This window comes from Balaenoptera ricei, chromosome 1, assembly GCF_028023285.1.
Source record: "Balaenoptera ricei isolate mBalRic1 chromosome 1, mBalRic1.hap2, whole genome shotgun sequence".
Taxonomy (NCBI): Eukaryota; Metazoa; Chordata; class Mammalia; order Artiodactyla; family Balaenopteridae; genus Balaenoptera; species Balaenoptera ricei.
The window spans coordinates 458,214-519,368 of NC_082639.1; the positions used below are offsets into that span (position 1 = coordinate 458,214).

General features: G+C 65.8%; 7 protein-coding genes across 18 annotated transcripts; 4 read left to right on the forward strand and 3 right to left on the reverse strand.

Annotated features, from left to right (window-relative positions):
• Positions 1 to 614: 614 nt before the first annotated feature.
• On the forward strand, positions 615 to 5,864 carry SCNN1D (sodium channel epithelial 1 subunit delta). Its single transcript, XM_059893909.1, is given in 14 exon segments — positions 615 to 2,186; positions 2,188 to 2,243; positions 2,347 to 2,378; positions 2,626 to 2,690; positions 2,800 to 3,000; positions 3,076 to 3,266; positions 3,341 to 3,552; positions 3,587 to 3,859; positions 3,862 to 3,896; positions 4,098 to 4,215; positions 4,343 to 4,440; positions 4,532 to 4,571; positions 4,696 to 4,970; positions 5,033 to 5,864. Coding segments are annotated over 14 exon segments (2,535 nt in total). The 5' UTR covers positions 615 to 1,574; the 3' UTR covers positions 5,360 to 5,864.
• A 422-nt stretch (positions 5,865 to 6,286) lies between these two features.
• ACAP3 (ArfGAP with coiled-coil, ankyrin repeat and PH domains 3) lies at positions 6,287 to 20,785 on the reverse strand. Its single transcript, XM_059893734.1, has 24 exons — positions 20,665 to 20,785; positions 16,796 to 16,853; positions 15,963 to 16,082; positions 15,701 to 15,754; positions 14,477 to 14,535; positions 13,859 to 14,042; positions 13,379 to 13,423; positions 13,141 to 13,236; positions 12,982 to 13,056; positions 12,536 to 12,547; positions 11,821 to 11,933; positions 11,685 to 11,736; positions 11,346 to 11,446; positions 11,161 to 11,272; positions 10,718 to 10,926; positions 10,569 to 10,638; positions 10,349 to 10,443; positions 10,065 to 10,270; positions 9,792 to 9,896; positions 8,685 to 8,783; positions 8,381 to 8,601; positions 8,068 to 8,177; positions 7,810 to 7,920; positions 6,287 to 7,719 (listed from the first exon to the last, which is right to left on the reverse strand). The coding sequence occupies exons 1-24, from the start codon at positions 20,709 to 20,711 to the stop codon at positions 7,572 to 7,574; spliced, it is 2,502 nt and encodes an 833-aa protein (XP_059749717.1). The 5' UTR covers positions 20,712 to 20,785; the 3' UTR covers positions 6,287 to 7,571.
• A 585-nt stretch (positions 20,786 to 21,370) lies between these two features.
• Positions 21,371 to 24,541, forward strand: PUSL1 (pseudouridine synthase like 1). Of its 7 annotated transcripts, none has more exons than XM_059893351.1 (8): positions 21,371 to 21,567; positions 21,850 to 21,907; positions 22,018 to 22,205; positions 22,365 to 22,514; positions 22,603 to 22,776; positions 23,555 to 23,609; positions 23,689 to 23,851; positions 24,203 to 24,541. In XM_059893351.1, the coding sequence occupies exons 1-8, from the start codon at positions 21,503 to 21,505 to the stop codon at positions 24,526 to 24,528; spliced, it is 1,179 nt and encodes a 392-aa protein (XP_059749334.1). In that variant the 5' UTR covers positions 21,371 to 21,502; the 3' UTR covers positions 24,529 to 24,541. The 7 variants fall into 7 exon arrangements, with proteins under 7 accessions (XP_059749334.1, XP_059749602.1, XP_059799512.1 ...); XM_059893619.1 differs by having other exon boundaries at positions 24,180 to 24,317; XM_059943529.1 differs by having other exon boundaries at positions 23,689 to 24,541.
• INTS11 (integrator complex subunit 11) lies at positions 24,298 to 37,614 on the reverse strand. 2 transcript variants are annotated; one of them, XM_059943375.1, is made up of 17 exons: positions 37,473 to 37,614; positions 34,483 to 34,580; positions 34,061 to 34,134; positions 33,517 to 33,745; positions 28,072 to 28,170; positions 27,950 to 27,984; positions 27,537 to 27,675; positions 27,016 to 27,080; positions 26,659 to 26,848; positions 26,412 to 26,495; positions 25,902 to 25,991; positions 25,628 to 25,790; positions 25,409 to 25,516; positions 25,262 to 25,323; positions 25,049 to 25,191; positions 24,843 to 24,972; positions 24,303 to 24,759 (listed from the first exon to the last, which is right to left on the reverse strand). In XM_059943375.1, the coding sequence occupies exons 1-17, from the start codon at positions 37,498 to 37,500 to the stop codon at positions 24,697 to 24,699; spliced, it is 1,800 nt and encodes a 599-aa protein (XP_059799358.1). In that variant the 5' UTR covers positions 37,501 to 37,614; the 3' UTR covers positions 24,303 to 24,696. The 2 variants fall into 2 exon arrangements, with proteins under 2 accessions (XP_059799439.1, XP_059799358.1); XM_059943456.1 differs by lacking the exon at positions 25,409 to 25,516 and having other exon boundaries at positions 24,298 to 24,759.
• Positions 37,615 to 37,718: 104 nt separating this feature from the next.
• On the forward strand, positions 37,719 to 41,694 carry CPTP (ceramide-1-phosphate transfer protein). 2 transcript variants are annotated; one of them, XM_059895135.1, is made up of 3 exons: positions 37,719 to 37,803; positions 39,847 to 39,979; positions 40,143 to 41,694. In XM_059895135.1, the coding sequence occupies exons 2-3, from the start codon at positions 39,858 to 39,860 to the stop codon at positions 40,663 to 40,665; spliced, it is 645 nt and encodes a 214-aa protein (XP_059751118.1). In that variant the 5' UTR covers positions 37,719 to 37,803; positions 39,847 to 39,857; the 3' UTR covers positions 40,666 to 41,694. The 2 variants fall into 2 exon arrangements, with proteins under 2 accessions (XP_059751118.1, XP_059751040.1); XM_059895057.1 differs by having other exon boundaries at positions 37,746 to 37,823.
• A 95-nt stretch (positions 41,695 to 41,789) lies between these two features.
• On the forward strand, positions 41,790 to 46,958 carry TAS1R3 (taste 1 receptor member 3). Its single transcript, XM_059895234.1, is given in 13 exon segments — positions 41,790 to 43,482; positions 43,484 to 43,772; positions 43,849 to 44,164; positions 44,167 to 44,575; positions 44,577 to 44,610; positions 44,713 to 44,883; positions 44,886 to 44,955; positions 44,958 to 45,032; positions 45,194 to 45,281; positions 45,283 to 45,389; positions 45,392 to 45,602; positions 45,604 to 46,019; positions 46,022 to 46,958. Coding segments are annotated over 13 exon segments (2,559 nt in total). The 5' UTR covers positions 41,790 to 43,180; the 3' UTR covers positions 46,093 to 46,958.
• Positions 46,948 to 58,821, reverse strand: DVL1 (dishevelled segment polarity protein 1). 4 transcript variants are annotated; one of them, XM_059894064.1, is made up of 15 exons: positions 58,577 to 58,821; positions 53,177 to 53,246; positions 52,928 to 53,049; positions 52,542 to 52,645; positions 52,161 to 52,299; positions 51,838 to 51,931; positions 51,690 to 51,759; positions 51,468 to 51,607; positions 51,316 to 51,392; positions 51,165 to 51,232; positions 50,953 to 51,030; positions 50,126 to 50,257; positions 49,874 to 50,041; positions 49,580 to 49,786; positions 46,948 to 48,305 (listed from the first exon to the last, which is right to left on the reverse strand). In XM_059894064.1, the coding sequence occupies exons 1-15, from the start codon at positions 58,744 to 58,746 to the stop codon at positions 47,917 to 47,919; spliced, it is 2,028 nt and encodes a 675-aa protein (XP_059750047.1). In that variant the 5' UTR covers positions 58,747 to 58,821; the 3' UTR covers positions 46,948 to 47,916. The 4 variants fall into 4 exon arrangements, with proteins under 4 accessions (XP_059750047.1, XP_059749962.1, XP_059749881.1 ...); XM_059893979.1 differs by having other exon boundaries at positions 50,878 to 51,030; XM_059893898.1 differs by having other exon boundaries at positions 51,690 to 51,931.
• Between the last annotated feature and the right edge of the window lie 2,334 nt (positions 58,822 to 61,155).

The following is a 61,155-nucleotide window of genomic DNA, read 5'->3' on the forward strand; positions in this document are numbered from 1 at the left end:
CCCCCAGCCGGGCCCCTCCCCACCGCCACGCCCCACGCCCAGCCTGTTATAAATAGGAGGCTGCCTGGCCAGCGCCGGCCGCGGTCCGCTTTGTCACCTGCTAGAACCACCACCAGCACCGCCACTGTTGCAGCCACCCAGCACGGGAGGTTGGAGGCACCCACACAGGGAGCGCCTGAGGTGGCCCGTGGCCGGGGCAGTTGGGGCAGGCCATCTCTCGGGGTCTCCCCTGCCTGAAGTGGAGGGGCCACATCCCACGTGAGAGGGCAGGGGCTCCCGTACACACCTTCATCACGCCACCCCCACTGACAGAGGGCTGGCTTGCTGTGTGTGAGAGGTGTGTGTCCGTGCACGTGTGTGTGCGTGCGTGTGCCGCGTGAAGGGGCCATGCACCCTTGCTCCTGGCGCGGCTGAAGCGTTGGGGACCCGCGGTGCCCACACTCGCCCCAGCACATCCGCCCTAGTGTCGGGACCCCGCCCCCCGTCTCAGGAAGCCCTGGACGTGCCTGAGTCTCCAGAGCCGCCCTCCTCCTGCCCCGCCAGCTCCAGCGGGGGTGGGAGGCGGCCGGTACAGAGTCCGAAAGAAACTTCTGGAGCCCCTTTTGCCTCGCGAGTATCACAGGGCTGAGGGTCCTGCCTTCCCTGTGAGGGCTCAGTGTGATCACGGGCCACACGTGTGGGCAGCGCTCTGACCCGTGTGGGACCCACCATCAGCACCCCGTGCTGGCACGTGCCCCTGGCCAGGCCACCTCCACAAACCCGAGGCCTGGACCCCACGCAGCTGGCTGGCGCTCGGGTGTCCAGCCCAGCAAGTGCCAGCTGAACGCACCAGGCCCTTCCTCTGGCTCAGCCCCCTCCCCAAGCGCCAGCCCAGGCCCCATTGGCTGGAGGGGCCAGAACCCAGGGGGCTACACCCCAAGTGTGAGAGGCCTAATGATTCAGACCAAGATGGGGACACTGTGGGAAGTCCGCAGGAGGCCCGGGCAGTGACTCAGTGCGTGTCCCGGACCGGCAGGCCTGACCTGGTCAGGGCTCCTGCGCACTGGGGGACCTGGGTCCTGGGACGCTGGAGCCTCCGGGTGGGAATGGGGGCCAGGCAGACCTCGGGTCCCCCTCCTTGCGGCCCTCAGATCCCCACCACGTCTGGCCCATCAGCCTGTTGCCTACTTTTCCGGAAGCCCGAGGCCCACGAATGGAGCATCCCTGGGGACTCAGCTCGGTGGACGACACCCCACCCCAGGCCAGCAGCGCCCAACGGTCTACGGGCCTGACCCTTGGCCCAGATGTGGCCAGACCTGCCTGGCTCCACCGGCCCCAGTCAAAGTGGCCATTGCTGGCCGCTGAGGGTGGGTGGAGGCCGCTGAGGCCCAGAGTCCCGTCAATCCCCAGCGCTGGGCTCTAGGCCCACCCTGAGCAGGTCACCTGGCTGCCCCTCCCCAGAGGTCCCTGCCCCACTTGGCAGAGAGCAGCAGAGACCCACCCAGCCTCGAGTCTGCCTGCAAACAAGGCCAGGCGTGGCCTGAACACCATGTCCCCTGCTGTCCCTGCCCCACCGCCCAGGCTCGGCTCTGGCCATGACAAGACACACCCGCGGAGGCCGCCTGGTGCCCCGCCGGTCATCACAGGGGAGGGCCGCAGCGTCGGTCCCAAGTATGGACCAGCTTCTGATGGGGCCTCTCGAGCCTCAGCAGGCCAGGCTGGGCCACTGGCGGCTGAGGGACGCGACGGTCCCGGGAGTTCCCAGGGACAGAGAATGGAAGTCGATGGCATGGCCCCGGGTGGGGACACCTGGGTGGGGTCAGACCGGACGGTGGGCTGGGACCCCACTGAGGCTCGCTTCTGGGATTCAGGCTGGAGCCGTGGCCCAAGCAGCTGGTGGGGGGCCGGGGACCCGGACATGCCCCCAGCTGCCGCCATCGCCACCACCGCCACTGCCCAAGGAGGAGCGTGGGGAGAGGCTGGTGGAGCTGCACGCCTCGTTCAGGGAGCTGGTCACCTTCTTCTGCACCAACGCCGCCATCCACGGCACCATCCGCCTTGTCTGCTCCAGCCAGAACCGCCTCAAGACCGCGTCCTGGGCGCTGCTGCTCGCGGGGGCCCTGGGCCTGCTCTGCTGGCAGTTTGGACCCCTCTTCGAGCAGTACTGGCGCTACCCGGCCGTCATGACAGTGTCCACGCACTCGGAGCGGAGCACAGCGCAAGCTCTTCCCGTCGGTCACCCTGTGCGACATGAACCCACACCGGTGAGGGCTGCGGCCAGCTTGGGGGCCCCTCCCCAGGTGCAGTCACAGCGGGAGCCCCCATCGTGGACGACTTGCCTTCCCCAGACCTGTGCCCCGGGAGCAGGCTAAAGGGCAAGAAGAGCCAGCGGAATCTTGGTGTGACCACTGCCACCCTGGAGGGACACTGAGGCGCTGGGCAGCCCGGGGAGGGGGAGGGGGGCGGGGGCTTTCCAGAAGAGCAGGCCCCCCGAGAAGGGAGCAGGGCAACGCTCCAGGTGGAGAGGCAGCCGGAGCAAAGACAGGGAGGGGCCGTGAACGAGCCAGAGGGTGGTGGGGTCCACGGTGGGTGGGGCAGGCAGGCTGGGGGTCTGAGTTCCCTCTGCAGCCACGGCTCCCGATTCAGAACCCCCTCCTAGGCTTCTGAGGACGGCGAGGGATGGGGGTCGCTCTGCTCTCCGCGACACCCGGGTCAGTGCCGTGGGGACCAGCGTGGCTCTCCCCGCAGTGCACGTGGCTGTCGTGGGGACTCGGGGCCTGGCTCTGACTCTGCTGCCCCCCACCCTGGCCCTGCCCCCAGGCCACACCCAGCCCGCCGCCCCCTGCGGGCGCTGGACAACTTTGCCCGGGAGAACATCTACTCCTTGTATGGGTTCAACTTCAGCGACAGCGTGGACGTCCCGGGGGCCGAGGCCCCGAGCCCACCCTCCAGCTGGACCACAGGATCCGCCTCCAGAGGCTGAGCCCCCTGTGGGGCCAGAACAGAGTGGGCTGCAAACTGGTGAGTGTCCCAGCCCTGGGAGGTCTGCATGGGACGCGGCAGGTTGGAGCCCCATGCTGACCCCGTGCCGCCCAGCGTAACAGCACCGGTGGCGACTGCATCCAGCAGGCCTACTCCTCCGGCGTGGCGGCCGCCCGGGAGTGGTACCGCTTCCACTGCGCGAACGCTCTGGCCCTGCCGCCTGCTGCCCACGAGGACAGCCACCACAGACGCGGCAGATGCTTCGTCTTCTCCTGCCGCTACGACGACCAGGACCGCCAGGCCCGGTGAGTGCAGGCGGGTGGCTGATCGCCCCGCCACGTCCCATGCAGTGGTCTGCCGGCCCCACGGCTCCCTCCAGAGATAAGGCAGCTGTGGTCCCCTCCCTGCAGCCCCGGGGCTGCACGCAGCAGGGTGACGGGTCGGGAGCATGTGCGGGTCTGAGCGTGGCCCCTGGTTCCAGACGCTTCCAGACCCCTCACCACTCCAGTTACGGCAGCTGCTACACCTTCAACGGTGTCTGGGCCGCGCAGCACCCCGGCCTCACCCATGCTGAGTGCCAGCCCGGGCCGGGTGTGGGCGGGGTGTCCAGGCCGGCCTCCCCCAGGGATCAGCCTGGTCCTCGGGCCAGAGCAGCACGATCATCTCCCTCTGCTGTCCATGGAGGCCGGCATCGAAGTCACGAGCCACACGTGTGACCACACGCCCCTCCTGGAGCACCGGGGCTTCAGCATCCGGCCAGGGACGGAGACCACCGTCGGCATCCGAGAGGGGCTCCAGGGCAGGGCGGCAGAGCTGAGGCGCACCCCCTCCCCCCAGGACGAGGTGCACCGGCTCTGGAGCCCCTGTGGGCACCGCACAGACAGCACGGGGGGCGTGACGGGCAACTACTGTACAACACCTCCTGCACCAGGTGGGTGAGGCTGGGCGTGGGGGGCATGAAGGCAGGGGGAGGGGCCCAGGGAAGGGGTCGGGGAGTGGGGGGTGCTAAGTCAAGGAGCGGGAGCTGAGGGGGCGGACAGGCCAGTGGGAGGGAGGTGGGCAGGCGGCAGGCAGGCAGGCCCGGGAGAGGGGCGGCTGTCCTGGACCCACAGCTCCAGTCCCCGCTGTTCCCCCAGGCCTGCCTGGTCTCCTGCTTCCAGCCACTGGTGGTGGAGACCCGCTCCTGCGGCTGCTGCTTCTACCCCCTGCCTGCGGGGGCCCAGTACTGCAGCTCTGTGCGGCGCCCGGCCTGGGGTAGCCCCCCACCCCGCCGGCCTGCGTGGGCTGCAGGGGGCAGAGTCCCAGGCTGCCCCGTCAAGGGCAAACCTCCCCACTGCCCCTGGGTCATTCCTAGCAGGTTCACCCATGACCCCCTCCCCAGGTCACTGCTTCCACCGCCTCTGCAAGGACCTAGAGACCCACCGGCTTCCCTGCGCCTCCCGCTGCCCCCGGCCTTGCAGGGGAGTGGGGAGTGCCGGGGTGGGGTCCACCCGGAGGCACCTCGCAGGGATGTGACGGGGTCTGTCTCTCCCAGGGAGTCTTCGTGTAACCTCTCCGCTGGGACCTCCAGCTGGCCTTCCTCCAAGTCAGCCGTGAGTCCCGGAAGCGGGGTGAGGGGTGGGCTCGCAGTGGGGCCTCATGGGCAGAGAGCCCTTCCCGGACTGACCTGTGTCCCCGAGGCCCTGCCCTCACACTGCCCCGCAGCGCCTGGGGAGGGGCTGCGGCCACAGTGAGCCTTGTGTGTGCAGGGCAGGCCAGGCCCCCGGAGCCCGAGCCCCAGGTGGGTGCAGCCCCCTCCTGCTGAGGTCACATCCTGGCCGCTCCCCCTGCCATCCTTGCCCTCCAGCACCCCCAGGGAGGGCCCCACCAGCAGGTCCAAGGCCCTGCCCCTCTCGCCTGCGCCCCGCCGCAGGAGCAACCTGGCCAAGGTGAACATCTTCTACCAGGAGCTCAGCTACCGCACGGTGGACGAGGACACCCGTCTACTCCATGAGCCACCGTGCCTAGCAGCGGGGGTGGGGCAGGGCCGGCGCCCCGGGACGCGCTGCTCACCGCCCGCCGACACCCACAGGTGCCGCAGCTGCTTTCAGCCACGGGCAGCCTCTGGAGCCTGTGGTTTGGCTCTTGCATCCTCTCAGTCGTGGAGGTGCTGGAGCTGCTGCTGGACGCCGCGGCCCTCGCCCTGCTGCTGTGTTGCCACCAGCTCCGCGGGGCTCGGGGCCAGCCCAGGGCAGCCACAGGGGTGCCCGCTCCAAGTCAGAGGCTGGCTGGTGGCCGGGTAGCTGCAGGCATGACTTTGAACGCCCGGGGGCCCAGCTCCACCCCTCACGATGTTGCAGGGGCTCTGGCAGGGGTCTTGGCTGGAGGTCAGCCCGGTGTGGGCCCCGGAAACTCCTGACACCTGAACCAGCCTGCGACTGGCCTGACCCTGGGAGCCGTGGCAGCAGTGGGCTCTCCCGGCTGCCCAGGGCCGGCCAGTCCCGCCCCACAGGGCCCCCCCACCGGCCAGCCGAGCCAAACCCGGGGCCCAAGAAGCAGCGGCACCGGAGCCCGAGGGCGGGCAGGCGCCAGGCGCCAGCACACGGGGCCTTCCTTAGCGCAGCTGCCTGCCCGGCGGTGACCTCACAGGTCTCAGGGAGGCCCGGGGCAGGGAGCAGGGGGTGTCCCCACCGCTCGGGATCCTCGCGTTCAGGGCGTGGCGGAGCATCTGCCCGTGTGCAGGAGCGTGCGCGCACGCGTGAGGTGGGGGGCGCCCCAAGGGAGTGTGTCTGTCTACACCTCTGTGTAGGCGTGTGCAGGCATCGGGCAGAGCCTCCCTCGCTCAGGGCCAGTGGGAGGAAGGGCAGGGCCAGGCCCGGGCACTCAGTGACCTGGGCCTGTTTGCAGTAAAATGGATGATTCTACCCGGTGGCTGGAGTGTGTCCTGCCGTGCCCACCGCCGCACCCCGCCCCGAGCGAGCTGAAACCCTCAGGCCACACCTCCACCTCCTCAGTCACGGGCGTGGTGGGAGCTGGGGAGTGGGAGGACGTGGGGCCAGAGCTTGCCCAGGGGACCAGGCCAGGTCCAGAGCGTCCTCGCCGGGTGGTGTCCACCCCAGAGCAGGGCAGAGGGGCCAGGGAACGGGGTATCAGGAGTTGGTTTTAATCAAAGCAGCCCTGGCTTCCATCAGGCCGCCGGTGGGGGCACCGGGCTCTGGCTTACATCCTTTGGGGGCACGACTGGTGCTGTCCCACACAGGGCCTCCCCTTGGGGAAAGCAGGGGACACAGAGACCGCCCCCCTCCCCAGCCGAGACAGAGCGGAGTGAGGTGGGTGAGGCGAGGCGGCAGGTGCAAGCGGCCGGTTTATTAATCGTGATCTGGAACGGAGGCGGGTCCCGCCAGCCGAGGCCGCAGCAGAGGCCCTGATGCAGGCAGTGGGGCGGGAGGTGGGGGCAGAGCTCAAGCAGGGAGAGAGGAAGGCGTTAATGCTGCTCTCTAGGGGTCACAGCCAGCAGGCGAGGGAGCTGGGGGCCCAGTCCGCACCCACCTTACTGCCCATGGGGCCTCCCTGGGCACTCCTTGCATAGTGAGCAACCGACTGGCCTTGGCCTGGCCGAGGGCCCGAGCTGGGGAGAGGCCCAGCCAGTGCCCCAGGGCTCTGGGAAGGGGAATGCAGAAGGCATCAGAAGGCCCTGGGGAGTGAGCCGAGGCCCCATGGGCCAAGCCGGCGGTGGGGGGGAAAGGCTGGTGAGGGGGCAGGGCTGAGCTGCAGGCAGAGCTGGGGGTCAAAGTGGTCCTTGAGTCCAGAGAAAAGACGCGAGACAAAGTGAGAACGAGGTCATTGTAGAAAACCCCTCAGTCCGTGACAAAGGAGACAAAGGACATCGGATGCAGGGGTGGGAAGAGCCACACCCCTGCCACCCGCTGTGGGAAAAGGCGGGCGGGGCGGGGGGGGGGATGGGCGGGGCTGCGGGGCACGAGGGCCTGCATGGCCAGCCACACGGCCTCGGGACATCCGCACCCAGCCAGGGCTGAGGCCCCAGGCCAGAGCCCCCCAAGCACCCAAGAAGCCCAGCCTGGATGCTGGGGTCACTAAGTGAGGTACGCGGGTTGATTCCCTGGATGGGTGGCCCCTTCTGCCCTCGCCACATGCTGGCGGCCAGCCGCCAGCCCCAGGGCCTAGTGGAGGGGTTCCGGGGGTGTGGGAGGGCCCCTACTATCAGGTCAGTGTTCTTGGGCAGTAAAGTGGGGGCACAAGGTGACACAGGCCCTGAGGGCAGAGTGGGGCACCAAGCGGCATGGGCCCCAGGGATAGAGGGTCATGAGGTGACACGGGCCTGGGGGAGCAGAGAGGGGCACGAGGTGACGTGGGGCCTTGAGAGTGGTTTGTGACACGAGCAACCCAGGCCCCCTAGGGAGGGGTCACCCGAAGACACAGGGTCCCTGGGTGGGGTGATGCAGCACCTCCCGGGGGAGACATGGAGCTTCAGAAGACTCAGTGCTGGGGTCCTGCTCCGGGCCGTAGGGGTCAGGGCAACTCCAAGCGGGGCGGAGCAGGCAGCAGGGCTCCAGGAGCTCCGGGGCTCTCGGGAAATGGGCCGGTGGGGGTCCCGCCAAGGCCCGGCCGCCCTAGCTCTCATCCAGGTGGAGGCTGATGAACTCCTGGATGCACCTGCGGAACTGGAGCTCGGTGGGGCTGCTGCCAGCCAGGGGGCCCGGCTGGCCGGGGGGCGCCTCAGCCTCACGCATCTCCTCGGCCATGCGCGCCAGACGGAGACTGGAGGAGGGAGAGCCACGTGAGGCGCTTCCACCCGCCGCCCACTTCCCGCCGCCCACCACCCCCCGCCACCCCCCGTGCTGTGCTCACAGCGTGACGATGTCTGCGTTCGCCTCCTGCACCGCGATGCTCAGTGGGTCCTGCTGCGTGTGGTCCAAGGCGTGCTGGTCCGCCCCCCGCTTCAAGAACAGGCAGACCTGGCTGAGGGCGGAGGGGCAAGTCGGGGCGGGCCCTGGGCAGGTACCGGCAGGCGACCCGGGCCCACGGGGGCGAGGGGGGGTGGGGGGGAGGGGTGGGAGGGGAGGGGAGGGGGAGGGGAAGGGGTGGGACGGCCCACCCACGACTTACCCAGTGCGGCCCAGGAGCGTGGCATGGTGCAGGGGCGCCCGGCCCCGGCTGTCTCTTTGGTTCACGTCTGCTCCGTTTTGCAGGAGGAATTCACAGATGATCAAGGAACCCTGGGGGGTGGAGGGGGGTGGGTTCAGACCAAGCGGAGCCACAGAAATGGTCCCTTGCAGGGCCCCTGTCCCCCCACCCCCCTACCCCCCACCCCCACCCCGACGCCACCCTGGGCGCCCCAGCAGGACCAAGACCGGTCCTCAGCGGAGGGCAAGGGCCCCGCGTGCGCGCCGTGGAAGGGTGCAACCCTGCGCCCACTTACCCCCAGCACAGCCTGCACCAGCGGCGTCTTGCCCTCGTCCTCCGCGTCGGCCCAGTTGACCTCGGCCCCTTGCGCCAGAGCCGCGGCCAGTGCGGGGAGGTCTCGAGTGCGCGCCGCACGGTGCGCCAGCAGCCCGGGGTGCAGCTCGCGCACGTCCGCCAAGCCCCAGGCCTCCGCCTCTCCGTCCGCCTCGCCGCTGGACTCCTCTGACGCGGCACCCTCTGCGAGGAGCGGGCGGTCAGGGCCGGCGACCCGGCCCGCGGTGGGGGACAGGCGGGCCCAGACTGGGGAGCTGCGCACCCACCCTCCTCAGCGACGCGGTCCACCACGGAGCCCACGCCGAAGGCCAGGACATCCGAGCTGCCGTCGGAGCTGCCCCCTAAGCCGCTGTCGCTGCTCAGACCTGCAGGGTCCGCAAGCAGAGGAGGTCCTGAGCGCTTCTAACTGCTCCCACGGCCCTGCGGGAAGGCTGGCACCCCACCCGCCCTCCAGGGGATGCTGGGGGGTGAGGCAGACGGGAGCCCTGCCCAGGATGGGAGGAAAGGGGAGAGAATCAAGTAACAGCCTGAAAGAGCCAGGATCGCCGGCCCCCCAGGAGGAGCACAGCCACAGGTGGAAGCCCACCCTCTCAGGTCAGCCCTAGCTGTGGCCAGTGCAGGCGGGGCGGTCACCGCCCAGAGGTGGGGTCTTTGCCAAACCCCAGACACAGCCCCAGGCAGCAGTGAGCGAACTTGGCCCTGCTCACCCGAGGGCAGCCCTCACAGATGAGCCCAGGCTGAGGGATGGTGAGACAGCGCCCTCTGCTGCCCGAGGGGACCCCCGTCACCCCAGCAGCCCAGCCAGTTCTTGGCCCCAACCTACGTCTTCTGCCCACACGCCCCAGGCCAGTGGGTGCTGACAGACGGTTAACAGGGGGAGAGCCCTGACTTGTAGCATTTGCACCCCAAACTCCAGGAGGGGTTGGGGAAGATGCACACAACTGTCTCTCGGGATCCGGTCCGGCCCCCAGCAGGCACGTGCACATGTGCATGGGCACACGCCCACGCATATACACACGTATGCACATGCACTCACACACGTTCACCTGTGAGCACAGTCATGCCCTTACACACACATTCCTGTGTGCACACAGCACACACGCCCACATCACTCCTGAGGGTCATGGCCCCAGCCTCCAAGCCAGTGGCCAAATTACCCCTGGCCCCTCGAGATACTGTCCCAGCCTCAGCCCTGCTTGACCTCCAAACTCTCCCCATCCCCCGACCAGTCCCTCCTGCGAGGAAAGCCCGTCCCTCCGGTCCCTGAGCGAGTGGCCGCGGCTGTCCCGCACTCATCCACCCTCCAGGCGAGCGTGCCTGGCCCCTGCCACGCTGCCCCGGCTGAGCGGGGAGGTGGGCAGCAGGGGACTTACTGCGTGGACCGGCTGCAGCAGCCCCCGCGTCGAAGTAGGAGAAGAGGGAGTCCAGCTCATCCGGGCAGAAGAGGGAGTCCCTGCGGAACCTGGGCTCTGTGGAGCCTGCAGGGCGGGAACCAGGCCGCGGTGGGAGGTGGGCAGAGCTTGGGGTGCCCGTGAGCCCTGCCCCCCTCCTACCCCCCTCACCCCGGCCTCCCTGGGATCCAGGGTCTGGAGGCTCACGCCCTGCCCAGGCCTGTGAGCTGGGGCGCACCTGCCAGCCCCTCCCACCTGAGCACAGAGCAGCCACAGAGGGCGGGACGGGCTCCATCCGGATTTTGCCGCGGCGGGTGGTGTGGGCACGGGGGGAGCTGTGGTGGCGCTGGCACTTCTGCGCCCGCCAGCGCCGTGGGGCCTCCCGGGCCGGTGCCGAGGGCGGCCTCCGCACGAACTTCTTTTCCACATATTTGTCCTTGATCCAAGCCTCCTTGTCCTGCCTGGACCAGGACTGGACGTGAGGCTGCACTCGTGGGCCGGGGGTCCCCTGGCCCCGCCCAGGCTGCCCCCGACCTCACCTGGGGCTGCTGGCCGTGGGCTTCCTGCTGCCCGGCCCCTCGCACTGGGCCTCGTAGATCCGGTTCACGGTGCTGTTTCCCAGCTCACACATCAGCTGGCAGGAGAGGGTGGTGCGGGCATCAGCCCAGCTCACCGAACGCCCCCCAAGCTTGCAGACCTGGCTCCCGCCCCCCGCCCCCCACCCCCAGCCATCCAGCGGCCTGTGACGGCCCCCCACACCTTCAGCAGCTCCGGCTCCCACGAGTCCAGGGTCAGGGACCGCACCTTGGAACAGTGGACGCCCAGGCTCCTGGATGGCAAGGCGGGGGGAGGGGGAGTCAGGGCACGTCTTGGCCCCCGCGCCCCGCCTGGCCACCCAGTGGTCCCACCTGTGGATGCCCGAGCACTCGATGCAGAGCAGCACGCCCAGGTTGATGCTGGCCCAGCGCGGGTCCGGCTGCCCACAGTCGCCGCACTGGCTGTTCCCAGCCACGTGCTGCACGCGCTGCAGCACGCTCTCGCCCCTGACGCTGCGTTCCCGAGGGTCCGTGGCAGAGTCGATGCTGCTTGTGGACGGGGACGCCGTGCGGTCCAGCCTCTGGAGACAGGGTGAGGGGTCGCTCAGCCCTCTGGGGGCTCCAGCCCCAGTCTCCCCAGCGGGGCCCCTCCTCCTCCCCAGACGCAGGTGCCGGCACAGGCCAGGGCCCCTGAGGCCCGAGCCTGCGCCCGCATGTGTGCACACACTCACGTGCGCGTACACACAATGCACACACGTGCTTGCGTGCGGCCTGCGGGAGCTGTGCACGTGTGTGCAGGGCGCTGGAGGGCCCACCTCGCTGTAGCAGCTGTCAGGGCTCTCCCGGTAGGCGGATGCGATGCTGGCTTGCACAGCCTGAACCCACGCCTGCCGTAGCTTCTCCGAGTCGGCCTGCAGCATGCAGCTCCTGTGGGGAGGGGGCCGTCAGGCCGGGCGGGCAGGGGCTCCCTCCGCACCCGCCCTGGGCTGGGCCTCCTCACTTGGTGGGCGACACGACCTCAAAGCAGAACCTCCGCTCAATGTCCTCACAGGGCTTCACGGAGCAGAGCCGGAGGTCGTCCACCACCACGGTCAGCACGTCCTGCGGGCGGCACCGCCGTGGCCCTTGCACTCAGCACCCAGCCCTGCCCTGCACCGACCGCCCATCCACTGCTCCACTCAAGAGAGGCGGACCGGCTGAGACTTGAGTGGCCTCTGTCCCTGGCCACTCGGGCTTTGGTGCCCATCAGCGTCCTCAGCCCTGTGACGCCCCCCACCAATCGCCCACCCCAAGGCCCGGTGGGGAGGCCCCGGGCGTTGCTGCCCTGGGCCCAGCGCACCTTGAGCTTCTTCTGGTAGACCAGCTGGCTGTTCTGGATGGAGAACCAGCGCCTGGGCAGGGGGATGGGCCAGGAGGGGTCAGGCCGGGCCAGCCCCCATGTCTGCCCTGCACCCTGAGGAAGGGCCCTCCCTTACCGGTTCCACGTCTTGAAGGCGTTGCTGGCCCTCTTGAAGAGGTAGCCCTCCATCACCACACCGCTGGGAGCGTCCACGTCAAACTCCACCTTGGGCTCATCGTAGGAGAAGTCCTGGGGGTGGTCGGAGCCCGGCCCCCAGTGAGCACCCGCCCGCGGCTGCGGGGACACCACCGCCCTCTCGGGCTGCCCCAGAGGCAAGGTGGAGGGGGGGTCTTCACAGCCGCTTCCTGACCCGAAACCCCGTGGGGGCAGACGCCTCCCGTCACAGCTGGGGGCCCGGAGAGCTCCAGCCCCCACCCCCCAGCCTGGCAGAGCAGCAGGCCCTGGCATCAGGAAGGAAGCTGCCCCCCATTCACGTCGCCAGCTGGGCTGCCCCGGCCAGCCTGACAGAGCTCCATTCACGCGGGCTGGGGAGACACTGAGCGTTGTCCTGGGTGTCCGGCAGTGGGAGAGGAGGCCCAGCCACCTGCTCCCCTGGCTGAGTGGGGGCGGGAAGGGACAGTTGCAGCTGCTCCCGAAGGGGACGAAGGGGACGCAGGGGACACGGTCCCAGCTCAGCCACCTCGGCTGGAGCGGGCCGCGCTCTGGGAGCTGCTCAGGGCCGCCGCGCTGGGGCCGTGGAGGTGTCCTTGGTGCTGAAACGCCGCGGGGCGGGAAGGGCAGAGGCCTTGCCCACCGGGGGCCCCCTCCCCCCAGGGTGGGCACCCACTCACCTGCAGCAGCGTCTGAGGGCGGGAGCAGGAGAGGCGGGAGGGAGAGAGAGCCAGTGAGTGAAGCCCTGCCCCCTCCCTGCCGGCTGGGGACGGCAGCTCCCGCCCCGCAGCCCATCTCTGCCCCGGGCCGCGCCAGGCCAGCTGTGGCCGGCCAGACGAGGCCGCAGTAGAATCCCCGTCCCAGCTGCAGCCGCAGCGTCTGTGGGCTGAGGGGGCTGGCGCTGGCGTCTAAGTGACCGTTCCACTGTGCTGAGACCCTGAGGGATGGGGACCCCCTCCTCTGACTGCAGTTCAAAGACGATCAGAGTCAGCCTGAGAGTGGGTGGGCCTGGGAAGGGACGGGGCGCGTGTCTGTACGCTGGGCCCCCCAGGTCCTCGCATGGAGCAGGGTGAGGGGCAGTGGACCCGGGGCCCCTCGGGGGGCGGCCAGGGCTGCAGGGCCTCACCCGCTGCTGGATGGCGGCGTGCTTGCGCTCCATCTCCCGCTTTTCCACTGCCGAGTCGATCACCAGCTGGTCCAGCTGTGTGTGGGGAGGGGCACAGAGAGGGACGTGGACCCCCTCCCCTGACAAGCTGGCCCCGGGGCCCCTTCCCCACAGGCTCACCTCAGCCGCCAGCTTCTTCATGTAGGGGTCCAGCTGGTGCAGCAGGCTGTAGCCCTGCTGGAAGAAGCTGTACTGGGCGTGCATGAAGGACAGCATCTGGGGGGTGGGGGGGGGCACGCAGGTGAGGCCCCGCCCCCAGGGGCAGTGGCCGGGGCCCCAGCTTTTGCACCCACACCCAGCACGCCTGCGGCACGTGCCTATACTCGAGGGCAACCCCTCCCCCTCATCCAGCACTCACAGAATCCAAAATCTCAAACTTCTTCTTGGCCTGGAGAACGTTGATCTGCCAGGGGAGGAGTGAACAGGTGAAGGGGTGTCAGGGCCAAGGTTGGGCCACGACCTGGACCTTGCCACACTGTCCACTCAGGGTGCTGTGGTCCCCCGAGACCTCCAGCTCATCTTCAGCTCCCTGCACAGGTGCGCATCCATCCTCTCATGGTCGCAGTTCAGGACACTGGGTCCCTCCCATAGGCAAAGCCACAGATTCTCTCCCGTGCTCCAAGTCCCTCCAAGGCCTGCCTCAGCAAGGTCTTCGAGGCCTCCGCCCCCGCAGCCCACAGCCCTGGCTTGTCCCTAGCCCATCCCCACCTCCGGGCCTTTGCGTGGGCATCCGCCCCCCATGTCCGTTCCCAAGCATCTCAAGTTCTCTCAAGCCAGAGGGGCCCCTCCAGACACCAGCTCCCCGTCTGCAGGGACACGGGAACGCCCGGGGGCTGACCTGGAGCACGTAGTCCAGCGCCAGGTGGCGGAAGCACTTCCGGGCAAGGATCAGGGCCCCCGTGGCCTCCTCCACCTCGTGGGGCCGGTGCCTTGGGGCCTGGGCATTCCTCACCAGGGACAGCTCCATGTCCTCCCGAACTCTGTCGAACTGCTTCTTAGTCTCCTTAAACTTCCGCACATCTCTGGAGGCCGGTGGGCGTCAGGCCAGGGGGTCCGAGGAGGGGTGCACGTGGGGTCTCCCATCTCTCTGAAACGCTCTCCCTGCTCCCCGCCCCTCTGTGCTCCAGAGCTCCCGCCCTGCTCCCCCACCCCCGCAGCCATCGCTCCCTGCCTCTTCCTCCTCAGGCCCCTCCCCTGAGCTGGGGCCCCCTCCCCCTTCACCACCTCACTCCCAGGATTGGTCCAGCCTGGGGTAACCCCCAGCCTCACCCCGGACTCCAGACTCTCCACTCGGGGGGTCCCCAGCTGTACACACAGCACTGGGCTGAGACCCCTGCCAAGGCCCCTGGACCCTCCCAGATCAAGCGTAGCTGCGTCTGCTCCCCCTTCCAGCGTGGGTGTCACCCCGACACCTCCCGGGGCCAGGAGAGGCCAGGCCTCCCTCGGGGCCACTCACTCTTTGACGAAGTTGTGGAGCTGTTGCCGCACAGACCTCTGGGCCTGGTCAAACAAGATCTGGGGGCAAAGGAGGGTGCGGGCGTCAGGCGTCTGTCCCCACATGACCCCAGAGGCCAGGCCCCTGTCCCCTCAGGTGAGAACCAGGGAAAGGCCCGCCCAGCCCCACCCTCACAGAGCCGGCCTCACAGGGTCACGGGCCCCCAGGCCTGGGTCGGCGGCCAGAGGCGACAGCTGTGACCACCTGCCCGTCCCCCCAACCTGGCTCTCAGCCAGACTAGAAGCCAACGCTGTCCCAGATGGACCCCCTCCTATGGCCCACCCCACATCAGCCCGGACAGGGCAGGCGCACACAGAGTCCCGAGGGACACCCATCGCCCAGGCCCCGGGAGGCCACGTGGGGGATGCCCAGCCCTGCAGTAAGAGGGATGGAGATGCAGCCGGAGCTCCCGAGTAATCTGGCCTGGGGGCAGGGTGGGGCCTCCCTGCAGCACCGGCTGGACCCGGAATCAGACCCCTCGATGCGGAGAGAGCACTGGGGCCTGACCAGGAACAGACAGACAGACACATGGGGCAGGACGAGCCATCCGGCGCTGGTTTATTTCTGAACTTCCCCTACAGGGGATGGGCCCCTTGTTTAGTCTGGGGCTCTGGTTTCCAGGCCACGGTCTGACCACCCACGTGTGCCTCGGTCTGTTCTGTGTGTCCACACTGGGGGCCCCGAGGGGCTCGAGGTCACGCAGACCCAGCCCGGGTAGCAGCGGGGTTGGGAGTCATCCGGTAGCTGTGGGGTCAGCCTGGGAGATGCTTCCATCGCCTGGCCCATGACCCCTGCCGGGTGGCCCTGGATGACCCTCTAAGGCCTTGCCCACCCCAAGCCCCCGCTGCCCTCAGCCCCGGGCAGGGTCGAGGTGCCTCCCCGCTAGCGGTCCGGCCCTCACCTGGGACACAGCAGTGTCTCAGCGACGTGCCCCCCCGCGGGCCAGACTGCAGGAGCAGAGACGTGGCCGCCCCCACCGCCCGCCCCTGCCAGCTCAGCTCACGCGGAGCCAGCCCAGAGCCTTCCAGGCTGGGCGGGGCCTGCAGGGAGCCCGCAGCGGTGGGGGCGGGGGCTGCCTGGGATGGGGGTGGATGGGACGACGATCAGGAAGCCGGGTGGGTGGGCCCTGCCCTCTCCTCCCCTCCCCTCCGCCCCCCCCATCGCCCCCACCCGGCCAGGGCTCACCATGTGGTAGGTGACCATCTCCTGCAGGCTGTCTCCGAACCTCTGCAGACATTCCTGGGGGCAGGGTGGGTGGGTGGGGGAAGACCCTTGCTCAGATGGGACGGCCGTGCCCCCAGTGTCTGGCACCTCCCACCCACAGGCCACAGAGTGGCCCCCGCAGCCCAGCGCAGACGCCCACCTGCTCCCAAGGCCAGGGCACCCTGAGGGGCTGTCTGCCCACGCCCGCCCCTGACTAGAGGTCAGAGGTCAGCTGCCCCCTCACCGAGATGACGGTGTCGCCCCGGCACTGCTGGGACAGGTCGCGGACGCCACTCACGAAGAGCCTGTTGGTGGTGACGTAGGCCTTGCCAGCCTCGATCACGCCACTGCACAGCTTCACCAGCTGCAGACAGGACGATGGATGGGGCGACACTCACGCCACCAAGAGGCCAGGCCACACGGGCAGGGACCCGGACAGGGCAGCCGGAATTCAGCTCAGGGTCCGTCAGTGCCCATGACACAGCTGCCCCTGAGCAGCCCCGGGCGGGAAGGGAAGGCCACTGCCCGTCCGCCCGCCCACCCTCCTGAGCCCACCTGGTGCTGGGGGACAGCTTGGCGTGCCCCAGGCCTCGGCTCCAGGGTGGGAGGTGGGAGCAGGGGAGGGAAGCCGGAAGCAGGGAACCCAGGGCCCGGGGGCGGACGGGGGGGCGTGTGGTCCCGGACAAGGGTCAGCAGGACCAGCCGGCAAGGGGCTCAGGGGTGCCGCCCCTCCTTCCTCCCTCTGGCTTTGAAGCCTGTGCCCTCCTCCCTCCCCTGCCTGTGCCCTTGGCCCCTAACCCAGGCACTCGGAGGCACAGCCCCCTGGCAGCTGCCCCCGCCCCCCGCCAAGGCCCCCCACCCTGCTTGGCTTGTCGGGAGGAGACCCGGCAGACACAGGTGTGTGTGTGGCATGTACACCCCGGTACGGGTGTGACAGGCCGGTGATGGACAGGCCCACGTGCTGTGCACACGCACACTCGTGCTCACACTGGTGGCCGTGGGTGAGCTGGGCCAGGGCCGCGCGGGGGGCAGGGAGAGTAGCCCCGGGCCCTCCGTGTGCCCCCAGGTCCCCCTCACCTTGTCCAGTTTGGCCTCGATCTCAACCACGTCCGTTTCCACCTCGTCGATAGTTGCCCTGCGACAGCGACAGGGTGGCTGGAGACCCGCCTGCAGCAAGCCTCCCCCACCGACTCAGCTCGGCCTCGCCTCCCGGGCACCTCCCCAAAGGGGTCAGCGGTGGGAAGGGGCTACTCTGCCGACGGCCACTGGCCCCTGCAGGCCCACCTGCCTCCACGCGCCCCTCAAACAGACCAGGAGGTGGAGGCTGGCGGTGAGGGGGGATGGAAGAGGGAGGTGGGGAGGGGGCAGGACTGGGACGGTGACTCCAGAGCCGCAGAGCCACCAGGGCCCACTGCCACCCCAGGCAGATAGAGGCCCCCATCTGGGGTCTGTGGATGGGGGGAAGGGGGTGGTCAGACAGGTCCCTAGCACAGAGGGAGGGGCCGGGGCCCCGTGGAGGTGCACATGCAGGGCCTCGCTGGTCACCCCCCCAGCCCAGCCCCTGCCCCTCTCCAGGGCTCAGAGTTGACCCCAAACCCCATCTGGACCCCCCCACCCCTCAGCTTCTGCTGCAGCCCACCCTGGCCTGGGGCTGGCAGGCGCTGGGCAGACCTGTCTCAGCAGAGCCCGCAGCCGGGAGCTGCTCCACGACACCGTGAGCCGCCTGCAGAGGCGTGCCCCTACCTCCTGCCTACTCCCCAACCTCAAAATACCAAGTAGGTCCTGTCTGCCTGGCAGGAGCAGTGGGTCAGACCTCGGAGGAGCCCACTCCCGGGGGGCGGCCTGGCAATGGGGCTGCCTTGGGGAGGGAAGAGTTAATGTATGACATCACCAGAGAAGCCAGTGGACGGAGAATCCCGGAAGGCAAGGCGAGAGGCAGATGGATCAGGCACGTGACACCCCCCAACACTCCGGGAACAGGAAACAGGGAAATAGGGCCAGGATCCTGCCCTCCCCACCCCACTCAGCTGGCGAGCTGGGCCCATCTGGCCTCCTGGGGACCAGGGACAACAGGGAAGGAGCTCCGGCCAGCGGCCAGAGGCAGGGCCAGGGCCAGGGCCAGGGCAGGGCCGGGCAGAGAGGAGGCTGTCCAGGTCTAGCGGCCCCTCGCGGCCCCCGCGGCTGGCAGAGGGCACGTTCCAGGGTTTCCCAGGCCTGGGGGGGAGGGACTTAGTCCCTCACGTGGGGTGCAGCTCGGGATGCCCTCAATTAGGAGGTATGGGGTGAGTGCCAGGCTGCCCCGTCAGGGCCCTTGGACCGTCCCACCACCCTCCTCCTCTCTGAGCAGCCCCTATCCCTTCCCCACAGGCTGAGGGGCGTCTGAGTTCCAGAGAAGGAAGGGGTCAGAGGGGATGTCTGCTTGGACCGGTGGTGGCCCACGGCCCGCAGGTGCCCCCGCCTGAGACTGCAGGACCCTGACCGCTGCTGTAGCCTCCCCCTCCCCCTCCCCCTCCGAGGGTCCCAGGGCAGGGAAGGACCACCCACCCAGAAGAAGGGGACGCAGCTCCTGGAGGCCCAGCCACCCCAACTGCCCTGGCCAGCTGCGTGGAGAGCTGTCACCCTTGGGCCGGGATGGGGGGTTGGTCCCTAGAGCGTTGGTGAGGGTGGGACGCACCAGATGCTGACAAGTGGGCTCACGGGGACCAGGTGGGCGCTCAGCAGAGTCCGTCCCGGGGGCCCCACGCCCCTCAGGTCTCTCCTCCCCACCCCCATGGACCAAGGCCTCCTCTCCTGCTCTCCCTCCAGGATTTCCTCAACAGCTTGGATGCTGGGGAAGAGGGTGAGGCCAGCTCCCCCACCAGAGCCATGACTCAGCGCCTGAAGCCCCACCCAGGGGAGGGGGCACCAAGAACAAGGGGTGAGCGGCACCCCGCCGGTCTGAGAGAGTCTGGACCCCTCCAGCCACGTGCATCCCGGGGCTGTGGGGCTCCCCCAGGCCAAGGGCGCGTCCGCAGTGTCCCCCTTCCCAGGGCTGGGGCTCTGCATCGCTGACCACACTCTCCTGCCTGGCCCCGCCCTAACCCCCTGCCCCCAGGCTGGCCTCCAGGAAGTCCAGGTTACATCCTCAGCAGCGCTGACGAGGGGACCCCAGAAAAGCCTCAAAAGCCATTACATCTCAGCCCAACCAAAACCCACCCGGTGCAGCTTCTGTGGCCCAAGGTCGGGGGATCTCCTTGGACCCCAGCCCGGGCTTGGCTGGGCACTCTCAAAGGAAGCCTGCCAAAGCCCAGGCGCTGCTGCACCCACTGCCGCACCGTGGGTGCCACCCGCGAGTGGGCTGGTGTGGGAGGGAAGGCCTGGAGGTGAATGGGGTGCCCGTGGCCCTGATCCAACCAGGCAAGCTGGGCCTGGGCCCCTCCGCGATGGGGAGGAAGAGCACGAGGCTTCTCAGCCAGGGGCCAGGGTGACGCTGGGGTGCTTCAGCCAGGACCAGGCCCCCAGCTGAGGCCCCGGCTACACCTCCGCCCACCGCCTGGGCCGTGCTGGGGGCCCAGGATCACGGGTGCCTGAGTTGCTTACACCGTCTCCCTCAAGCAGTCAGGAACAGAAGATGGGAGAACACAGAGGGTGGCCCTCAGCACTCTGCCCAGGGCCTGGGGCCACGCTCTGGTCCGACCCCTACCCCTCATCCAGCCTTCCTTGGCTTTTGTTGCTGACCCCTTGTGTGGCGGTTGGGCAAGGGGCTGGCTCTAGGGAGTCAGGGGTAAGGGCACTGGTGCTGAGGCCCGCCAGGCACCCACACACAGGCCCTCCGGCTAACACACCCCAAAGACCCAGCACACGCGCGTGCACACACGCACGGCCAAGTGCGAGTGTGCAGAGGCATGGCAGGTATGCACACATGCCATCAGACATGCATGCACGCAGCAGCGCAACTCACACGCAGACGGGTGTACTCGTGGATGCCGTGTATAGACACGTACCCCGTGCTGAGATCCACACAGGAACAAACTAACGTATGTTTAGTGCCTAAACTGATACTTTTATGATACACACCCACTATGCATCTGTATTCACACCCAGAGGTGACACATGCACACGTGTGCGTGCACCCATCACTAGTCTGGACGTACACATCAAGCAGCCAGTCCAGGGGTGCAGCTCACCCACACATTCACGTCCAAGGTCTGGCACCTCAAGGGAGGGTGCAGAGGGGCAGAACTCACACGTGTGCACCCGAGCACGAGCACAAGCATGAGCACCTGACACACGGGAGGTGCCCCGTTAAAGCAGATGCGCGCTCAGCATGAACGTGTCCACACGAATAAGCCCGCCTGCACTCCCAGGAAGGACTAAAAGCACAAACCCAGGGCCGGCCACAGCGCAGAACCTCCACCAGTCCCTAGAACCCAGTCTGCTCTGGTAGCCCCCACCCCGCCAGGTGCCTAGGTCACCCCTGCCAAGCAGCCGCCCGAGGCCCTAACCGAGGCTCCAGCTGCCTGCCCCCTTGACTGCTCTGGGCACGCGGACCAAGACAGATTCCATGGGCAGACGCCCCACGCACCCAGACGACCCTGGCCACAGCCGGGCTGCAGCGCCCGGCTAGGTCTCAGCCCTGTGCAGGTGGCCAGCACGGAGGTGCAGACACAAAGCGGGGCGGACACTCCCACGGAGAGGTGGCCGCGCCGGCGGCCGCCCCGCCCCACGCGCGCACCCTCCGCGCGCGGCGAGCAGCACAAGGGGCATCTTTTGTTCCGGGCTCTCGGGCCGGGGCGCTGCGGGCTTTGTACAAGACGTGTCCTCCTGCTCTCGCCTCCGGCCCCGGCGCCGGGCACAAAGGCGGCACCGGCGCCCCCGCCCGCGCCCATCCCCCGGCGGCCCCGGGTGCCCCGAGGGGCGGCGACCCCGCGGATCACAAAGGGCCGCGCCGCGCCCCGGGGGCGCACCTGAAGCGCGGCGAGTCCTTGATGCACTCCTCGAACTCCACCGTCATGGCTGCGGCGGCGCGAGGCGCTCACTGGCACGAGGACCGCGGCGCCCCGAGCGGCATCCCCTGCCGGCCCGCCCGCCCGCCCGCCCGCCCGCGCCGCGCCGCGCCGCGCCGCGCCGCGCCGCGCCGCGCTCGGCGCCCGCCCGCTCCGGAACGAGGCCGCCGCGCCACCGCCCCGCCCCGCCTGTCACCGCCGGGGAGCGTCGCCAAAGTCCGCCGCCCGCGCGCGCCGTCCGCTGTCACCGCCGGGGAACGTCGCCAAAGTCCGCCGCCCGCGCTCGCCGCCAGCTGTCACCGCCGGGGAGCGTCGCCAAACGCCCCGACGTCCCGCCCCCTTCGGGCAGGCTGTCGGAAGTGTGGGTGGGCCCAGCAACAGCCGCGGGGGCCGTCGGGCCCCGCGCGTTCCAGCGATCCGGCCGTTAGGCAACCCGGGGGATTGGCAACAAGCGCTCGGCCGGACTGCGGCGGGAGGATGGGGGGGGCGAGTGGCCGCGGGAACGTGCGAGTCTGCGTGGGGCTGTCTCCCCTGGGTCGGCACTTTGCACCCGCTCCCTAAGTCTGGCCCCGCCTCCGCCCCCCGCCCTGGGCGGCCAAGCGAGGCTGCCTGGGCGGGGCGAAAGCCCAGGCGCAGGCGCGGGAGCGGCTGGGGCGGGGGGTGGGGGGCGGCGTGACCAGGCTGGGTTCGCGGGCGCGCGCGGGCTCAGCCCCACGTGCCGTCCCAGTCCGCCTGGCGCTCCGCGGCGTCCGGTTCCGCCTGGCCCTCCGCCTGCCCCGATGCCGGGTCCGGCCTGGCCATGGGCGCGGGCTCAGTGCGGGCGCGCTACCTCGTGTACTTCCAGTATTTGGGCACGGGCTTTAAGTACGTTCTCTGGGCCTCCCACCCGTGCCCGCAATCCCCTCGTGTAGCCCGGCGCCGCGGGGAGCACGCGAGCTCGAGCCGGAGAGCAGCCGACGGCCGGCGCCCGAGGGGTTGGAGGGAGCTAAGTTTAGGGCCCGCACCTCCGGCCTCGGGCCCCGGCCTTCCGGGGATGGAACGGCCGCCTTTGGCCGCAGAAGACGGGACGGGCGGGGTCCGGGGCGGGGCGGGGCGGGGCGGGGCGGGGCGGCCTCGCGCGCTAATCTCCGCCCGCCCTGCCCACAGCGGGGTCGCGGCAGTCAGGGGCGCCCAGCACGCCATCGGAGTCCAGAACTACCTGGAGGTGAGCTCCGCCGGCCCGCGCCACGGAGGGGGGAGGGAGGAGGGCGACCCGGGGGAGGGGCAGATGGGAGCCCCGCCCGCGGCCTCTGTGCGCTCCCCCACCCCCCTCAGGAGGCCGCAGAGCGGCTGAACTCGGTGGTGCCGGTAAAGTTCACTATCTCCAGCCGCACGGATGCTGGGGTCCATGCCCTGAGTAACGCGGCGCACCTGGACGTCCAGCGCCGCTCAGGCCTGCCCCCCTTCTCCCCTGAAGTCCTGCTGGAAGCCCTCAACACCCACCTGAGGCACCCGGCCATCCGGTAAGCACCTCTCTGCTCTCCCGGAACTCGTCCACTATGGTGGAGGCGGGAGGTGAAGAAGGGCTCTGTATCTGGACGGAACTCCTTGGGGGTGACGGCAGCGATGCCAGGGAGTCACAGGGACGGGGCGGGGCGTTATTCCTGGCCTTGTTCCCGCAGGGTACTGCAGGCCTTCCGTGTGCCCAGCCACTTCCATGCCCGCCACGCAGCCGCGTCCAGGACCTACCTGTACCGCCTGGTTACCGGCTGCCGCAGGCCTGACCAGCTGCCCGTGTTTGAACGAAACCGGTGCTGGGCGCTTCGGGCTGAGTGAGTGGGTGTGAAAGTGAGCCTGAGGGGCTTGCCAGGCTCGCCTGGCCGGCCATTCGCTCCTGACCACTCACCTGGCTCCCTGCAGCTGCTTAGACGTGGCTGCCATGCGGGAGGCCGCCCAGCACCTCCTGGGGACACATGATTTCAGGGCCTTCCAGTCGGCGGGCAGCCCGGCCACCAGCCCGGTGCGCACCCTGCGCCGAGCCTCCGTGTCCCCCGACCCTGCCGGCAGCCCCTTTGTCCTCCCCGAGGAGAGCAGGTGAGAAGGGCAGCCTACACTCTGGCCTGGAGGCTGCAAAGGCTGGATTTAGTTCCAGCACCTTCCCTGGTGGTGCACTGGGGGCTCCCTGGGCACCCGTCCAGCCTTGGGGGAGAAGGAGGTGCCGGTCAGCCGAGTGGTGTGGCCCCAACACCCGTGAGCCTGCAGCTGTGCCCTCCCCTGGGCTAGGGTCCTGCCAGGCCGGGGGGGGGCAGAGGGCAGAGAAGGCTGCCTGCCCGGCCGAGCTCACTGCCTCGTGGATGGATCCAGGCGGTCGGTGGAAAGACTCCACTGGGGGAGAAGCACCAGGCCAGTGGTTCGGGCCCAGGCTGGCAGGGGGTTGGTTCCACTGCCCCCAGCACTGTCCCAGGGGCCTCCGGCCAGACCGCAGCTACTGACTTCCAGAGCCTTCCCACTTAGGCCCAGCACTGAAGGGAGGAGGAACTTTGCACAGCCAGCTTCCAAGCCCCCGACTCCTGCTAAGGAGCCCAAGCCTCAGGGCCTGAGTCCCTGGGAGAGGAGCTGGCCACACCACCTCCCTCGCCGCCCCCGAGCCCACGCCAGGACCTCGGCCTCCTCCTGCAGCCAAGACCCCGGAGGCGCTGCTGTCCCCGCTCCCAAGCAGCAGTCCTCTGGCTTTAGTCTCCCTTCCACCGGTTTCATCTACAAGGGGTTGGGGGGGAGTAGGTGGGGGCCCCTGGGGTGGGACGCGGGGAGACCACACTGGAGGGTTGAGGCTGCCCTGAGGCCCAGACCTCATGGGCGCCTGTGTCCCCAGGCGGTTGCGGTTCTGGAGCCTGGAGTTTGAGAGCCAGTCCTTCCTATACAGACAGGTGGGCTGTGTCCTGGGGCCCTGCCGGGGGTGGGGCCTGGGGCTCAGGTGGCTGCAGCAGTCTTCACCTTGGGTCACAGGTGCGGAGAATGACATCTGTGCTGGTGGCCGTGGGGCTGGGGGCTTTGATGCCTGCTCAGGTGAAGGTGATTCTGGAGAGCCAGGACCCCCTGGGCAGGTACCAGAGCCGTGTGGCTCCCGCCCACGGCTTGTTCCTGAAGGCGGTGCTCTACGAGGGCTTCGGTAAGAGGTGGTGGCGTGGAGAGGTCCCTGCTTGTACCCTGTTGACTGATGGCCCCCTCCCAAGGCTGAGTCCTTGCCGCGGGAGGGGCTCTCAGTGGCAGTGCTGTCCCAGCCTGTGGCCAAGAGGAAAGCCAGAGCCCAGCAGCCCAAGCCCCACCCTGGCCCTGTGGGGAGGGAGGCTGAGAGGGCGTTCCAGAAGGCAGCAGAGGGTAGAGAGGGGCTTGAACTCTGGGGCGAAGGCAGGGGGCTCTGCAGTCCTGCTGAAGGCTCTGGCCTGGCCCCTGCAGAGACTGTCACGCCCCCAGGATGACCTGGGGTCTGTTCACAGGTCCTGCCTCTATGTGCCCTCAGAGTCCACAGCACGGAGGTCACAGGTGACCCCTGATACGCAGCAAGGTCAGGGCAGCCGTGGCACGCTAGGCCCAGCTGCTGGACGCTCCCAGCTCTGTACACCACCGTGCATCACACACGGACCACGGCAGGCCCCACGCCTCCTGTCAGCCTGGACCTGCCACAAGTCCCCGCCTGCCCGGGTGGGCTGCCAGAGGTGGGGTGCAGGAGACAAGCGCAAGCACCGGAAAGCGAGACACCCAAACAGCCTGTGGTGGTTTTTTACTGGAAATCAACACCCCGGGAGCCCCCCCCCCCATCTCCTGGGAGCCCAGGAGCAGAAATAAAAAGTGAAAAGCCCCCCAGGTCCGTTTCTTTCTTCGGCCAAAAGCAGCCACTCGGGCAGGTGTGTGGCACCGTGGTCTCTGCACAGATGAGGGTCGTAGCCAGCTGTGGGCTCCACACCCGAGGACACAGGGAAGACCCAGGGTGCACACGGTCCTGGCAGCGGGGCCTCAGCTGGCCTGGGGCAGGCCCTTCTTGAGCAGAGACGTGAGGTAGCTTCCCAGCTCCTCGTCCTACAGCCACAGGCAAGAGGGGCCGTTGGTCCAGGTGAGGCAGCCCAGGGTAACGGGGTGACCCCACCAGTCCCTCACCTTACCTGGTAGGTCCAGGAGACCAGCAGCACCTTGGTGCCTGGGTCCTCCGAGTGGGCAGCGGCCTGAATGAGGATGGACTCCACGGTCACGGAGCCGTCAGGAAGGTGCTGCACGCAGTGGTCCTTGAGGACGCTGCGGGGAGGCACGGTGAGCCCCTGCCCGGCGCCCCCCCGGCGCCCCGCCCCCCGGGTCCGGAAGGCGCGTCTACCTCTTCAGGTGGCTGTACACGCGCACGGCTGTCTCCTGCTCTTTGCGCGTGTCGTGCAGGTGCACACGGCAGGTGAAGCGCAGCTGGTGCTCGGCCAGGCCCAGCTCCTTGAGGGCCTGCTCTGAGGACACAAGCCGGAAGTTCTGTGGGGCAAGGGCAGGTCAGGGACGGCGGGGGCGGCCCCCACCGCCCCCAGTGATGGTGGGCACTCACACTGTCCTTCATGATCAGGGTGCCATGCAGGAGCCGGGGCTTCTTGGCGTCAGGGAGCAGCCCTGTGGGCAAGGGGCAGCGGTCGGAGCTGTCGGGGGGCCACCTGCCCAGCAGCCGCCCGCCCCGCCAGCGGGCCCTGCCGCTCACCGTGCGCCGCCTCCCGCTTCAGCAGCCCCAGCGAGACGCCCCCGGGGACGCTGGGGCTCGTGGGCAGCGCCACCGTCTCGCCGTTGGCCGGCATGTAGCAGCTGACCCCTGGGCCGGGGTGTGGAGAGAGCCTCAGTCCAGGCTGGCGGGCCCCGCCTGCGCCAACCCTGCCCGCATACCCTCCGTATCACCCAGCCCGCCCTGGCCTGGGCTGCCTACGGAATTCCTGCTCGATCTTCTGCTTCAGAAACTCCATCTTCTTGGCCTCGCCGTGCACCAACAGCACGTTCTCCGGCTCCGCCTGACCCACCAGCTGCATGATGCCCTTGGCGTCCGCGTGGGCGCTGAAGGACATGTACTCCACCTGCATCTTGACCTCCAGCTGCGGCATCACGGCAGGCAAGCCATCAGCACAGGCGGTGGCTCCGAGGGCCGCCCCCCCCCCCCGCCCAAAGAGGGTCCACAGAGCTGGTGAGGGAGGGTGAGGACTCACCACCTGCCGCCCCTCCATCTCCAGCTTGCGCTGCCCGCTGAGGATCTTGTGGCCCACGGTGCCCTGCACGCAGTAGCCGGGCATGATGACCTGCAGGAGGGATGGACGGACGAGCAGCTCCCCTAGCACCCCCTGCCTACCACCCCGGGGCTTCCTCCCGGCACGCTCCCCCCACCCGGCCCTCTGCCCACCTGAACCCAAACCCTTGGGGGAGGCCCCTCCCCCTTCCAGGCCCCACTGCAGACCAAGGCAGGCTCAGGGGTCTCAGCACAAGCCCGCCCAGGCCTGACCCCCATGACGGCTACTCAGGAAGCCGGGGGCTTTCTTGCCTGGTGCAGACGGGCCAAGACACAGCAAGAGTCTGAGCCTGGGTCCGACACCAGTCCCCACGGTACCAAGCCTCCTCCTCCTCCTCCTGACAGCAGCAACGTCCCCCCAGCCAGGGGGAGCCCCTGCCCCTCAACCTCACCAGCCCTCCAGGGAACCGGCCCTGGAGCCCAGACCCCTCACCATGTTCTTCTCGTTCCCTGCCCACTTCCTGAAGATCTGTAGGGACTGGCCGGCGTGCAGCATCCCCGGGGTGGCAAACACGACCTTCGGGGCAGGTGTGGGGACAGTCAGGGCATCAGATGCCCCCCTGCCCTCAGCCTTCTGACCGCTGCTCTTCCCGGCACAGAGGCACCCCGCTCCCCTGCGCGACTTGCTGGCAGGGCCCCGGCCCAGCAGAACCCCACCCCCAGCCGGCACTGGGCCGCACCATGGGGCCCGGGCTGTCGGCAAACGCCCGATCGAAGGCCTTGATGTGCTTGAACTCAAACATGTTCCTCTGCACAAAGGTCTTCCGGATCTTCTGGTTGGTCCAGGGGATGAAGAGCTTGTAGTAGTGGTTGGCCTTCTCCGTCAGGCCCGTGGAGAAGTAGATGGGGGCCTTCAGGTCCATGCGCTCCCTGTGGAGGACGGGGCTGGTGGGGAGGCTGCCGGGGCAGGGCTGGCCTGCAGCCCCCATGTGCCCTCAGCCTGGGCTGGGTCCAGTGCCAGGAAGGGCGCTCCCCACCCTCTCTCACCCCACAGCCAGCAGGGCAGGGCCTCCAGAAACCGTCCCGGCCACACCTACCAGAAGGTCTCCAGCAGGATGCAGAGCTCCTGAGCGCGGCCCAGCGCAAACACGGGGATCAGCACCTGCAGGGGGTGGGGGTGGGAGGCCAGCTCGGGAGAAACCCCTGGCCACGCCGCCCAGCCATCGAGTCCACAGCTGTGCACAGTGGCGGACAGTTGCTCCCTGTGGCCACCTTCTGAGAAGACCACCCCTGCCAGCAGCTCTGATGGCCGGAGGCCCCATGCAGACTGCGGGCAGCCCCCCACATTCTGTCCCAGCACAGCCTGCCCAAAAGTGACGGTGGTGGACGCTCTGGCCAGCCCTTCATTGGGACCTGAGACACGAGCGGTAGATGAGCCCCCGCTAAAGGGTCTTCAGGGGAATTTGTCTTCCCAGTGCTGAGCAAACCTTCCTCTCTCTGTGCCCAGAACACAGCACCCCTGCCCCTGACCACATGCCAGGGCAGCCGAAAGACCCGTGCAGCGTGGCCAGAGGCACACAGCCAGCCCCGCCTGGGGCACCCGCCGCCCACCAGCTACCTTCCCGCCACGCTCCACGGTCTCATGGACCTTCTTTAGGAAGTCTCGCTCCCGGCAGCGCTTAGAGTCTCGGATGGTGGTGGCGTATGTGGATTCTGTGATGAGCAGGTTGGGGCGGCACTTGTCAATCCAGGCGGCTCTAGAACACAGGGGTGTGTGGCCAGAGTGGACAGTCCACACGGTGGCGAGGCTGTACACAGCCATGGCCCTCCTGGACCCTCCAGCAGGCAGCCTGCCTCCTCTGCACAGGCCCAGGCCGCCGTCGAATGACACAGGCAGCACTTGAGGGGACAGGAGAACACCCGGGGACAATGACCCGCAGACGGCTCCGGAAGCCGGCACACCCCTCAGGGTCCCTGTACCCCTGGGGGGACCCGCCCAATAGGATGAAACAAATGTACTGGCCTACTTACCCCAAATGCCGGTCTGGGGTCATGTTATAATCCCCCTGGCAAAGAATGTGGCAATGAGGAGGGTGCCTCCTTCCTCTGCCCGGCCAGCCAGCCCTTCCTGTGCCCCGAGTGCTTCCACTGACCGTGTACACCACAGACTCTGAGCCCACTTTAATCTGGAACATGGCCGCCCCCAGCACGTGGCCCGCATAGTAAGCCTTGATTTCCAGCTCATCGTCCACCTACAGAGAAGAGGGCTGACCTCAGGTCTGAAGGCTGTGCCGAGCAGAGGGCAGAGGGGCAGGGAGGTGGAGCCTGGGGCAGTGGTGGGCGCAAGTTGATGGCATCATTCTAGCCTTTCATCATCCCTGTTTTTTCATACACGACATCCAGTTCTCAATCAAAAGCAGACACAAGAGATGAGACAATAGGGATGGAAAGAAGAGGAACAACAGTCCAGAGAAGCAGATTCAGGGCTCCTGGAGTTTTCAGACACAGGCTTTAAAAGGATTGTGATTAAAATATTCAGAGAGAGAAAGAATTAAGAATGTTGGCAAAAAACTAGAAACTATTAAAAACAGTGGAAACTGTAAAACCAGAGACTATAATAACCCAAGTTAAGGATTCAAAAGAGCCATACTATCCCAGGCAACCTATATATTCAATGTAATCCTTATCAAAATACCAGTGGCATTTTTCACAGAACTGAAACAAATAATTTTAAAATTTGTGTGGAAACACAAAAGATGCCAAATAGCCACAAGAATCCTAACAAAAAACGGAGCTGAAGGAATCACGCTCCCTGACTTTATACTACAAAGCTACAGTCATCAAAACTGCATGGTAAAGGAAATCGGAGCTGGAACAATCAGGCTCCCTGACTTCAGAGTATACTACAAAGCTACAGTAATCAAAATAGTATGGTACTGGCACAAAAACAGAAATATAGATCAATGGAACAGGACAGAAAGCCCAGGAATAAACCCACGAACCTATGGTCAATTAATCTATGACAAAAGAGGCAAGAATATACAATGGAGAAAAGACAGTTTCTTCAATAAATAGTGCTAGGAAAACTGGACAGCTACATATAAAAGAATGAAATTAGAACATTCTCTAACACCATACACGAAAATAAACTCAAAATGGATTAAAGACCTAAATGTAAGACCAAATACTATAAAACTCCTAGAAGAAAACATAGGCAGAACACTCTGACATAAATAGCAACGGTATTTTTTTTGGATCCACCTCCTACAGTAATGGAAATAAAAACAAACAAATGGAACCTAATTAAATTAAAAGCTTTTGCACAGGGACTTCCCTGGTGGCACAGTGGTTAAGACTCCGCGCTCCCAATGCAGGGGAACCGGGTTCGATCCCTGGTCGGGGAACTAGATCCCCCATGCATGCCGCAACTAAGAGTTCACACGCCACAACTAAGGAGCTGGCGAGCTGCAACTAAGGAGCCCACCTGCCACAAGTTAAGACCCGGCATAACCAAGTAAATAATTAATTAATTTTTTTAAAAAAGGATTCTTTGTTATTAAAAAAAAACAAAACAAACAAACTTTTACACAGCAAAGGAAACCATAAACAAAACAAAGACAACCTACAGAATAGGAGAAAACATCTGCGTATGATGTAACCAAAAGCGTATTAATCTCCAAAATATACAAACAGCTCATGCAGCGCCATATCAAAAAAACAAACAACCCAATCAAAAAATGGAAGGAAGATCTAAACAGACATACAGATGACCAAGAGGCACATGAAAAGATGCTCAACACCACTAATTAATACAGAAATGCAGGGACTTCCCTGATGGCACAGTGGTTTAGAATCCGAGCTCCCAATGCAGGGGGCCTGGGTTCGATCCCTGATCAGGGAACTAGACCCCACACGCATGCCGCAACTAAGAGTTTGCATGCCACAACTAAGGAGCCCGCTGGCCACAACTAAGGAGCACATGTGCTGCAACTAAGGAGCAGGCGAGCCACATCTAAGGAGCCCACCAGCCGCGACTAAGACCAGGTGCAACCAAATAAATAAATAAATAAAATATATTTTTTTAAAAACACAGAAATGCAAATCAAAACTACAATGAGGGGGGCTTCCCTGGTGGCTCAGTGGTTAAGAATCCACCTGCCAATGCAGGGGACACGGGTTCGAGCCCTGGTCTGGGAAGATCCCACATGCCGTGGAGCAACTAAGCCCATGTGCCACAACTACTGAGCCTGCGCTCTAGAGCCCGCGAGCCACAAATACTGAGCCCACGTGCCACTACTACTGAAGCCCGTGCGCCTACAGCCCGTGCTCCAGAACAAGAGAAGCCATGGTAATGAAAGGCCTGCGCACCTCAACGAAAAGTAGCCCCCGCTCGCCGCAACTAGAGAAAACCCGCACGCAGCAACGAAAACCCAAAGCAGCCAAAAATAAAATAAATAAATTCTAAAAAATTAAAAATAAAAACAATGAGGTACCACCTCACACTGGTCAAAATGGTCATCATCAAAAAGTCTACAAATAATAAACGCTGGAGAGGGTGTGGAGAAAAGGGAACTGTCCTACACTGTTGGTGGGAATGTAAAATGGTGCAGCCACTACAGAGAACAGTATGGAGATTCCTCAAAAAACTAAAAATAGAGTTGCCATATGATCCTGCAACCCTACTCCTGGGCATATATCCAGAGAAAACCATTATTCGAAAAGATAAATGGACCCCAACGTTCACTGCAGTGCTATTTACGATAGCCAAGATATGGAAGCAACCTAAATGACCATCGACAAATGAATGGACAAAGAAGATGTGGTACAAGGACTTCCCTGGTGGTCCAGTGGTTAAGGATCCACCTGCCAATGCAGGGGACACGGGTTCGATCCCTGGTCCAGGAAGATCCCACATGCCGCGGAGCAACTTAAGCCCATGCGCCACAACTACTGAGCCTGCAAGCCACAGCTACTGAGCCCACGTGCCTAGAGCCTGTGCTCCGTAACAAGAGAAGCCCCCGCAATGAGAAGCTGACGCACCGCAGTGAAGAGTAGCCCCACTCACCACAACTAGAAAAAACCCGCATGGAGCAACAAAGACCCAGCGCAGCCGGGGCGGGGGAGGGAGAAAAAGGGACCTCCCTGGCGGTCCAGTGGTTAAGACTTCACCTTCCAGTGCAGGGGGTGTAGGTTCGATCCCTGGTCGGGGAGCTAAGATCCCACATGCCTCGTGGCTAAAGAACCAAAAACCATAAAAAACAGAAGCAATATTGTAACAAATTCAATAAAGACTTTAAAGATGTTCCACGTCGAAAAAAAAACAATCTTTAAAAAAAAAAAAAAAGAAGCTGTGGTACATATATACAGTGGAATACTACTCAGCCATTAAAAAAAAAAATGAAATCTTGGGCTTCCCTGGTGGCGCAGTGGTTGAGAATCTGCCTGCCAATGCAGGGGACACGGGTTCGAGCCCTGGTCTGGGAAGATCCCACATGCCACGGAGCAACTGGGCCCGTGAGCCACAACTACTGAGCCTGCGCATCTGGAGCCTGTGCTCCGCAACAAGAGAGGCTGCGATAGTGAGAGGCCCGCGCACCGCGATGAAGAGTGGCCCCCGCTCACCGCAACTAGAGAAAGCCCTCGCACAGCAACGAAGACCCAACACAGCCAAAAATAAATAAATAAATAAATAAATTTATTTAAAAAAAAAAAAAAAAATGAAATCTTGCCATTTACAGCAACATGGATGGACTTGGAAGGTATTATGCTAAGTGAAATAAGTCAGACAGAAAGACAAATACTGTATGATATCACTTATGTGTGAAATCTAAAAAATACAACAAACTAGTGAATGTAACAAAAAGGAAACAGAGTCACAGACGTAGAGAACAAACTACAAGTGGGGAGAAGGAGGAGAGGAAAGGCAAGACAGAGGTGGGGGATTAAGAGGTACAAGCTATTACACACAAAATAAGCTACGAGGATATACTGTACTACAGGGAATATAGCCAATATTTTATAGTAACTATAAATGGAGCATAACCTTTGAAACCTGTGAATCACTATGTTGTCCACCTATAACATATAATATTGTAAATCAATTATATATCAATTAAAAAAAAGAATTCAACAGACAAATTTAACAACCACTTACATATAACCAAAAAGAGAATTGACGAACTAAAATATCTAGTAGAGGCTATCCAGCATGAAGCACAGAAAGACAAAAGGACGATGAAGGCTCTGGAGAAGCAAGACCTACATTCGGCCTGGAGAGAGCAATGGGCAGACCCGGAGGCCTCAAACCTGAGCAGGCGCAACAGGACGAGAACAGGTGGGGCCAGCATAGCACCCCGCCGAAGTCCACAGGAAAGGACATAATCCCACAAGCAGCCAGAGAAAAGATTCTCTTCCAAACAGCAGATGGGAAGACACATTCAAAATACTGATAGTAAACGCTGCCCTAGAATTCTGAACCTAAGGGGAAAAGTCTTCAACACTTGCAGACAAATAAAATTTGAGAGCATTCATCACCAGCAGATCCACAATGGTGTCCTTCATCCCAAATACAAAGTGAAGAACACAGGCAGTAGAGGGGAACAGCGGGAAAAGCAAACAGAGACGGCGCCTGGCAAATCTGACTTTACCAGCATCAGCGGTGAGGTCCCAGGGGTCTCGCACGCTGAGGGAATTAAAATACATGGAAACAAGAGCCAGAGAGTCAGGGGAGGAGTAAATGCATTTGAGGTGCTCTGAGGCTCTTGCATTGTCCAGGAAAGAGGCAAAAGCTCCAAGTACCTTAGAGCTGTGTTGTCATGGATGTGTTTTGTAATCTCTACCACTACAAAAATTATAAAACAATATTTAATTACTTACCAAATAAAAGGAGAAATCGAGTTTTTAAAAGTCAATCCAGAAAAAGGCAATAAAGGAAATAAAGCATAGAACAGACAGCACAAATAAGAAGCAAATGGTAGGAGGATACAGCTAAATCCCAAATATTACCCACACGGTCCAAACCCTCCACCTACAGGACCGGTTATCAGGCTGGATTAAACCCAAACTACTTAAAACGTGACGCAGAAAGAGAGAAAGTACAAAGATGGGCAAGGATGCCCCGTGCAAACGCTAACTAAAGGCGGGGGAGGGGGAACGGTGACCCGTTCACCAGAAAGGTGGGCTCAAAGGTAAGAGTGTCCTTGAGGAGAAATGCACTACTTCATCTCGACAAAAGGTTCAACCAGGATAAGACGACCCCAAATGTTAGACACGTGGTAACAAGCAAAACCCAGACTCTGAGGAGAAGCAGACAACTCCGCGAGCCTTGTGATAAATTTCTCCACATCTGATGTCACTTTCCTGCCTCCTCGCTGGCCCGCGGACAACTGTCACCGAGCCACAGCCCACACTCCGGTCTGCGTCCCGCCCAGCCTGCCCCCCCGCCCCGGCCCCGTCGTGCTCACGTGGCACAGGTGCCCTCTCCCGCCTCTTCAGTGCGCTCAAGCAGAGCCGGGGAGCAGCAGAGGCCCTGCCGAGTGCTGCATCCGCCTCCGGGCAGCTCCCCGCTGGCAACAAAGCGGGGTGGGGTGGGGCCTGACCTGCACCGTCTGGTGGAGGTGGACGGCCACCACCTTCTTCATACAGTCCTTGATCATCTGGGACGTGAAGAAGTTGGCCTCGCCCTTCTTGTCAACGGCAATCTTGCGGTAGTCCTCCAGCAGGATGGGGCAGATCGCCTGGGTGGGCTGGGTCATGTAGATGGGCCCGTCGTAGCCCACCATCTCGCTGAAGTAGGGCAGCGCCCCGCAGTGGTCCAGGTGGAAGTGGCTAGGGAAGCAACACGGGTCAGCCCGGCACGCCCTCCGCACCTCCCCCCGGGGGGCACCCGTCCCCTCGCTCCTCGCTGGCTGAGGGCCTGCTGTGCATCAGACGCCGCCCCGAGAGCCGCGGAGCAAGAGGGAGCAAAGGGGACAGAGTGCTGTCGTCCTGGGACTCAGCGCCTGAGCGTCTAGTGATGCCACCAACAAGCCGTTGCTCTGGGGTCAGCCTCACGCTCCGGGGAGGAACAAGGAGGGGCTCAGGGGGACACATATCAGGCGTCGCCATTTGGGTGGGTGGGCGGGTCCTGGGGAAGGCGCCCACCTGATGATCACGCAGTCCAGGAAGTCAGTCAGCCGGCCGCTGCGGGTGATGTAAGAAAAGTCGGGGAAGCGCCTCTGTGGGGGGAGGGGAAGCGTCAGGATGCCACCGGGGCTCAGGAGACACTGGGACAGCTGGGGCTGTGGGCACGGCCCCCGGGGGTCAGGCTGAACCTGACCCCCACATCCCCACCCTGCAGGCCCACCAAGACCGCCAACGGCTCAGAGCCTCGGAGCGTGCAGGGAGGGGGTCAGCTGCCCAGCTGGTACCTGAGCCGGCAGCCCCGATCTGGTACAGACCGGCCCCACGCCGGTGCCCCACCTTGCCCCCCTCTGTGGGTCAGAGCCTGAGACTCCGAGGCCCGGGTCCACGTTGGTCATGCCAGGGAGCAGGCTGGGTGGCAGCCGCCCGCCCGAGGGACTCACGTCGTCGCTGAAGCCCATGTGCATCCCGCAATCCAGCATGACGTTCTTGCCCGCAATGGAGACCAGGATGCAGCTTCGGCCCACGTCCTGGCCAGCCCCTGAATGGGAGGACAGGTGAGAGGGGCCGCCACGCTCCTCTCCCCACAACTGCCCCTGCGAGGATGGCCCCAGCCCCAAGGCCAAGGCCCAGCCGCCTGCTCCAGACCCCGAAAGGACCCTCTGGGCCCCGGCCCTGCAGAACCCTCTGCGGCTGCTGTGTGGACGACGTGTGAGGTGAGAAGCATTGCCACCTCTGCACACGGGCAAGGGAAACGCACAGGGAGGGGACAAGGCACCAAGGCCACCTTGGACCCTTCCCCATGGCGCCTCCAGCCCTCCAGCCGCGGGCCCTGCCACTCACCTCTCGCAGCAGGGGCCCACAGGCTAGAGGCCGGGAGCTGAGTAAGGGGTGCTGGACTGTGGTCCCAGCGCTCAAGAGAGGCAAGCCAGGGCTCCCTGGGGCCTCACCACCCCTCCCAAAACCTTAGCTGGGGCCACATCTGAGCTGTGACCATCAGCCACCTCCTGGTGGTGCCACTGCAGAGGGACACCATGTGGCTTTAGCCCAGCCACGGGGAAACATGGCCCTAGCTGTTCAGCAATGACCAACTAGAGTGGCCGCAGTACAGACGCCCCACCACTGGGCCCCCTCAGGTACCCCCAGCCCAGACCTTAACCCGAATCCCATCCACAGTCCTGACCTCCAAGCCCTGCCCAGATGCTCCAGGCCCAGCGGGGCATATCCCGGCCACCTCATACGGCCATCTGTCACCTCCTCTAGGGTCTGGGGGCCCAGAAGGAAAGGGACACAGCCTCACAAGGCCCGATGACAGCAAATGACCTATTTTTCATCTTGGATCCTACAAGCCTCCCTCTGCAAGGAACCTTCTGAACCTTCTGTTAGCACCACATACACCAGGGTGACCAGGCCACCGCCCAAAGCGGGCTGCAGCTGGTCCTCAAGAAGCTTCAGTCACCTGTGACAACGGCAGGTGAGAGCAGCCACGAGCTTCACCTGTGTGCCTCAGGCAGCCCAGCCACAGACAGTGGCCTCGAGGTCTCTCACAGGCCTGCTGCCCCCACCAGGATGTGAGCTCCCTGAGGGCAGGGTCTCAGCCTGCTTCCTATTGCACCTCCAGCACCAAGCCATGCCCCACTCAGAGGCACTGCAGATATGTGTGGGAGGGAGAAGGGCCGCCCCTCTTCACAGACAAGGATGTGAAGTCCCAGAAGTCACGGGATCCGCCCACGGCACATGACTCCTAAGCGTGGGGCCAGGGACAGTTTTCCGGACTCCGGAGCTCAGCTCTGAGGCACTGGCCGCCTGCTCCCAATAGGAACACCCACAACAATCCCAGGGAGTAAAGACAGTGGCCCGAACTGGGCAGGAGAGGTGGGGACAGAGCCTGGGACACACAGGAGGGTGGGAAGAAAACCAGGAGACACGTGGCCGCAGGGAGTTTAGGTTCCAGGTGTGGTGTGTGTGTGTGTGTGTGTGTGTGTGTGTCCAAGAACATGGACAATTACCACCTAGATAAACTTGCATTCGGGGAGATCAGCGCCTCGGGGAAAAGTAAGGCAGGGAAGGGCACACAAACTTCCAGTCCTCCCAGAGAAGACGAATTCCGAGCAGGGTGGAGAGGGAGAACTGGGATGAGAGGGGCAGCTGTGCAAAGGCCCTGTGGTGGGAGAGACCAAGGGGGTCGAGAGGCAGAAACTGGCAAAGGCAGATGGTGAAGCAGAAGTAGTTCTGCTCTGATGGTGCTGTGGCTGAGTGACCTTGGGGGCACACCCAGGTGCAGATCTGGGGTAGACGAAGCAGTAAAAAGATAGGATCATTCAAGAATGAGCGGTGACGGAGCAACTAAGCCCGTGCGCCACAACTACTGAGCCTGCGCTCTAGAGCCCGTGAGCCACAACTACTGAGTCCGTGTGCCACAACTACGGAAGCCCGCGTGCCTAGAGCCCGTGCTCCACAACAAGAGAAGCCACCACAATGAGAAGCCCACACACTGCAACCAAGAGTAGACCCCGCTCGCCACAACTAGAGAAAGCCCGCGCCCAACAATGAAGACCCAACGCAGTCAAATAAATAAATAATAAATAAATAAATAAATAAATAAATAAACCTTTTAAAAAAAAAAAAAAGAGGATGATTGGTGAGAAAGGGGCCACCTGGGAAAGAGTCAGGCTGGAAGCAGGATCCTGCAGAGGCCCCTGGAGAAGAACCAGGCGCGGGGAGAGCGCGGGGCTGAAGCAGCCAGAGGAGACCCGGAGCCAACAGCTAGGAGAGGCCGTGGGGGTGACGACACCTTTAGTGGGGTAGGATGTGCGCTGTGACCCAGCAGGCCAGGGGCAGGGGTGTTCACTGCAGCTGTCAACAGCTCAGTGTCCACGCTGGGGGCTGGGTGGGCTACTTTGAGGAGAGCTCACCACAAAAGAAAGGATGTGGAGCTGCGGGGGACATCCCTAGGAGAAGATGCTTCCAACACACGGCCAGGGCAGGGGGCAGGTTCCCGAAAAGCCCCTGGCACGTGTGCACGGAGACCCCCAGCTGTTTCTGATTCTGAGCGATCTTTCCTCCTTCGCACTGTTCTGTACTGTTTGAGCCTTTAAACTGTGCACTTACATCTTTTGCAAAAAGCAAAGTTTTGGGATGCTGTTGTTTTTTTTTTAACGCTGCGGCAGTCAAGTAAAACAAGGGCTGACTTGGGGTGGACCGCAAACGGGTAAACGGGTAAACGGAGGCTGCAAGGAAGTGGGACGCGAGACAGATGGAGGAGGTGGAAGGGCAGGAAGTGGCGAGGATGCAGAAGCAGAAGAAAGGCGCCCTAAGCACCGGCTCCGGGCAGGGGGCCGCGCGCCGAGGACGACACGTCCCGGGGTCCCCGGCCCTCCGAGCCTCCCACCGGCCTTCTTCGGGCGCTCCTCCCCCGCCGCGCCGCACTCACCCAGGGGCGTGACCCTGATCTCGGGCATCCTGTCGGGCGCGCTCAGCGAGCCGGCGGGACCACCACTGCCTCACGAAACCCGGGCGCCTGCACCCCGGGCGCCGCCATGCGCCTCCGACTCGCGGCGACGCACTGCGCAAGCGCAACCCCAAAGGCGCGAGCTTCCGGCGCGCCCGACGGAAACGCGGGCCCGCGCATCGGACCTTCTGATTGGGCGGCCGACAGCCAATCCCGGGCGGTGGGACGGTGGCCGGGGGCGGGGCCGCGGCCTCCACGGCGGCTGCGCGGCGCAGGTGAGAGGCGGCGGCGCAGGTGAGAGGCGGCGGCGCAGGTGAGCCGGACGCGATGGGGGTGAGCCGGCCACGGTGGGGTCGAGCTGGCGCCGGGGAAACCCAGCCCAACCGAACCGGGCGTGGGAGGGGGCGGCCGAGGACCCGGCCCCTGCGCTGGCCCGGACTCCGGGCCCCTGACCCATCCCTGGGCCTCAGCTGGAGCAGGACCCACCCGAGCCCCGGGTCCCAGCTCGGCGCCACCCGGAGCCCCCTTAGTAGGCAAGACTTGCAGAACTTCCCGGACAGGGCCCCGCTCCCACCCGCTGGGGCTGGGGTGCCGGAGGGTTGCCCCCTTTTTCCTGGGGTCCCTCAGCTTGGTGCCAGCCACAGGGCTCCGGTGCTCAGGCCGGCCTCAGGACGAGCCCTGACCTTGGGACCGTGGACTGCCCCTGGGGGAGCCTTGGCGGTGCCCTGCATCACCTTCCCAGAGCTGGCAGGCTGCCCACCCCCGGCCGCGCCGCCCCTGCCCTTCCTGTTGTTTCCAAGCTCTGAAAGGCTGCTGGCACCTCCTGTTGGCTGCTCGCTCAGGTTCTGGGCAGGAAGTCCAGGCCCACAGGATGTCTGGTGACCAGGAAGGTAGCCCTGAGGGCCTCAGAGGCCATCTGCTTGGTGGACAGAAGACTGAGGGCCTGAGAAAGGGTAGGGGTGTTCTGGAAACCTCTGGAGTGTTACCTCCCTGAGGCCAGGCCCGGCTGTCCCCCACACCTGAGGACAGGGTGAGCTCACCTCTGGGCACTCCACCCAGTGCCAGGCATGCGGCCGAGCCGTGGGGCCTGCAGGGCCTCAGCAGCACCTACTGGGCCCCATCAGATGCTCCCAGCAGCCTGGGTAGTGGGCAGGGAAGGGTGTGCGGGCCCATTTTCCCCAAAGATGTAGGACAGGGTCTTAGAACAGTGCATGAATTGCTCGCAGAGTGGAAGGCAGACCTGCCCAGGCACACAAGTGTGCTCTCCTGGCTGAGCTTTCACCACACCTCGGGCGACCGGGCTCCCACAGTGCTCCCAGCACCAAGAGCACAGGGACCCTCATGCCGCCCAAAGGGGTGAGAGCTTGTCCTGGACATGAGGTGAGACACAGCTGAGTCCCCAGGGCCTGTCAGAGCCACACCGCAGTGCAGGCCCCAGGCACCCAGGGAGGCAGGGGCTGAGGTGCCCAGCGGCACCCACTAACACTTGGGCACTTGGGTGTTTGTGGAGTGACTATATGAATGTCAGCAGAATCCAGAGCAGGCGTCTGGCCTGGGGCACTTCTGGACTCCCTGGGGCTGGGGGAGGGCCTGTGGTCCAGCTGCCCTTCTGTGTGGGATGGGCACAGTTACAGTAGGAGTGAGAAGACTCGTGTCTGTCCATCTGTCGGCAAATGCTGACCCCGCAGCCTCTGCTCTGGTTGTTGCGATGCAGCTTCAAGCAAGGAAGGGCGTGGCCCTCCGGCTTCAGCCCACAGTCTGTCTCTCCATGGTGCTTATCCTTTTACCTACTGTGTTGGACTTCCTGTCTTTGTTATTATCACACATACACACGCACACACACACACACACACACACCTGCCACTAGGATGTCGCCTCAGCGGGGCCGGGCTGTCGGTCTCACTCACAGTGCACTGGAGTGGGCGCCTGGCTCTGGGTGGGGACTCAGCACATACTTCTCCAGTTACTAGGAACAGACATACACTCAAGAGAGACAGACTATAAACAAGCAAGAAAACCTGAGCAGAGATACGTCCCGCAAGTGAGACGTGGTAGTGGTTTGACAAGTCTGAGTGTCAGGGGGGCCGTGCTGAGAGCTGTGGGTCGTGTGCCTGGCAAAGGGCCCGGCTGGGCCAGGCCCATGTGTCTGCGAGTGTGTGACCCGAGCAGAGCAAGGTGGGCTCCTGGGGAGGAGGGGCTGGCCTGGGGATGGGGGTTACTGTGGGCTTTCACTGGGGAGCAGCGGGGCCCCAGCTGTTTCTTTCCAGCTGCCCCTCCCTCCCTCCCCGAAGTAGCGGCCCAGGGAGGGAGCCTCCTCGCCGGGAGACGACCCACAGCCTGACTCCCTGTGTTTCAGCTCCTGCGGAAATGGATGACTTGGAGTCAGAGTTTAATCTGAAAGTCGTCCTGGTCAGTTTCAAGCAGTGTCTCAATGAGAAGGAAGAGGTGCTGCTGGACCACTACCTCGCCAGCTGGAGGGGGCTGGTCAGGTGCGTGCGAGGGCCTTTCCTGGCCACGCGTCCCACTTGCATCCCGCCGGCACTTGTAGGCACCTGCCGGCCCGGTGCTGGTCGGCTGTCCTCCCTCGCGGCCCAGAAGGTGGGGGGCGCTCTCCCCCGCACCCGCAGCTGAGCGCCTGCCTCCCTCGCGCAGGTTCCTGAACAGCCTGGGCACCATCTTCTCGTTCATCTCCAAGGACGTGGTGGCGAAGCTGCAGATCATGGAGCAGCTGTGCGGTGGCCCCCAGCGGGAGCACTACGGCACCCTGCAGGCCATGGTGGCCTACGAGGTGGGCAGCCAGCTGGTGGACCTGGAGCGGCGCTCCCGCCACCCCGACTCGGGCTGCCGGACGGTGCTGCGGCTGCACCGCGCCCTGCACTGGCTGCAGCTCTTCCTGGAGGGCGTCCGCACCAGCCCTGAGGACGCGCGCACCGCCGCGCTCTGCACTGACTCTTACAACGCCTCGCTGGCCGCCTACCACCCCTGGATCATCCGCCGGGCCGTCACCGTGGCCTTCTGTGCACTGCCCACACGCAAGGTCTTCCTGGAGACCATGAATGTGGGGTCCCCCGAGCAGGCCGTGGAGATGCTGGGCGAGGCCCTGCCCTTCATTGAACGCGTCTACGACATCTCCCAGAGGCTCTACGCCGAGCACGCCCTGCTGGACCTACCCTAGGGGCTGGCGGGCCCAGGTGGGGTGGGCTTCCCCTAATCCAGAGCTGGGTGGGGGCAGCCGGGACCCATCAGTCCCACTGTGGAACTTTCTGGGTCCCCCTGTGAGCTGAGCTTGTCGGGAGCCACTCAGAGCCTCCAGCCACTGTAGACAGGCTTCACGGAGAAGGCAGACGCTGGCCGTCTGCTCCATGCCCGGCCTCTCCTTTGCCCGGGCACCTCATCTTTACCCTCAGCTAAGTTGCACCCGTGTCCAGTCAGGTCTCTCCCGGGTGGATGAAGTGCAGGAAGCAGGCAGTGGGGGGCAGGATCAGGGTTCATGGAAAAGCTGCCCCTGCCTGGGGGTCAAGTCTGTGAGCTACGGGGAGTCATGGGGCCCAGGACGCAGTGTCTGCCCAGCTGGGCTGCCTTGGGCCCCTCTGTAACGGCTGGCTGTCCCCAGGACAGGGAGAGAGTCCTGGGCAGGGGTCAGCACTGCAGGCTTTCTCCCCGCCCCTCGCCGCCGCCTCAGTCAGGGGCCCACGTGTCCTCGGCAGTGACAGCAGGACCTGAAGCCCCGGGGGAAGGCCTGCCCTGCTGCCACCGCCCTGCACACATGCCAGCGGCCGCCTGCAGCCTAGAGTCTGCACAGCACAGCCCGAGAGCCCCCAGGGTGCCAGGACTCCCCTGGGCCAGTGCTGGCCTCTCCCTCCCCAGCACCCAGCGAGATGCCGTGTTCCCTCTTCCCTGCCCCTTACTGCTCCATCCCTGTGGAGCTCAGGAGACCCAGGATGACATAGCACAAGGGAGGGGGCCTCGACCGCTTTGCCTCAGTGACAGGCTGGCAGGTGGCCACACCCAGCCCGGCCATCACCCAGTGCTTGGGGGCCTGGCCCCACCCGCTGCCTCTTCGCCGTGAGGCCAGGGCCTCAGGTGCCAAGGGGACATTATTCACCGTGAAGCAAATGTACATAAGTGCAAGCTTTCAGGCGCCCTTAGAAGCTGTAATACGGGTGATGGGTTTTCCAAAATAAATAAACTGCACTTAGCAGAACTGCTGCTCTCCAGGGCGGGGGTGTTGGGCGTGCCAGGCGGTCAGGGCCGTGTCAACCACAGGGACGTGAGGTATGCCCTGGCCAGTGCTGGGGTCCTGCCCGTCTGTGTGCACGCTTTAGCCCTGCCAAGCCCCGTCTGTTGCCAAGGTCCACAGTATCCCCACTTTACAGGTGAGAAAACTGAGTCACAGAATCACCTAAGTGGCTGAGTTGGAAACGCAGGTCTGAGGCCAGCCACACGCCGTGTAGAGAGAAGGAAATTCGCCTGGACTGCAGCCAGTGGAGGGGGGTGCTCGCGCCGTGGCAGTGGCCTGGACAGAAGGAGGATGCCTGTCAGGGAGGGTCCTCTCAGCCGCTGCCCGAAGGCCAGAACTGAAGAGCAGTGCCCAGCACAAGCCACCTCCCAAGTCCCCACACCCAGCGGGGACCAGAGTCTGGTATGGTGCCTGCAAAGGCCAGTGACTCTGGGGGAACAGCCTGGGGTTCCCCCGGGCCAGAGAGCGAGGGCTGCACGTGTGTGCACGTGTGCGTGCAATGGTGCAGATGCAGGTCCTGCGCGTGCGTGTAGCGTATGTGCTGTGCCATGTGTGCGCGCCCCACAGGGCAGTGGGGACAGGCAAGGACTGGATCCCTAGACCACGTCCCATAAATGTTTGCCGGGCCCCACCGTACCCCAGGGCCATCGCTAGCCTCCCCCAGCTCCTCTGGGTGCCTGTGGCCTAGTGTCAGTGAGGCCCCCAGCCCTAGACTGGGGGAGACGGGTCCTCGGGCACCCGGAGGCTAAGCGGGAGCTGCTGGCCTGGCCCCCAGGTCCCCGGCACACCCTGGGGCTGACCTGGCTGCAGCAGCCCGTTTGGTTATAGCATTTCCTCCCTCGCTTGCCTGCCGCTCCTCAGGCCCAGCTGTGTGAGCCCGGCCCGCACAGGCAGGGCCCAGGCCCGTGTGAGCACGGCCAGCCACGGAGCCCCACAGCTTCTAGACCTTAGACCCTCAAGGTGCACTGTCCCCAGGCAGGCCGAGAGCCCATGGCCTCCCCCTCGGGACCCTCCCCACCCCAGCCGCGGGGTGGAAGCCGGGCCAGCCAGCCATCCATTGTCCTCCTGGCTGGTCTGCAGGGCTGTGGGACACCCCCCCGCAGGCTGCCCCTGGGCCTGCCGAGGGAGCCACTCCTGCATTCCCCCGCCCCGAGTGCCGACTGCCTCCCCAGGGCTGGAGGGAGTGTTTCTGTGCCTACTCCCTGGGGCACTGGCACCTCCAAGCCTGTCTCAGGCAGCCGGAGAACCCAGGCCCCTCTGGCAGACGGGTCCGGGGTGACTCCTCTCCAGGAATATGTGGCTGCCAGGGGCTTGGGCACAGGCAGGTAGCAAGGTCGCAGTCAGTGGCTGCCCAAAGCCTGCCTGCCCGGGTCACTGTCAGCCAGAGAGCCTAGTGGTGGCATCAGGATAAGAGTCCAACGTGAGCACACCTGTGGGGCCCAGGAAGGAGATGGAGGACGTCTCCAGGGCCCCGAGCTGGCAGGTGAGGACAAGCAAGTGCTTTGCTGAACAAATCCTCCGCCCCTCCCCGCCCCGACTCCCCGTATCTGGGGCCCCGGTCAGTCTGCCCACTTGCTGTCGCTGCTGGAAGCTGCCACCTGCCATGCCAGGCCTGGCTCTCCTGGGCCTCGTGGCTGTCCTGGGCGTCAGGGCAGGGGCCCCACTGTGCCTGTCCCGGCAGCTCAGCCGGCCAGGGGACTACGTGCTGGGGGGCTCTTCCCCCCTGGGCTCAGCTGAGGACGCTCTCGTCCCCTGGGCTGCTCTGGGTGCTGGCCACGACGATGGCCGTGGAGGAGATCAACAGCGGGTCCACCCTGATCCCCGGGCTGCGCCTGGGCTACAACCTCCTCGACACGTGCTGGGAGCCCGTGGTCGCCGTGAAGCCCGGCTTGGTGTTCATGGCCAAGGCCGGCAGCCGCAGCGTCGCCGCCTACTGCAATTATATGCAGTACCAGCCCCACGTGCTGGCCGTCATCGGTCCCCACTCGTCCGAGGTCGCCCTGGTCACCGGCAAGTTCTTCAGCTTCTTCCTCATGCCCCACGTGCGACCCCCAGCCCGCGTCCCCCCTCCTGCCCGCCTCAGGAGCCCCTGCGTCAGGAGCTGCCTTGGGCCCGCAGGTCAGCTACGGCGCCAGCACGGACTGGCTGAGCAGCCGCAACACGTTCCCGTCCTCCTTCCGCACGGTGCCCAGCGACCGCGTGCAGGCGGCGGCCGGGGTGGAGCTGCTGCGGGAGCTGCACTGGACCTGGGTGGCCGCCATGGGCAGCGACGACGAGTACAGCCGGCAGGGCCTGAGCCTCTTCTTTGGCCTGGCCGACGCCAAGAGCACCTGCATCGCGCACGAGGGCCGGGTGCCGCTGCCCCGAGCCGGCAGCCCGCGGCTGGGCTCCGTGCAGGGCCTGCTGCGCCGGGTGAACCAGAGCAGCGTGCAGGTGGTGTGGTGTTCTCCTCCGCCTGCGCTGCCCGCACCCTCTTCAGCTACAGCATCCGCTGCAGGCTCTCGCCCAAGGTGTGGGTGGCCAGCGAGGCCTGGCTGCCCTCAAACCTCGTCATGACGCTGCCCGGCATGGACCGGGTGGGCACCGTGCTCGGCGTCCCGCGTCAGGGCGCCCAGATGCCCGAGTTCCCGTCCTACGTGCGGACGCGCCTGGCCCTGGCCGCCGCCCCCGCCTACCGCGCCTCGCCGGACGCAGGGCAGCCAGGCCTGGAGGAGCACGTGGTGGGGCCGCGCTGCCCCCAGTGTGACCGCATCACCCTGGAGAACGAGACCGACGGGCTGCTGCACCGCCAGACCTTCGCGGCCTTCGCAGCCGTGTACGGCGTGGCCCAGGCGCTCCACAACACGCTGCCCTGCGAGGGAGCCCGTGCGGCCCTGGCAGGTGAGGGCACGGGAGCTGTGCCCCCAGTGCCCCCAGGGAGGAGGGACGGTGGGGGCAGGTCTGGGCCGGGGGGGGCTCCCCGCCCGCCCCCACCCCCGCCAGCTCCCGGAGAACACGCACCACCTGAGCGTGCGGTTTGACACCAACGGGAACGTGGGCGTGGATCACGACCTGAAGCTGTGGGCACGGCGGGACGGGACGCCCACACTGCGCACCGTGGGCACCTTCAACGGCAGCCTGCAGCTCTGGCACTCCCAGACGAGCTGGCACACGCAGGGAAGCCAGGTGAGCGCCAGCCCTGCCTGAGGCAGCCCCAGCGCTCGCGGCAGTGCAGGGAGGGCCAGGTGCGCGTGTGAAGGGCTTCCGCTCCTGCCGTTACGGCGGCGCCGACTGCAAGGCTGGCAGCTACCAGCGCCACCCAGGTGAGCCCTCCGGGGGGCCTTCCCACGCCGTCGCACGAGCGAGGGCGGGTCCCCGCAGGGTCGGGGGCACAGGCCTGGCTCTGAGGCCAGACGCCGTGGCAGGGGCGAGGCTGGGGGAAGCTGACGGCCCCCAGCACCCCCCTCTCCTCCCCCCGCCCCAGACGACGCCCTCTGCAGCAAGTGTGACCAGGACCACGGGTCCCCGGACTGGAGCACCGGTGCCTCCCCCGCCGGCCCAAGTTCCTGGGGCTGCTTCTGCTCTGGGCCTGGCTCTGGGCCTGGTGCTGGCAGCCCTGGGACTCTTCATCTGGCGCCGGCACAGCCCATGGTTCGGGCCTCGGGGGGGGCCGCAGGCCTGCTCTGCCTGGGCCTCGTCTGCCTCAGCGTCCTCCTGTTTCCCAGCTGGCCCAGCCCTGCCAGCTGCCTGGCCCAGCCGCCGCTGCACCACCTCCCACTCACTGGCTGCCAGAGCACACCCTTCCTGCAGGCGGCTGAGATCTTTGTGGGGTCAGAGCTGCCGCCGAGCTGGGCAGACCAGCTCTGCAGCCGCCTGTGGGGCGCTGGCTGGTACCTTCCCACCGGAGGCGGCGACAGGCTGGCAAGTGCCGCCCACGGAGGCGCTGGTGCACTGCCACTTGCACTCCTGGGTCAGCTTCGGCCTGGTGCACGCCACCAACGCCACGCTGGCTTTCCTCTGCTTCCTGGGCACCTTCCTGGTAAAGAGCCAGCCCGGGGGCTACAACGGCGCCCGCGGCCTGACCTTTGCCATGCTGGCCTACTTCATCACCTGGGTCTCCTTCGTCGCCCTCTTTGCCAACGTGCATGTGGTCTCCCAGCCCGCCGTGCAGATGGGCGCCATCCTCTTCTGTGTGCTGGGCATCATGGGCACCTTCCACCTGCCTAAGTGCTACCTGCTGCTGTGGCGGCCAGACCTCAACACCCCTGAGTTCTTCCTGGGAGGGGGTCCTGGCGATGCCAGAGGGCGAGGCGGCAGTGGGGGCGGGGAGGAGACTCAGGGAAACAACAAGCGACCCCTGACCCAGTGACCTCACCCCAGTGAACTCATACGCAGTCAAGGTGCCCCCAGACCGAGTCCCTATGCCGCAACCTGCAGACTGTGCTCCAACTCCGCTGCGACTCCCCAGCCCTACGTTCTGCTGACCTTGACCCCACAGTGACCTCCAGAGTGCATAAGGGGCCTCAGCTCCGTGGGATCTCAACCCCTGGGGCCCCAGAGTCAGGCTCTGTCCCTGTACCAGCCAAGCCCTGGCCTGCACAGATGACCCAGCGCCACTGTTCCAGACAGAGGCTCATGGAGGCTTCCTCGGGGCCCCCCGTAGCCCCGGCTGAGCGTTCAGGAAAGCCCCCAGCCAAACCATGTGAAGGAAGGCAAAGCTGGGTACCACTTGCCTGGCTGGGCCCAGCCTGGGGCCCCCACCCAGCATCCTGTCCAAGCATCGTAGGAGTGGGAGGTTGGTAGGTGGGGTGGGACTTTCTTGACCCTTCTGCAGGGGTGTGTGCCTGACTGTGGGCCCCAGTGCAGGGCAGAGACCCGCTCAGGAAGGAGGGGGCACCCAGCTTCCTTCTCTGTCCCTGGTCAGTGAGCCAGTAGAATGTGGTCAGTCACCTCCAGCACCGCGGACAGAGCCCGGCCAGGGTGGGGGGTCAGCACCAAGGCCAGCACCAGCCGCAAGGACAGACCACCCCTCCCCCCTCCCCCCCCAACCCCAGCACCACGGACAGAAGACCGCCCGCCAGGACTGCTGCAGCCAGGGCCTTGTCGCTGAGCTGGCACCCAGAGGACAGCACCTAGCCGGTCCTGGGTCAGCTCTCGGCCGGACCCTGGGGAAGCTGACCCGGCCCCTGCACCCCAATCTCCTAAAGTGGGAAAAAAGAGACACAGATCACACATCAGTCCCATAAAATTAAATGCTTTTTAGTGTTTAAAATAGCATTTACACAGAAGCAGCTCTATTAACTATCCGGACGACGCTCCAGCTCCATTCGGTATCTACAGTGCAGACGTGTGCAGGCCAGCGACGCTGGGCGGGAGCAGCGTGCGTGCGTGCGTGCGTGTGTGGGCGGGCACCCCAGGACCGCGGGGAGGGGCGAGTTGGCCACGCCCTCTGCCCCAGGCCCCGCCCCGGCAGCAGCTGTGTGCATCTGTGGCCCTCGCCCTCAGGGTCACCTTCCCTCTCCTGCCATCTCCCCCTCACCGTCCTCCCGCACACCTTCCGACACACCGTGTGTCCCTGCGGGGTGCGGGGGGGAATACATGAAACTCTGCTCCAGTGGCTGGGAGTGGGGGACAGCTGACTTGGCCGCCACCCCGTGGAGCACACAGGCCAGGCAATAAATAAATAAATTAGATCCCTACCCTGGGCAGCCACAGAGAGGCCTCGGGGCTAGGACCCTACCCCCGAGAGGGCCCCCCACCCCGGCCTGGGCAGGATCGGGGGTGGGGCCTGTGAACCGGGTGAAGAGGGGGGCCCAGGCCTAGCGGCCACCTCTCAGCTCAACCTGAGGCCCTGTGCACAGCACTGTGGGCGAGTGCGGGTCCCTGAGGCACACGCCAAGGGGGGCAGGTCAGACCTGCCTGAGCACAGGGAGATGGAGGCCCCCCCACCAGGGTCTGCACAGACACAGCTGCTCTGGCCAGGAGTGGACGGGCTGCCATCCAGGTTACGGTGGCCTGGGCTGCCCTCAGCCCCTCCCCTCTAGCCTGCTGCCACTCTGGCCAGGCCCAGACCCCATGGCACAAAGCAGAGGCTGGTCTGGCCCAGGAAAGCCACGAAGGCCACAGCTCCAGGTGCAGCACCCTCCTGCAGGGGCAGCAGGACCACTGGCTGCCCCACGGCCAGGCTTGGAAGCACTCTCTCCTTGGTCACATGATATCGACAAAGAACTCACAGGGGTTCCCCATGGCCTTCTGGAAGGACTGGCGGCTGCCCGTCAGCTCTGGGGGGACAGCGGCCAGCTCCCGGACAGGCGGCCCCCCAGGCGGCCCGCCCACCACCGAGTACGCCTTTGTCAGCGGGTGCAGCGGGGGGAGCCCTGGGGCGGCGGCCGAGGCCTGGCTGCGCGGGCTGCTGCCACGGCTGAGCTGGCTAGCAGGACGCTCCCGCCAGCCGCCGCTGCCCACCCCGCTTGGCACTGTGTGGTCCGACTCGCTGCCACTGCCCCCAGCTCCAGCCGACCGGCTCTCCTTCTCGCGCCCCAGGGCCCGACGGCTGCTCCCGCCAGCGCTCCGGGTGGACCCACTGCTTTTGCTTCCTGGGGTCAAGAAGGGGGGAGAGGAATGGGACGGTCAGTGCCAGGCCTTGCCTCTTCCAAGACAGCCGGCCATTGCGAAGACAACCAGGGGCAGAACCTGGTGGTCCTGAGCCGGGGTGCAGGTGGAGGGGGGGAGCCATGCAGACACGAGGGCTGGGCCGGCCCCGCCCAGGGAAGCAGGAGCAGCTACAGCAGGCTGGGGGGGGGGAGGGGGGGGAGGGGGGGTGCGGGGGGGGTCAGTGGCAGACAGGCAGGGACACTGGGGCCAGCTCAGTGCCCCCACTCCTCACCCCAGTGCCTGAACCGAGGGCCTGGTCTTGCAGCTGAGAAACTGAGGCCCAGAGAAGGCCGTGTGTGCTCGGCTCACCTGCCGGCCATCTTGGGCTCCCCACCCAAGACCCGCCTTTCATCTGACCCCGGAGCCCTGGCTGGCCACTCGGCTCAGCCCCTCCTGGGCTCAGGAAGTGTCGGGAACCTGAAGACGCCCACTGGCTGGGGACGTGCCGGGAGGGACGCCGGGCAGGACCCTGGCTTACCGGCCCCGAGGGTCCGTTCCGCTAGTCCTTCAGTCTAAGGCTTGCCCAGCACAAAGCAAGGGATAGATGAGTTACACAGCAGGCCTGGCTGGGCACCCACACCCTGCTACCAGGGCGTGACCCCGCCGGCTGGGCCTGTCCAGGGTCCACAGGTGCCCAACACGGCTTCCCCTTGGATACCGCTACCCTCCGATCCACTCTCCTGTCTCCCCATCCCTTTCTGGGTCCACTGGGCCAGCCACCAGACCTCTCCCCGGACGCCGGGGGCATGGGCCCACGGGCCTCACTGACCCCACTCAGCCTCGGGACACTTCCAACAGGTCCCCTCCTCAGGGACACCCCAAGCTTCCCGCTCAGCTGCCCCACACATCCCAGCATTGGGCTGGGCCGTCTATGAAACTGTCACCTCCGGCTGCATGTGGAAGGCGGAGGTCTCTGTCCTCCACTGCGTCCTGGGGTCCCCGTGCCGCTCCCCCACCGGGGCCACCACACCCCGACGCCCCCATCCTTCTCACACCACCTCCGGCCTCTGCCACGGCTGAAGCACCGGCCCCCACACGCAACCCCTGAAGCCTCCGGGTTCTTCTCCCTGGCCCCCTTCGACCACTCGCCCCTTCTAGAAGGAGCCACCCAGGGCCCAAGCACAGAGCGGATGGGAGCGCACAGGGCGGGGGAGCCGGCACACAGGGCAGAGCCAGGCGGTGGGGAAGGTGTGGCGGCCGGGCGGGAGGCCCTCACCTTCACTCTGCTGACTGCCAGCACTGCCGCTGCCGTAGCCGAAGCCGGGGTCCTGATACGCGGGCGGGAAGCAGGGTGGGGGCCCCGGGTACTGGTAGGGGTAGCCCTGCCCCAGGGGCCAGGGGGCGGCCGGGTGGGGCAGCGGGGCCAGCGTGTCCTGATCCGAGGCCCCGCTAGAGCCGCTGTTGAGGTTCAGGGCCGCGAGATCTGCGGAGGGGGAGGCGGGGGTGGGGGTGGGGGTGAGGGAGGGGTGGGCGGGCCCTCTGGGGACCCCGCCCCGCAGCCCCTACTCACTGCTGCACAGGTCCCCGAAGACGTAGTAGCACTGCTCGGAGAAGGTGATCTTGTTCACCGTGTGCCGCAGGAAGCCGCGCTTCAGCATGCTGCTGGCATACTTGCGCGCCTCCCGCCGCTCACGGAAGCCCTCCAGGTGTGTGTACAGCCAGTCCACCACGTCCGCCCCTGGCATGGCAGGCGGACGTCAGGCAGGGGCCCCCGGCCGCCCCGTCCCCGCCCCGCCCCCTCTGCTGGCCCTGGGACCCTCACCGATGACGGCGTTGGCGATGGTGATCTTGAGCCACATGCGGTCGCGGATCTCCAGGCCTGAGTCCGGCAGCTGCATGACCCGCACGACAGCGCCCATGTCACTCTTCACCGTCAGCGGCACCTCCTCCAGCTCTGCAAGGCACGGCCTCCTCCTCAGCCCGGGTGGCTGACAGACTGGGTGGGGGTCAGACGGACCCCAGGCCCCACCTGCCGCAGCCCTCAGAGGCCAGGCTCTGCTGGCCCAGTGACTGGGGGGTCCAGCCCCACTGCTTGACAGCCCCGCAGGGTCAGGGAGCCGGCACGGGGGTGGGCCTTCGTCTCCTACCCTGCAGGCGCTTCCTCAGAATCTCGGGTCCAACCAGGACGAGGCCCCCCGGCCCTGCAGACCAGAGCCCCATGGGCGGAGATTGGGCCTCTTCAACCCCCTCCCCCACAAGCTCGGGGCTATTAGTCTTGTTAGTGGCAGGAAAGCAGGATGAGGGCCCCACGCAGACAGCCGCCCCTCCCCGCCCCGCACGCAGACCCCTGGGCTGGCTGGGCCCCTCCAGGCGTCTTCCGCCTCCACCACGTGAACAGAGGCCGGGAGGAGGGCGGGGCCCAGTCGGAGCCGCACGCGTCTGACCACGCGGGCCTGGCAGCAGCGCAAACGCTCAAGCCTGGCACGGCCCTCGGGTGCGACTGTGCCAGGTGGGCGCCGCGGCCAGGCCCTCGCCTGTGGCCTCAGTTCCCTGATCTCGTGAGCCGCCACTTACGCGGAGCGCCGGGCACCGAGCTGGTTAGTGAGGACGAGCTGGTGCGCGTGACGGCGCTGGAGCAGGGGCTCGTACCGTAGCGGGGCAGGGCTCCGGTCAGCGCCGCCGTGTGGGACAACCAGGCGGCCGGGTCGATAGGCCGGACGGGGTCAGCTGGGCGGCCACCGCGCGGCAACAGACAGACGGCGGGAGAGAAAGCAGAGCACAGGGGCGCAGAGGAGAGAGGACCTTCAGGCTGCGCTGGGCACCCCCCGCCCCCGCCCCGCTGGCCCCGTGGGGTCACTCACCCCTCGGGATGGTGAAGTAGCTCCGGGGCGTCGGGTCCCAGCACTTGGCCACAGTGAGGCTGATGGGCCTGCGGGGAGGGCGGGTCACACGGCGAGGCCCCGGGGGGACCCCCCACCCCTCAGCCCCTGCCCCGCCTGCCCCGCGCCTCACCCTGTCTGAGACACGATCTCCCGCAGGACCCGCACCGCGTCGTCGTTGCTCATGTTCTCAAAGTTGACGTCGTTCACCTGGGGGCGAGGGGTCAGCGCGGTGGGTGCGGGGGCCGGCCCCCTGGCCCCCCGGCGGCTCCCCCGGCCCCGCACCTGCAGCAGCATGTCACCCGGCTCGATGCGGCCGTCGGCGGCCACGGCGCCGCCCTTCATGATGGAGCCGATGTAGATGCCGCCGTCGCCCCGGTCGTTGCTCTGGCCCACGATGCTGATGCCCAGGAAGTGGTGCCTCTCTGCAGAGAGGTGGGGTGAGCAGGTGCCCCCCATCCGAGGACCCCATGCCCGGCCCAGGGACCCGCCCCGCCGAGGCCTCACCCATGTTGAGCGTGACGGTGATGATATTCAGGGACATGGTGGAGTCCGTGATGCTGCTGAAGGAGGAGGCCTGCGGGGCGGCGCCAGGTGAGGGGCTGCGGGTGCGACCGCGGCTGGGACCCACCTGCCCGCTCGGGCCCACACCTACCCGGTCTGTCTGCCGCAGGCGCTGCTTCCGCCGCCGGCGCTTGTGCTTCCGGATGAGCCGGGAGGAGGTGCTCTGCTCCGTGGAGCTGCTCAGCCTGGCGGGGTTGGGGGTCGGCGCAGAGTCAGGGCCTGGCCACCCCCTCCCCCACGCAGCTGGGGAAACTGAGGCCAGGGGGCGGGGGTGGGGCCAGACCTGGGGAAAGCCGCCCCCCCAAGACAGCGAGCCACCAGCAGGGACCCTGCCCACACGCACATGCACAGGGACACACGCGCGCGCACCTGCGCACACGCCCCGCCCCACCTCGCGCCCCCGCCCTCGCCCACCGGCTGGTGTTGTCGTCCTCCTCCGAGTCGATGAAGCTGCTGGACTCAAGTTCACTGCTCAGCACGGTGGACGCGCTGTCGGGGGGCAGCCCCAGGTCCCGCCGCCGGTCCCCCCTCGGGTGCCCGTTGGTCCGGGCGGCTGTGGGGACAGCAGGGAGGGGGGCTGGCCGTGGGGTCCCCTGGAGGTCACGGGCGGCCCTGCAGCCTCGAGCACCTGTTGACCTGGGAGCTGGCAGGGTGACCGCTGGGTTGCTGGGGGAGCCACTAGGGTCCTGGAACCTCTGCCAAGGGACCCCCGCTGGACAGGGCAGTACCTGGGGGTCAGCAGGGGCTTGGGGTGCCCTTGGGGTCCCGGGGAAGTCAAGGGTGCGGCCTCGTTACCCTCCTCGCGGTTCCGGCGTCGGGCTCGCTCCCGCCGGTGGCTGACCAGGGACTCCGTGCCGGTCTCGTTGTCCATCCCATCTCGGCTGCCGGCCACATTCGGGCTGTGCCGACGAGGGGGGCTGGGCTGGGGCGGCCGGGCCACTCACGCCTCGAACGCCCTCCCAGCTCCTCTGCTCCCCTCGTCTGGTGGGACCCCGACTCCAGCAGGGGCCCCCATCCGCCCGCTGGCCCGCTCCAGGCCTCTCCGCCCGCCCCCCCTCCGCTGACCAGCGCCTACTGACCGCGGGTCCCTGCTCAGCTGCCCCTCCCCACCCCTACCAGGCCTGGCAGGACGCAGGCTCCTCAGAACCACTGGGCTCAGCGCCACCCCTCAGAGTCCTTACTGGAAGGAGGGGGGCCGGGAGTCCCCGATGCCACCTGTCCGCTCGAGAGGCGGGGGCAGGTCTGCGTGGCCGTCAGTGCCCTGAGACCCTGCATCCGAGTGTGTGCCCTCAGCCAGGACCAGCTGCGGAGGAGAGCAGGGCTCAGGGACCGGCTTCCAGGCGACCCTTGGCAGGGCACTGGGGCACAGATGACCAGCCTCCTCCACTCCCAGCAGCCCAGGGCCCTCTGCCAGCATCCCGTGGACTCACCCAGGAGACCACGCGGCCGTTGAAGCAGGGCAGCCTAGCATTATCGTCGGAGATCTCCTCCTTCACAACCCTGCGGGCAGACGCAGCCGTGAGGTCACTGCAGGGGGGCCTGCTCCCAGGACTGGGCTCTGGAGGAGGGCCCCCAGCTCGTCCAGGGTGCGGGCCACACGGGCTGTCCAGCCACACGCCCAGGTGTCAGCCTGTGCGGACGCCCCCACCCAGCACTTCCCTTCCCAGGAACCTTTACCATCCTTCCAAGGGTCCCTTCCAGGGCCCAGGTCCAAGGGGGCCCAGACACTCCCAGCACCAAGAGTCACTGCCTAGACGGCCCTAAAATGCGAGTATCTGCCTTGCTCTGTGCCTCTGTGCCCCCCCGGCCTGTGGATGGTGAGGGCAGAGCCCACCGCACCAGCCTAGAACACGGCCTGGTTCACAGCAGGCCTCAGCAAAGATGCGGACGCAGTCAGACCCCACAGATACGGGCAGGTCGAGAGGGCACAACACACAGACCCACACGCACACACTCCGAGAGCAGGCCACCGCCCTCCTGGCCCATCGGCCCAGCCAGGGAGACAGAAACAGACCCCCACTCATGGCACCAGCCCATCTCGAGACCTGGAAGGGCAGCCAAGCTCAGGGCCAGCTGGGCCCACAGAGAAGCCTCAGGCCCTGGAGGGCAGCAAGCCCCACCAGCCATACCCACTGCCCAGCGGCTAGCCCTGGCCTATCCTTTAATGCTGCCCACAGTCAGGTGGGCTTGGGGTGGGGTGGGAGAGGCAGGTCGCCAAGGGCCAGGGCAATGCTAACTGGGAAGGAGGCCAATGACCCTGGGGTCAGAAACTGGTTGGGGAGGTCCAGGTGTCAGGTTCAAAAGGGTGAGGAGGGCAGCAGGGGAAGGGCCACGGGGCAGGGCGGGCAGTGCTGTGGCCCAGACACATCCCACACTGCGGGCTGCCCGGAGAGCAGGGCGGGGCCTGCAGCAGGAGTGCCCCGAGGCCCCGCCCCCGGAGGCCAGCCCTGCCCGGCGTGGCAGGTTCCTACACCTGGGACTTGGGCCCAGTGCAGGAACAGGAGCCGGGAGACCAGGCGGGAAGCGGCCTTGTGGCCCGCTGGGCCCAGACACCGCGACTCGGCTAGTCCTCGGCAGCAGCAGGTGGCGCACGACGCTCCCACCCACCAGGAGAGGGCCCAAGGCCTCAGGGCAGAGTGGACGGAGGAGACGGGCCAGCCTGGGAGGGAGGGCGCACCCCGCCAGGGTCCTTCGGTGACCCCCCCAGACGCATCCCAGGGCCAGCCACACAGGCACAGATGAGGTGGACAGAACAAGGGACAGAAAGAGTCGTTTCTCAGGACGCCCCTCTCCCCAGTGAGGAGGAGACACTGTGCTTGTGGCCCCCACTCACGCAACACAGTCTGGCAGAGCTGAGCTCTGGGGAGGCCGAGGCCCAGCCCAAGATTTAGTCAAGGAGGCCACACCGAAGGCTGTCACCCCAGGAAGACCTGCGGTGGCCTGGGGACGCTTGGGGTTCTGCCAGCTGCAGCCAACAGACAGGGGGCTGCAGCAAGCCCTCCCGGGGGCCCAGCAGGCCCCGAGCACCATCTCTGAGTGACTGCGGCAACAGAGACCCGGGAGGGACCTGGTTCCCACTTCACAGCCCAGGTGGCCTGGCCGGCAGCCTCCGCTGCCGCCCCCCGCCCCCGCCCTTTCTGACTCACACCATGGGGCCTGCCTGGCTCCCCCAGAGGCGGACACCCCAGGCAGGGAGGCCCAGGAGCACCCTGAGTGCCCACACGGCCAGGGCCTCCAGACAACCCGCCGCCCGGGGCTGCCTGAGGCCCCCATGTAGCCCACCCACACACGAACGCCCCTCCCAGGGCCCAGAGGCCCTGCTTCCCTGGCCCTCTCCAGCCTGCGAACGCACACCTTGCAGCCTGCACTACGGCGCACCCTGCCCTCCGCCGGGCGTTGGGGCGCTGAGGGGCAGCTAGGCCGGGACAGCAGGGAGGAAGGGGCAGGTGCCCCAGCCCCCAGGACAAAGGGCACAGGGGCACAACGCTGCCCACCCCCGGCGATGGCCAAGGATAGGGACAAGGTCGGGGGTGGGGTTGGGGGAGGCCTCGGTCAAGCCTGGGGAAATGCCCCCCACACAACCCCAGGGCTCCCTCCCGAGCTGGGCCTCCCGGGTCTGAGAGTAGACCTCAGGAGCGGTGGTCAGTGAAGACACTGAACCTCGTGGTGGCCACCCAGGGGCACCCCCGTTGGCATCTTGCCCACAACCTCAGAATTCCTGGCGAAATCCCAGTTACCCTAGAACTTGGGCTGCCCAGCCCCACCCGCTGCCCCCGCAGACTCGCCCTGCCAAGGAATCTGCTCAGAGCGGGGCCCTTGGAGCTGAGTCAGGGGCCCAGGGGGACCCTTGGGCTCCCAGAGGCCCAGTGGGATGGCCCCAACTGCGTCCACAGAGGCACAGGGTTCCCCCATGGGTCGGGGTCCTCAGCTCCCACAGAGCCTTCCTCTGTCCCCTCACTGCCTCCTGCCCAGCCTCAGGCTCTGCAGGCCTCAGGGTGAGCGGGTCCCAGTCCTCCAAGCCCTGCCACAAGCTCCGGGGGGTGACCCAACACCACTGAGGGCACTGACCCCAGATGGCGGGCAGAGTGGGAGCTCGGGCAGCCTGGGCCAGGCCAAGCGCAGCCCCCCACTGCACCCCCCCAGGGCCCACAGACAGATGGCCCCACAGGCCGGAGCTCCTGGTGCAGAGATGCCGGGGCCAGGGCCACTGCCAAGTCCAGCCAGGCCTGGAATCGGCAAGGCAGCCCTGGCAGCAGAAACCTGTGAGCCAGACACCCTCCCCCTCTGCCGCTCAGCCCAAAGGTTGGGCCCAGACGTCTCCCCGCACTGCCGCTCACCAAACCCGACGCCTGGCACCTCCAGGCCAGCCCAGCACAAGTCCAGAGACCCTCCCCAGCTTCGCTGGGACACAAAACCTGTGACCTGCATGGGAAAAGTGGGAGGTGGGCGCAGGACTCGCCACCCACTTAGCCAAAGATGCCCATGGGGAGTGGGACCCGGCCCAGAGCACGTGGCGGTGGCCACACCTTAGACTTAGTAAGGGAAGGGGTTCCCTTCCTGGCCAGCCGTGGCCAGGAACAGAGGCCCCAGGAACTCAGGGCCCAGCCCACAGTGGGCTGAGGGGTTGGGGCAGGAAGCCCAGGCTCACCAGTTGCCCTCATAGTCCCCAATCTGAGGCCACCCCTCTTATGAGGGGGCTGCTGCCCCAGCCCAGCCAGGACCTGCCGCCACTTTCCCCAACCTCCATCTACATCCACTAGGTATCTAGGGTGAGCCTCCAGCTCTCGTTTATACTAAAGTGTGAGTGACTATTCAGCCCCTCCCAGAGGAAATTTATTACACTGAGTAAATGATTCTACAGAATAAATAAAACTTGGAGCTCTGTAGGTAGACCTCAGGGGAGGGGAGGAAGGAGGCAGATCCTCTCCAAGGGTCCCTGAGGCCAACAGGCCACAAACCAGAGGTCTGGGGGGTGGGGAATAAGGTGAGCCTCCCCTGCTCTGTCTGCCCATTGCACCTTCCAGAGTCACCCCAATCCCTCCCCCTGTCCCAGTCCAGTTTACTAGCCCAGTCTTGTTCTCTCCCCCCACATCCCAGTCATGCTGAGACAACCTGAAGAACTCCTACTCGTGCTTCAAGACCCAGATCTCCCTGCCCACTGACCTCCTAGGTCAGGGCACCCATGGGTCCTGCAAATCCTCCAGCAGGCCCAGCCTCTGCTGGGAGTGCACCTTGATGGGGGCAGGGGTCTCTGCAGCTCAGCAGCTACCAGACGGAGGACCAGGGTCAGGGCCCTCAGGATGCACCCCAGATCATGGTCCAAGGGCAGCAAACTAGGGGGCTGGGCACACACTGTGCCACACATTCCCTGCTGGTTTTGGTTTGTGACAAAGTGTGTGTGACTTCAGTAATTTTTGTTGAAATAATAAACTAAGTTAAAAACAAAAGCACCCTTTCACATACCCAGTGCTCACAGCCAAAGCAGAGCAGACCCAGAGCAGTGAGACTGCAGGAGATCACCCAGCGAGGGCAGGCTCCCCAGATCAATGCCCCACCCTGTGGAGCCCAGCCTGGGGGTGGCTCCTAACACGAGCCCGGCAGGGCTGGGGGCTGCCAAGAGCACATGCCCCCTTCTCTGCCTCTCCCTGGTGTTGGGGAGGTATGAGAGAGTCCAGCTGCCCACATGTCCCTCAGGCCTTCCTGAGAGCCACAAAGTGGCCTCAGCCTGACCTGACCTGGGCCTGCCCAGGGCCCATGCAAACCGCAGAATCCAGGAAATGGCCTCAATGTCAAAGTCCCGAGACGCAGCCACAGACAAGGACACGGGCTGCCTGAGGGCACCCAGGCACACCTGCTCGGCGCACGAGGCCTCTGCGTGCCCCCCCCTGCCCCCACCCCAGCACCGCTGAGCAGGGGACTCAGGTTACCCGTGGCTGTGCCGGGTCAGGCCTCAAGCGGACAGCCAGCCTCCAGCTCACCGCTCACCGTTCCAGAGGCCCAGCCCAGCACAAGTGGGAAGTCCCCACGGCCAGGACAGCCACCGCTAAGGGCAGACATGGGGACACTGACACAGAAGCTGCCCCGAGTCAGCAGTTGGCCTGGGCCGCTCCCAGGAACCCAAGTGCCATGTGGCTCAGCAGGGACAGAGGCTCTGTGGCCAGCAACCCCAGGGCAGGGGTGGGTGGAATAAAGCCCCATGTTCCCCAGTGACCCTTGACCTCTGCCCTGTCCCGAGGGCCCTGGAGAAGGGGGTCAGGAGGAGGCTATCCTGAGCCTCCAGAAATGTCTGCAGACCCCAGCAGACAGATCTGTGCCCCTGTCCCAGATCACCTCATTTCCCCCATGCTAACTTGGGAACCCACTGGGTGGCCGGCACCCTGTCCCCACCCCAACCCCTCCCCCCCCAATACTCGGACACTCCTCTGACCCCAAGCCCCATGAATCGCAAGCTCTCCAGGCCATCCCTAAGCATCTGTCCTCCACATAAGGGGGGCAGAGAACCCTGAGCCTGACAGGTGCCAAGGTGGTATTTTCGAGGTCGACCTGGACTACAGACCTCCACCGCAAGTCACACACACTCAGGACAGGGCCCAGGGAAGGTGGAGAAGCCAGGACCCTCGCCTGCCCACCGTCCAGAGCTCTCAGGCTCCTGGGCAGGCAGTCAGGGGCCCAGGCGTCCCCTGCTCAGGGCACAGACAGGTGGGACACACCGCACCGGGGTGCGCAGGCACGGGGAGGCACCGCCCGGGTCACAGCCCCAGGATCTGCCCCGCCTGGCGCAGACAGGTGCCCACACGCGCGCCCGCGCACAGGCCCTGTGGCCCACTGACCCGAAGTCCTGGTCCATGGACTTGAAGAAGAATTTGTAGGCGTGCACGGGCCGGTTGCTGAGCACGTTCTTGAAGTCGGCCAGCGTGACGCGCTCGGGCGCCACGGGCAGCTTGACCAGGTACGGCGTCTCCTCCTCGTCCATGTGATAGATGATCTTGGTCTCCGCCATGGCGCGGCGCTCAGGCCCGGCCCGGGCCTTGGACGCGGGCGCCTCCCCGCCGCCGGCCCGCGCCCCGCCCGCGCGCCGCTCCCGGCCCAGCCGCGACCAGGCCCCCGCGCCCCCGCCCGGCCGCTCCGGCCCCGCCCGCCCTGCCGGCCTCAGCCCCGGCCCCGGCCCCGCGCACACCCCGGCTGCTGCCCCGCCGCCCGCGGCCACCCATGCGCCCCCAGCCCGGGACGCAGGCAGGGAGGGCGCGAGGCCCGCCGCGTCCGTGCGCCCCGCCGCCGCCCCCTCGGGCCGCGCGTTAAAGGGACCGCGGGCCCTGCTGCGCGCGGCCGCGGGGGGCGCCAGAGAGCGGCGGGCCTGACGTCACCGGGCTGCCCGCGGCCCGGGGGCGGGGCTGCGCACGCGCGGGCGCGGCGAGGGCGGGGCCTCCCTGCCTGCGTCCAGGCCCAGAGACCCTGGCGCGCGCGTCTCGCGGCCGTGGCGTGCACAGGCCAGCAGCCCTCGGCGCCCGGCTCTCGGCCCTTGGGCGGCCGGGCGCGCCCCGCGGGGAGGAGGTGGGTGGGGGCCCTCAGGAAGCTCTGCACCCGGCCTGGAGCCCTCGGAGGGGTTCCGCGCGGCCAGGCTCCGGTTCTCCTCCTCTTCAGAGTCCGGAGGCGCCGTGGTCACATCGGCGGGCTGCGGGGGCACCGCGGGAAGCTGAGAATTGTGTCCGGGCCGGAGCCGACGACACTCGTTCACATTGCGCCCCCGTGCCAGCTCCGAGCTGGCGCGCCCTCTGCCGGGTCGCACGGGGGTTCCGAGAAACACGGGCCAAGTGAATGCCGGTGCACGCGTGGACGAGGGAATGCAAGTGTGAGCACGTGTATGTGATGCTCAGGCGACAGCGGGGTCAGTGCGGGCAGCTGTGCGCACGCAGGGGCACGGTGCTTCTGGCAGCAGGTGTAGGGATCCTTTTCCCGGCCGCTGTCCATCGAACCTGCCTGGGGTCCTCCTGCCTGGGGTCAAGGGAGACTCGGAGCAGCGCCCCTCCGGCTGTGAAGGGTCCAGCCCAATGGGGAGAGCGGCTCTCCCTACCCCACCCAAGGAGGAAAACTTGAGGCCACTAGAAGGAGGCCCACGCTGGCAAGAGTGAGAAGGGAGAGGCCCTAGGATGCGGCCTGAGAGTTTTGCCGGTGGGCGGCACATGCTGCTGTGAGGCCCGTCCCCAGCGCCCCCCCTTGAAGCTGGCTGGAGCTGGGACTCTCCCATCTGTCAGGTCACGACCATCCTCACGCAGTGGGCCAGCACAAGAAGAGACCTCATTAGTCCATCACTGACTGGAGGAGCCAGAGTTTGGCCATAAGTCCCTGAGTCCAGGCCGGGGACCACCCCCAGGTGAACCTAGGCAGGGGTCCTGACCTCCACTCCCCTGGGCTCTGTGAGGTGGGCACCCGCTCAGCCAAGCCCTGGGCTTTCTCCCCTCGGGGCTCAGTTTCCCCAGGCAGGACTGCCTTAGAGGAAGGGTACACCATGGCTCTCTTCTGGGTGTTCAGGGTTAGGAAGACTCTGAGAGCTCACCAGGGGACCAGATCCCCCAGGCCAGGCACAAATGGCTGCCAGTCACACAGATGCAGGGGCTCTGATGCCTCAGCTGCACTCCTGCCCCTGAACCTCTCTCCCACCTGACCACCTGACCCTCAGCCCAAGTCACAGGACAGAGGCTGGTAGCCAGAGGCCAATCCCGGGACTGATGCTGATGTGGTCGGGCTGGGGCCCTGCAAGGGGCCTGAGTGTGTGGCCAGAACCTGAGCCCTGACAGGAAGGGCCTTGTCCAGTGGCATGTGGCCACTGTGGGACCGGGGGTCACTGGGCTGGGGGGAGTCACAGCTCCGCGCCCCAGCCTCCCTCCCTGCCTTTGCCACTGTGGGGTCCTTGTGGGGGTGTGATGAGAAAGCAGCTATTTTGAGTTATTGCCCAGGTATTTTACTGTATGACAATCCTCACATCCAGAACCTGGACATTTAGATGAGGACCCAAGCTCAGGATTCCCACCACAAGTTCCTGCCTTGCTTTTTTCCTGGGCACCTTTTAAAATAACCACTCAGAGCTGAGCCCGTGAAAGTCAGTGACTGCTGCTGCAACCACCTTACAAGTTCTAGGTGCTTGCTACCCTGCTGTCCATCTCCTGCTCACTGGTGACCTGGATGGAGGACTGCCCTTCCCCTGGCTCCCCGAGCACACACACACCCCTGGATCTGTAAGGAACACATTTCATGACTCTATTTCTTTGTGTGAGGGCTTGAAACTGGGCCTTCTTCAAAACGACCCCGAGGTTTTCACCTCCCCCAGGTGAGAGCTCGGATGCAGAGGGAGCCACCTGTGGACCGTCCCCCCCGCCCCCCCCGGCCCGTGTGGGTGGCTTGTGCTTCCTCA

Bases quoted from the DNA above. Each gene is read 5' to 3' on its own strand.
- ACAP3 (XM_059893734.1), bottom strand. From the start codon at position 20,711: ATGACGGTGGAGTTCGAGGAGTGCATCAAGGACTCGCCGCGCTTCAG. The intron at 10,927-11,160 runs GTGGGCCCTCCA...CCCTGTCTCCAG, and splicing joins CTGACAGCTGCTACAGCGAG to AGGCTGGACCGCACGGCGTC. The intron at 10,639-10,717 runs GTGGGACCACTG...CTTGCCATCCAG, and splicing joins GAGTGCTCGGGCATCCACAG to GAGCCTGGGCGTCCACTGTT.
- PUSL1 (XM_059943529.1), top strand. From the start codon at position 21,503: ATGGGCGCGGGCTCAGTGCGGGCGCGCTACCTCGTGTACTTCCAGTAT. The intron at 22,777-23,554 runs GTGAGAAGGGCA...CTGTGTCCCCAG, and splicing joins GTCCTCCCCGAGGAGAGCAG to GCGGTTGCGGTTCTGGAGCC. The intron at 23,610-23,688 runs GTGGGCTGTGTC...CTTGGGTCACAG, and splicing joins AGTCCTTCCTATACAGACAG to GTGCGGAGAATGACATCTGT.
- INTS11 (XM_059943375.1), bottom strand. From the start codon at position 37,500: ATGCCCGAGATCAGGGTCACGCCCCTGG. The intron at 34,581-37,472 runs GTGAGTGCGGCG...CCTCCCATTCAG, and splicing joins GATCAGGGTCACGCCCCTGG to GGGCTGGCCAGGACGTGGGC. The intron at 26,496-26,658 runs GTGCGGCCCAGT...CCTGCCCCGAAG, and splicing joins CCGACAGCCCGGGCCCCATG to GTCGTGTTTGCCACCCCGGG.
- CPTP (XM_059895135.1), top strand. From the start codon at position 39,858: ATGGATGACTTGGAGTCAGAGTTTAATCTGAAAGTCGTCCTGGTCAGT. The intron at 39,980-40,142 runs GTGCGTGCGAGG...TCCCTCGCGCAG, and splicing joins AGCTGGAGGGGGCTGGTCAG to GTTCCTGAACAGCCTGGGCA.
- DVL1 (XM_059893817.1), bottom strand. From the start codon at position 58,746: ATGGCGGAGACCAAGATCATCTATCACATGGACGAGGAGGAGACGCCG. The intron at 50,042-50,125 runs GTGAGGGTCCCA...CTGCCATGCCAG, and splicing joins CATCGCCAACGCCGTCATCG to GGGCGGACGTGGTGGACTGG. The intron at 48,306-49,579 runs GTGAGGGCCTCC...TCTTGACCCCAG, and splicing joins TGGCAGTCAGCAGAGTGAAG to GAAGCAAAAGCAGTGGGTCC.